Source organism: Stomoxys calcitrans, chromosome 1 (genome assembly GCF_963082655.1).
Source record: "Stomoxys calcitrans chromosome 1, idStoCalc2.1, whole genome shotgun sequence".
NCBI lineage: Eukaryota > Metazoa > Arthropoda > Insecta > Diptera > Muscidae > Stomoxys > Stomoxys calcitrans.
In genome coordinates, this window is record NC_081552.1 from 33,664,165 (window position 1) to 33,736,253 (window position 72,089).

The window sequence follows — 72,089 nt, forward strand, 5'->3', positions numbered from 1 at the left end:
TTTATTTTGCAAAAATTTTTAGCAGATTCCATGGTGGTGGATTCCCAAGATTCGGCCCGGCCGAACTTAGCACGCTTTTACTTGTTCTTCAGTGTATTCGTGTTTAAAAAGTGTGGGGCTAGTAACCACTGGTGGCCTTAACATGAGTTGGGTCTGCTGATGCGCTGAAGATACGGCAGCATTATATGAATTTTATATAATTTGTTCCCTTTCTTTTTGGTTGTTTTTTTTTGCCATTCTGCTGTTTTCCTTTTTACACTCTTGCTCTTTTTTGTCTTATTTGGCATTTTGTGATTCGGTTAATGGTGAAATGGAGTGTGGCATAACGGCTTGACGGCGGTGGCGGGATAGCAACTGTCAGTCCTTGTGTGCCTCTCCCAAGAGGTATAATTACGCAAATTGCAATTATGCGGTGGTATGAATTTTTTAACATGCACTTGTAGTGCAGATGTGTAGAATGACGAAGGCTAGAAGTTTTTTTTTTTTTTTTTGGGATAGGGAGATTTGAAAGATATGGTTGAACATCAACGGTTCTACCAACTTGCGGATTTATGGAATTCTATATTACGAAAATGAAAATCTAACACAAATATTTGCCAACTTATATAATTTCCTGGGAATTAATCAACCCTACATAAAATCCATTCGTCGTTTAAAAAGTTCAAGAACACACGTCAAACAGATGGAGCACTGCTGTTGCAGCTATTAACAACATCACATGATAGAAATTTCATTTTGAGTTCTATCACAAATTTTATAGGCAAAAATAAATGTCAAGTAACTAGCATCTCCGTCTTCTGCATTGCAAGTTGCAAGCCGTGGGAGTCCAGCCAGTCTTTTGCCCTTAGCATCACCTGCCGTAGTTTGCGCTATGCACCTTTTGTGTCCTTTCCAAATCCTACTGGAAAGGTTCCGTCTCGCATTTCTGTTCGAAGTATTCCATCATAACTGGCCTTCCAAAGTTCCGTTCCATCCTGAGAGTTATAGACAAGTACCCTGGCACTATCAGATACGTCGGGAAATTAAAGCCCTCTGATCGCTTGGAATACGTCAGACCATCTGAGGCCATTGAATGCGTTCTTCCCATCCAGAGGACAATCGGCCTGGAGTAGTGGCTCCTTTGCCTATCTGCCTGTACTATCTCCACCACTTCTCTGAGAGCTCCGATCGTGGACATTCCTGCCCGGAAGCCATTAGAGTCCACCTCCCTCAATGATGGCGTCCTGGAGCCAAAAGCTTGCCAGCCCTATCCAGTATACATAGTGATCTGTATGAGGATGGGAATGTTGAATCACCTTTGCGCCAGCTTTTGTCACTTCCATATCTCCGGAAAAACACCTTCCAATAGACTCCGGTTAAACATTTACCGAAGAATTTCTGGTCTGTTTTCAGCTATCTGCCTGATGACCCCGGTCGTTTTCCGACAGGGCAAGGGGCTTTTCTGCTCTTTTCTGCTGGCGGCTGCATTCCTCAGCTCCTCTTTCATAAAACGGGTTTATGTTGTCGGTGGGATCTTTATTAACTTAATTTTCTCTACGGTCGTGTCGGATAAATAGTGTGTGAACTATTGGGTTGCCCAAAAAGTAATTGCGGATTTTTCATATAGTCGGCGTTGACAAATTATTTCACAGCTTGTGACTCTGTAATTGTATTCTTTCTTCTGTCAGTTATCAGCTGTTACTTTTAGCTTGCTTTAGAAAAAAAGTGTAAAAAAGGTATATTTGATTAAAGTTCATTCTAAATTTTGTTAAAAATGCATTTACTTTCTTTTAAAAATTCCGCAATTACTTATTGGGCAACCCAATATATTATCCATTTTTCTATCGTCCATCACCGCTGTTGGACTCCGTGTGCCGAGTATTTCCATTATTATTTTGTATCCAAGGCCCCAAGAGTTTCGTTTTATATCTTCTCTTAATTCCACCCACTTTTCTTTCTTGCTCCTTTCTTGATCTTGTGTTCACTCTTGCCACATTTAATGCATAGTCGCATTCTTTTTCTATCGGATCCCTTGCATTCCCACTATAGATGGCCAGCTCCCAAACAGCCCTACAATATGTCATTCAAATCGGGAGCCTGCTGGTCTTCAGCAACTCTTTGGCGCAGCTAGCTGGTGGGGAGACGAAGGCCCTCCTCTGCTCACTGAAATTCTATCCCTGAGGGACTCGCAGAACACCGTATTTCCAACTCTGCCCATCACGAGGAGAATCGCACTCGTTTTTGTTTTCCGGACGGAGAGGATGCCGACTTCGGCTTCCTCCGGTTGCGCGTTTCGCCGAGGTCCCTAAGCATGCCGGCGTAACTGTGCCCTTCTTTCGGCTTTATTATCACGGCTTCCGGCTTCTTCTTGCCGGGGTTTTCATTGACTGGACTCTGTGTGCTTCCCTAATTTTGTCCCATTGAAGTCGTCGACATATTATTCGAAGTCGTGGGAGTCTCTGCTATTCTTGGCCTGCTTAGCTGCTTCTGCTTCTCCGCGTTCTTCTATCTCTGACTTACCATTTTTGACATCCCTGCTGATATTTTTCTGCCTTCCTATGATCAGTCGCATTTGGTTGTTGCATTTGTTGAAAGCTCCATCTTTAAGATGAACTCTTGTCTAGGAGAACTGGTGCTATTCTCGCATGCTCCTGCATTATACTCTGCTGGGGTACAGTCTAAAGCCATATATCTTACTTCCTTGTATTTATCGACACTGGGCTCTAAGGCTCGGGGAGAATTCACCGGTGATCGAAAGATCACCATTCAATGATGCATTCCATCTTCTCTGTTGCTGTGTTCGTTGGTGTTTCTGGTTTGATTGGGTCCCAACTTAGAGCCGTTATCTGTGTCTAAAAATGTAGTTGTCCTTCATGTTAACCCCGAGGGTACCTTTGCAAGCAGTAAGGCCTTTGCGAGGGTTCACCCAAGACCTTGTGAGTACTTGCGTTCAGAGCCAGATCGGGCATTAATGTGGACATGGTATCAACAAAACCTACATTACCAACTTGATGTTTACGAGGCACAGTGCGCTCTCTTAGCTCTGCCAGGGGTTTAGTGGGACGGAGGCAGCGGTGGCCTGAAAGCCACTTTGTGAGAGATGTCACTCCCTCCAACTCAGGTGACAGAATACCACAACTCTCGGCCAGTAGCATCAATCCCAATCCGTTATCAAAATCACATTCCAGTGTACGCGCCAGGGTCAAGGTCTCCTTGATTGGCGAATCCACGAGAGCCTCATACCCCAGACCGCATCTATCTGTAGAGCAGCCCTTTGGATGGATACTTGTGAGACATTCGAGAATATAGAAAAAAAAAACAAGTAAAAGCATGCTAAGTTCGGCCGGGTCGAATTTTACATACCCTCCACCATGGATCGCATTTGTCGAGCTCTTGCCACGTTATCTCTTTTTAGGCAAACAAAGGATAAAAGAAAAGAATTGCTATGTTATTGGACCAATATCAAGTAATGGTTCATTTCGGACCATAATTGAACTGAATATTGGAGACCATAGTAGAAGTCATCTCAGCCAAATTTAGTAAGAATTGCGCACTTTAGGGGCTGAAGAAGTAAAATAGGGAGATCGGTTTATAGAGGAGCTGTATTGGGGTATAAACCAATTCATGCCATATTCGGCACGTATGTTAAAAGTCATGAGAGAAGCCATTGTACAAAATTTCAGCCAAATCGGATAATAATTGCGTCCTCTAGGGGCTCAAGAAGTCAAAACCCCAAATCGGTTTATATGGCAGCTATATCAGGTTATGGACTGATTTGAACCATTCTTAATACAGTTGTTGGAAGTCATAATAAAACACGTCATGCAATATTTCAGCCAAATCGGATAGGAATTGCTCCCTGTATAGGCTTAAGAAGTCAAGACCACAGATCGGTTTATATTGTAGCTATATCAAAACGTGGACCGATATAGCCCATTTACGTTCCCAACCGACCTACACTAACAAGAAGTATTTGTGCAAAATTTCAAGCGGCTAGCTTTACTCGTTCGAAAGTTAGCGTGCTTTCGACAGACAGACGAACGGACAGACGGACGGACATGGCTAGATTGACTTAAAATGTCTTAACCATCAAGAATATATATACTTTACAGGGTCTTAGACGAATATTTGGAGGAGTTACAAACAGAATGACGAAATTAGTATACCCCCATCCTATGGTGGAGGGTATAAAAAGGGGGAAAATATAATTCTTACGTTTGCAACACATCGAAATATCAAATTCCGACCCTACAAAGTATATATATTTCGGATCGTCGTAAAATTCTAAGACGATTTAACGATTTCCGTGTGTCTGTTCGTCCGTCTGTTGTAATCACTCTACTGCCTTCCAAAATTGAGATATTGAGATACGTCTTTTTGATGCACGCTGGTTAAGTTCTTGAACGGGTCAAATTTGGACCATATTTGGATATAGCTGCTATATAGTCCGATTTCCCGATAAAGGGTCTAATGCCCATTTTGCTGAAATTATGGTTTAAGTGGCTTCCCGACAACTGACCAAAATATGGTTTGGATCGGGCTAGATATAGATATAGCTACCATATAGACCGATCTCCCGATAAAGGGTCTGAAGGCCATAAAAGCTTTGTTTTTTTATCCGATTTCGCTGAAATTTGAAGCAATGAGTTATTTTAAGCCTCCCGATATCTGAACCAAATATGGTACATATCGGACTATATTTAGATATAGGTGCCATATAGACCGATCTCCCGATAAAGGGTCTGAAGGCCATAAAAGCTTTGTTTTTCTATCCGATTTCGCTGAAATTTGGAACAGTGAATAGGTTAAGACCTCCCAACATCCGTCCTAAATATGGTTTAGATCGGACTATATTTAGATATAGCTGCCATATAGACCGATCTCCCGATAAAGGGTCTGAAGCTCATTTAAGCTGTATTTATTACCCGATTTCGCTGAAATTTGAATCAGAGCGTAATTTTAGGCCTCCCAATATCCGCCCTAAATATGGTTCTCATCGGACTATATTTAGATATAGCTGCCACATAGACCGATCTGCCGATTAAGGACTGGAACCCATTAAAAAGCTGCTCTTAATACCCAATTGCGCTGATATTTGAATTAGTGATTTTTTTAAGCCACCCGCCATCTGACCTTAATAAATTAAATATCGGAACGTGTTTAGATATAGCTGTCATATAGACCGATATACCGATTAAGGGTCTGAAGGTCATAACAGCTTTATTTATTGACCGGTTCCGTCCAGTTGATTTAAGCCTCCCAACATCCGACTCACATATAAGTCAGATCAGACTATATATAGATATAGCTGTCATAAAGACCGTTCTTCCAATTGAGTCTCTTAATCCTATAAAAAGTAGATTTTTTGTTTAAAAATGTTACTTGTATATGAATTCTCTTCACCTGAATCAAGCATGATAGGGACCAGCCACTATTACAATATAACTTAGGATATAGTAGCGGAGTTATAATAAAATATTGGTTTGCCCAAAAAGTAATTGCGGATTTTTTAAAAGAAAGTAAATGCATTTTTAATAAAACTTAGAATGAACTTTAATCAAATATACTTTTTTTCTAAAGCAAGCTAAAAGTAACAGCTGATAGCTGACAGAAGAAAGAATGTAATTACAGAGTCACAAGCTGTGAAAAAATTTGTCAACGTCGACTATATGAAAAATCTGCTTTTACTTTTTGGGCAACCCAATAGGATAATAAATATATCCTTGTTAAATTTGGTCCAGATTTGGTTATAGGTGCCATATATTGTAGAACGATCTCTCGATTTAAAGTCTTGGCCTTATAAAATACGCGCATTTATTATTCGATTTCGTTGAAATTTGACGCAGTGGCTTATGTTAGGCTTTTCGACATCCGTGTCCTATATGGTTCATATCGGTTTATATTTTTGGATGTAGCTGCAAAAAAAAACAGCATTTTTTCCACAAAATTGAACAGTGACTTACTTATATTACTTAGACCACTCAATGTCCGTGCCGAATTTGGGTGCATAAGTTATGCCATTTTTACGGGACTGTGACGCATGGGGGTTAAGATATATATACCCGAGGCGGTGGTTATTCAAAGCTCGGCCCGGCCGAAATTAATGCATTTTTATACCCTCCACCATAAGATGGAGGGTATACTAATTTCGTCATTCTGTTTGTAACTACTCGAAATATTCGTCTGAGACCCCATAAAGTACATATATTCTTGATCGTCGCGACATTTTATGTCGATCTAGCCATGTCCGTCCGTCCGTCCGTCCGTCCGTCCATCCGTCCATCCGTCTGTCTGTCGAAAGCACGCTAACTTCCGAAGGAGTAAAGGTAGCCGCTTGAAATTTTGCACAAATACTTTTCATTAGTGTAGGTCGGTTGGTATTGTAAATGGGTCATATCGGTCCATGTTTTGATATAGCTGCCATATAATCCGATCTTGGGTCTTGACTTCTTGAGCCTCTAGAGTGCGCAATTCTTATCCGATTGGAATGAAATTTTGAACAACGTGTTTTGTTATGATATCCAACAACTGTGTTAAGTATGGTTCAAATCGGTTCATAACCTGATATAGCTGCCATATAAACCGATCTGGGAACTTGACTTCTTGAGCCTCTAGAGTGCGCAATTCTTACCCGATTGAAATGAAATTTTGCACAACGTGTTTTGTTATGATATCCAATAAATGTGCCAAGTAGGGCTCAAATCGGTCTATAACCTGATATAGCTGCTATATAAACCGATCTTGGGTCTTGACTTCTTGAGCCTCTAGAGTGCGCAATTCTTATCCGATTGGAATGAAATTTTGCATGACGTGTTTTGCTCTGATATCCAATAACTGTGCCAAGTATGGTTCAAATCGGTCCATAACCTGATATAGTTGCCATATAAACCGATCTGGGATCTTGACTTCTTGAGCCTCTAGAGTGCGCAATTCCTATCCGATTGGAATGAAATTTTGCACGACGTGTCTTGTTATGATATCCAACAACTGTGCCAAGTATGGTTCAAATCGTTTTATAACCTGATATAGCTGTCATATAAACCGATCTTGGGCCTTGACTTCTTGAGCCTCTAGAGTGCGCTATTCTTACCCAATTGGGATGAAATTTTGCACGAAGTGTTTTGTTATGATATCCAACAACTGTGTTAAGTATGGTTCAAATCGGTTCATAACCTGATATAGCTGCCATATAAACCGATCTGGGAACTTGACTTCTTGAGCCTCTAGAGTGCGCAATTCTTACCCGATTGAAATGAAATTTTGCACAACGTGTTTTGTTATGATATCCAATAAATGTGTCAAGTAGGGCTCAAATCGGTCTATAACCTGATATAGCTGCTATATAAACCGATCTTGGGTCTTGACTTCTTGAGCCTCTAGAGTGCGCAATTCTTATCCGATTGGAATGAAATTTTGCATGACGTGTTTTGCTATGATATCCAATAACTGTGCCAAGTATGGTTCAAATCGGTCTATAACCTAATATAGCTGCCATATAAACCGATCTGGGGTCTTGACTTCTTGAGCCTCTAGAGTGCGCAATTCCTATCCGATTGGAATGAAATTTTGCACGAAGTGTTTTGTTATGATATCCAACAACTGTGCCAAGTATTGTTCACATCGGTTCATAACCTGATATACCTGCCATATAAACCGATCTTGGGTCTTGACTTCTTGAGCCTCTAGAGTGCGCAATTCTTATCCGATTGGAATGAAATTTTGCACGACGTGTTTCGTTGTTATATCCAACAATTGTGCCAAGTATGGTTCAAATCGGTCTATAACCTGATATAGCTGCCATATAAACCGATCTTGGGTCTTGACTTCTTGAGCCTCTAGAGGGCGCAATTCTCATCCGACTAAACTGAAATTTTGCACATAGTGTTTTAGTATCACTTCTAACAACTGTGCTAAGTATGGTTCATTTCGGGCCATTACCTGGTATAGCTGTCATATAAGCCGATCTTGGGTCTTGACTTCTTGAGGCTCTAGAGTGCGCAATTCTTACTTTCGAAGGAGTAAAGCTAGTGTAGGTCGGGATTGTACAATAAATGGGCCATGTCGGTTCATGTTTTGATATAGCTGCCAATTCTTTCGATCTTGGATCTTGACTTCTTGAGCCTCTGGAGGGTGCAATTCTTGCTATGATTTTGGTGAAATTTTGTATGAATTGCTTTGTTATGACTTCCAACAACTGTGCTAAGTATGGGCCAAATCGGTTCATAACCTTATATAGCTTCCATATAGACCGATCTGGGATTTTGATATTTTGAGCATCTAGACTGTGCAATTCTTATCCAATTTTGTACATGGTGTTATGACTTTCAACAACTGTGAAATGTTCATAACCTTACATAGATGTCACATAAACCGATCTGGGATTTTGACATCTTGAGCCTCTAGTCTGCACATTTCTTATCCAAATTGGCTAATATTTTGTATGAGCTGTTTTGTTGTGTCTGCCCACAACTGTGCCAAACATGATCAAATTCGGTTATATAGCTGCCATACAAACCGATCTGGGATTTTGACATCTTGAGTCTCTAGACTGCGCAATTCTTATCCGATTCGGCTAAAGTTTGTATGAGATGTTTTCTTATGATTTTCCACGACGGTGCTAAGTATGGTCCAAATCGGTTCTTAACCTCATACAGCTCTTATATGAACTTATCACCCGATTATTCTTCTTGAAACTCTGGAGGGCGCAATTCTTATCGAATTTAGCTGACATTTTTTACAACGACTTCTCCGTTGACCTTCAACATGCGTGCCAAATGTGTTTTAATCGGTCCATTACCTGATATAGCTTCCATATAAACCTATCTCCTCTACCATCTACTTCTTGGATGCAATTCTTATCATTATCCTCTGTTTGCCTTTAATGAGATGCCATGCAAAGAATTTGACAAATGCGATCCACGGTGGAAGGTATATGAGATTTGACCCGGCCGAACTAAGCACGCTTTTACTTGTTATTCATAGTTGCTGCTTAGCAGTAGATATCGTCACTACAGAATCTATAATAAAACCACGGATTTGCAACATAAACCTTTTGCTACTTAGAGCAACATTTTGTAATTATCGTCTATAAGTAGATAATTAAAGGTTAATGAAATGTAAACCAACTTCAATAACAAATTATAACTGGAAGGTTTTTTTTTGCAAAGCATTATCACAGCAATAAGGATGATAGAATCGAAACAGGATGAAAGTAATAGACAAAACAGAGGTAGTAACATAGATGCTGGCATACATAGGTAAGGTAGAAGTCCTTCTTGTTATCTCTATGGTTGCCAATTCATGTTAAGAGTGATCTAAATTGCATTTTTTCTAATAAGTAAATGAATGCTCGACACACTGTAGAAGTATCACTTAGAATATAGGATGAGGAAGGCGAGGAGTTGAGAAAGTAGCAGGTGCAGTATTATAAGTGGCATGAAGAGTAGGAAACAATCTTCTCTTGCCAACGAGTGACATCCTTCTTTTTCCTCATGGTATATGTGCGTATAGGAGTATATCCGGGTTGTCTAACTTGTTATGGTGCCAAAGAAAAAGGGCATCGCAAAAAAAAAAACGCCTGAAAGAGTTTTCCCCACAAATTGTTAGTTGTGAGAATAGTTGTTGCTTCGCTTTGCTTTCTTGTTTTTTTTTTCGTCATCACTGAATTGGCAAAAAATGAAAACGATAACATAGGGTTTTGCAAGATTTCTCCTCGACGTGGTGAAGGGGCTTCAGTTTGTGTTGCTACATTGGTGCTCTGGTGAAATTTTAGGGAGTCATGGCTTCAGGATTCAGGATACGTACCAACGGCACAGCTAAACCACAATATTTTAAGTGTTAAACAAATGATTATAGTTTGTTGTTGGGTTTTTTTTTGTTCCTTCCTTTTTATCTTTGCTACCAGAGCGTGGTTATATGTTCACCAATTTTTTTTTTTCTCTACTATGAATATAAAGGAAAAACATTCGCCGGCACAATGGAATTTTATGCTCCCAACACCATGAATATTTTATTATTTTTATAAGGTTTACAAATGTAGGCACTATAACAATTGGATAGAGTAAGGTGTCAGATGTAAACTGAAAGCAAGATATTTGCTATGGTATCAGAGATGACGGACCTTTGTTTTTGGCACTTTTTATACTCATCACCATCACGACAATATCACGACTCAAATGAAAGATATTTAGGATAAACAAGTAAAAGCGTGCTTAGTTCGGCCGGGCCGAACCCTCCACCATGGATCGCACTTGTCGAGTTCTTTTCCCGGCATCTCTTCTTAGGCAAAAAAAAAGGATATAAGAAAAGATTTGCTCTGCTATTAGAGCGATATCAAGATATGGTCCGGTTTGGACCACAATTAAATTATATGTTAGAGACCTGTGTAAAATGTCAGCCAATTCGAATAAGAATTGCGCCCTTTGTGGGCTCAAGAAGTAAAATAGAGAGATCGATTTATATGGGAGCTGTATCGGGCTATACACCGATTCAGACTATAATAAACAGGTATGTTAATGGTCATGAGAGAATCCGTCGTACAAAATTTCAGGCAAATCGGATAATAATTGCGACCTCTAGAGGCTCAAGAAGTCAAGATCCCAGATCGGTTTATATGGCAGCTTTATCAGGTTATGAACCGATTTGAACCATATTTGGCAGAGTTGTTGGATATCATAACAAAATACTACGTGCCAAAATTCATTTAAATTGGATAAGAATTGCGCACTCTAGAGGCTCAAGAAGTCAAGACCCCAGATCGGTTTATATGGCAGCTATATCAGGTTATAAACCGATTTGAACCATATTTGGCAGAGTTGTTGGATATCATAATAAAATACTACGTGCCAAAATTCATTTAAATTGGATAAGAATTGCGCACTCTAGAGGCTCAAGAAGTCAAGACCCCAGATCGGTTTATATGGGAGCTATATCAGGTTATAAACCGATTTGAACCATACTTGGCAGAGTTGTTGTATATCATAACAAAATACTACGTGCCAAAATTCATTTAAATTAGATAAGAATTGCGCACTCTAGAGGCTCAAGAAGTCAAGACCCCAGATCGGTTTATATGGCAGCTATATCAGGTTATAAACCGATTTGAACCATACTTGGCAAAGTTGTTGGATATCATAACAAAACACGTCGTGCAACATTTCACTTCAATCGGATAGGAATTGCGCACTCTAGAGGCTCAAGAAGTCAAGACCCAAGATCGGTTTACATGGCAGCTATATCAGGTTATGAACCGATTTCAACCATACTTGGCACAGTTGTTGGATATCATAACAAAACACGTTGTGCAAAATTTCATCCCAATCGGATAAGAATTGCGCACTCTAGAGGCTCAAGAAGTCAAGACCCCAGATCGGTTTATATGGCAGCTATATGAAAACATGGACCGATATGGCCCATTAACAATACCAACCGACCTACACTAATAAGAAGTATTTGTGGAAAATTTCATGCGGCTAGCTTTACTCCTTCGGAAGTTAGCGTGCTTTCGACAGACAGACGGACGGACGGACGGACAGACGGACGGACATAGCTAGATAGACATAAAATGTCACGACGATCAAGAATATATATAATTTATGGGGTCTCTGACGAATATTTCGAGTAGTTACAATCAGAATGACGAAATTAGTATACCCCCCATCTTATGGTGGAGGGTATAAAAAACGTATCTGATATCCAATTGTCGAACTAAGTGCTAGGGGGACCACCCCAACCCCCAAAACACCCCTAAATCGGACATATTTACCGACCATGGCAATATGCGACTCAAATGAAAGCTATTTGCGAGTAGAATACGAATATGATATGCAAATGTGGGACCAAGTTTCTGGGGGTCCAACCCTTCCCCAAAACACTTCCCAAAGAGGACTTATTTACTGACCATGGGAATATGGGGCTTAAATAAAAGGTATTTGAATGTAGAATAAGAATCTGATGTCCAACTAGGGGACCAAGTGTTTGGGGGGCCGCCTTTCACCAAGAACATCCCCCAAAGGGGACAAATTTGCGACCATAGCAATATGGGGCTCAAATGAAAGGTCTTCGGGAGTAAAGCACGAATTTGATATCAATATTCGGGAAAAATGTCTATGGGGCCACCCCACCCCCACAACACGAACCAAATAGTAAGTATTTGCTGACTATTATGAATATGAGGAACACGAATCCGATATATATTTTCAAGTCCAACTCACTCAGTAGCCGCCCATCCCACAAAACACCCCCCAAGCCGGTTATGTTTGCCCACTATGGAAATATGGGTATGTGGGAGTAGACCACGTATCTGATTTCAACATTAGGGATCAACTTTCTAGGGGACGTCCCATCACCATAACAACCAACAAAAATAGGACGTATTTGCTCACCAAGACAATTTGAGTCTTAAAGAGAGTGGAACTAAATATTTATAGCTTCTATGGGCAATTCCCCAAACCGGACATATTTGCTGACTTTTGCAATAAGCAGTTTAAATGAGAAAAAAAATTTGATATCCAATTTTGAGGCCAATGGCAATATGGGGTTCAAATAAATGATGAATAGATATATGAGAATAGAGCACGTTGCTGATATATTTTCCGGGCTTAGTTTTTGGAGGACCACCCCAATCCCCAAAACACCCCTAAATCGGGCATATTTACCGACCATGTCAATATGAAGCTTATGTGAAAGGTATTGGGGGTAGATCAAGAATTGATACCCATTTTCGGGACCAATTTTCTGGGGATCTACCCTTTTCCCAAAATACCTCACAAACAGCAACTTTTTTACCATCGCAATATGGGACTCAAATAAAGGCATTTGGGAGTAGAATACGAATTTGATATCCAAATTTAGGACCATGTGTTCAGGGCGTCACCCCTTTCTCAAAACACCCACAAAGGGAAAAAGTTTTTCAACCATGCCAATATGTGGCTCAAATGAAAGGTATTTGAGATTAGAAAACGAATTTGATAACCTATTTTGGGGCCATGTGTTTAGGGGACGCCTCATCCTGTTAACTCCCCTTAAACCAATGGCAATATGGGGTTTAAATAAATGGTATTTGAGAGAAGAGCACGATGTTGATATTTCTTCAGGGTTAAGTATCTGGGGGACCACCTCTCCCCCGAAAACACCGTGGACCAATAAAGATCATATGGGATTCAGATAAAGGCACTTATATTGTTAAACTGTTAGTCAAGCGATATACTATTTTCGTAGCATGGTATGTCACTAAAAGCTCTTTAATTGTCGAAAATAAATATACCAAGGAAACTTTTGTTCCATATAAAGTAAAAGAAGACGCAGCGGAGCGGGCCCGGATCAGCTGGTTTTAAATAACATTGAATAAAGAAAAAAATACAATAAACAATAATAACAACTTTGAATTTAAACCCCCTAATTCTCCCTCTTTTTATTCCGAAAGGCAAAACCCCTTAGATTGACCCCAAACTGAAAGTGAGTTTGATAATAACGTCTGCCCCTGTCTTTTAAAGGAAAAAAGTCCAGTTCTGATACTATTTTTGGTACCATTTTGTATTTTTAAAGAGATGTTGGGGGAAAAAACACAATATATTAATGGTAGATTAATATATTTTGTACTTGTAAAAATGGTACTATTTTTCGTGTCGTTTTAGTACTATTTTTTGTACCATTATATATTTACCTGTAAAAAAAAACATTTGAACAAAGCCCTTCCATTTTCGATTTTTTTCTGATGCCTGTATTAACGTTTTGGTACCGATTATGGTTGATAGTTGGGAGGGAAAACAGTCTGTCAATATTTTTGGAACCAAAAAAAGGTAAAATTTTTGTACTATTTTTCGTACCATTTTGCATTTTTGAAGTGATTTTTGGAAAAACACAATTTTGAAGTATTCTTGCCCGGTAATTATATTGTGTACTTTTTTTTTGGTACAATTTGCCGCCATTTTAGTACTATTTCTGGTCCCATTTTCTATATTTTGTTGCCAAAAAGATTTCCTTTAAGCAGTCTAGTTTTATATTTTCTGAAAAAAAATCTGTCTCAAATCTAGGAAAGTTTACCGTCTTTGGCGTGGATAAGGCGTTCACATAAAAATCGGGTTGATCATATTCCTAGGTTATCTACTCCTTGCCAAAAGCCATAACTAAATTTAAATGCTCTCAATTTTAAGGTAATTGAAACCCATGGCCTGGGGAGTTAAGGCCACATTTGGTGCTGAATTCCACTCCTCTACATTTTGCAGAAACAATTATTTTTCATTTGTCCTGCCCTACACTGATGTTGGTGTTGCATCTTTTATTTTGTTAAAAAATTTATGAAAACAAAATCAGTCGGGGATTTTCCCTTGCCATGCCTGTGGCACAAACAAAAAATGAAGAGGCGAGAATTGTATCAGTTTTTTTTTATGCTTTGCTTCTGCGTTTGTGTGTGGAATGTAGATGAAAATTTTTGCCATTCTCATGCCAACTCCCAAGGACTAAAAAATTAAAAAAGTCGAAGAAAATAGCAACATATGAACAACTCGAATAGCTGTCGGCATTGTTGGTGTTGGTATTGTTGCTGATGTTGTTATGGTTCTTATTTTGTTCTGCTACTTTTGGGTTCTTTGTGTTGTGTTTTTTATTGTTGTTCTTTTTTTGTGTAACCAGCCTTTTCTTCTACTTTTTCCGCCTTCAGCCGCCATATTATCCATATGAGAACACACATTTAACAATTGTTAGTCATATCCATAACGTATCCTCTTCATAGTCATACTCATCAACGCAAGAGAGGACATAGACGTTGTCGTCGTCATCGTCGTCGTATTTAGTAAAGTGAAAGAATCCATAAAAAGTAAGTGTCTATCGTCTTCTTCTTTGCAGCTACTGACAGTAGTCAGCTCAGTAGTAGTCCTTGATGCTGGCGTACAAAAACTGTTGGGTGCTTTTAATGTACTCCTTCAAAGAAAAGACGATGGGAAGACGGTCTGGAAATGGGGGGAAATTTGTTAAAGTGAATTTTCCAGGATTTATATACCCACCACCACCTCGAAATATTGATCTGGCACCCCATAAAGTATATATATTCTGGACATTCTGATTCGATCTAGCCATGTCCTTTGGGGGCAACAACAGAGAAATAGAGAGATCGATTTATATGGGAGCTGTATCGGGCTATAGACCGATTCAGATCATAATAAACACGTATGTTGATGGTAATGAGAGGATCCGTGGTACAAAATTTCAGGCAAATCGGATAATAATTGCGACCTCTAGAGGCTCAAGAAGTCAAGATCCCAGATCGGTTTATATGTCAGCTATATCAGGTTATGGATCGATTTGAACCATACTTGGCACAGTTGTTGGATATCATAACAAAACACGTCGTGCAAAATTTCATTCCAATCGGATAAGAATTGCGCACTCTAGAGGCTCAAGAAGTCAAGACCCAAGATCGGTTTATATGGCAGCTATATCAGGTTATGGACCGATTTGAACCATATATAGAAAAGTTGTTGTATGTCATAACGAAACACGTCGTGCAAAATTTCAATCGGATAAGAATTGCGCAGAAACAAAACACTTCGTGCAAAATTTCATTCCAATCGGATAAGAATTGCGCACTCTAGAGGCTCAAGAAGTCAAGACCCAAGATCGGTTTATATGGCAGCTATATCAGGTTATGGACCGATTTGAACCATACTTGGCACATTTATTGGATATCGTAACAAAACACGTCGTGCAAAATTTCATTCCAATCGGATAAGAAGTGCGCACTCTAGAGGCTCAAGAAGTCACGACCCAAGATCGGTTGATATGGCAGCTATATCAAAACATGGACCGATTTGAACCATACTTAGAAAAGTTGTTGTATGTCATAACGAAACACGTCGTGCAAAATTTAAAACCAATCGGATAAGAATTGCGCACTCTAGAGGCTCAAGAAGTCAAGACCCAAGATCGGTTTATATGGCAGCTATATCAAAACATGGACCGATATGGCCCATTTACAATACTAACTGATCTACACTAATACGAAGTATTTGTGCAAAATTTCAAGCGGCTAGCTTTACTCCTTCGGAAGGAAGCGTGCTTTCGACAGACAGACGGACGGACGATGGACGGACGGACGGACAGACGACCGGACATGGCTAAATCGACATAAAATGTCGCGACGATCAAGAATATATATGCTTTATGGGGTCTCAGACGAATATTTCGAGTAGTTACTAACAGAATGATGAAATTAGTATACCCCCCATCTTATGGTGGAGGGTATAATAACTCACTATTTCAAATATCAGCAAAATCGGAAAAAATGAGGTTTTTATGGGCTTTGGACTTTTTATCGGAAGATCGGTCTATATGACAGCTATCTATCTATATATATAAAAATGAATTTGTGATTGTTTGTATGTTTGTTTGTTTGTTTGTTTGTATGTATGTTTGTTTGTTTGTTTGTTTGTTTGTGGGTTTGTAAATTTGTTTGTTCCGTATAAACTAAAAAACGGCTGAAGCGATTTCTTTAAAATTTTCACAGATTGTGGGAAGTGGTCCGGAAGGAGCAAAAGGCTATATAATTTTTTGTTATCTCAAGGGGGGCGAGCCCTCCCCCTTACCTCAAAATTACCAACCAAAAATAAAAGTTGACTTATCTAGGCAATATGGGACTCAAATAAAAGATATTCAAGAGTAGAGTACGAATTCCATATTAAAAATTGGGTCCAAGTATTTGGGGGGCCGCCCCGACCTCAAAATCCCCAAAATAGGTATATTGGACGATAATGACAATATGGGACTCGAATGAAAGGTATTCGGGAGTAAATTACGAATATGAGCCGGAGGCAGCAATAAGCTATGTATTTTTGTTGGTGTTTAAAGGGGGCGGATTCTGCCCCGTTACCACAAAAACGCCCCATAAAAACCAAAGGTGGACCGATAGGAACAATATGGATATCAAATGAAAGGTATTGGAGAGTAGAATACGAATGTGGTATAAAAAATTGGGTTCATGTATCCAAGGGGTCGCCCAACCCCAAAAACTGCTCCAAATAGACATATTGGACGTATATATTGGGTTGCCCAAAAAGTAATTGCGGATTTTCATATAGTCGGCGTTGACAAGTTTTTTCACAGCTTGTGACTCTGTAATTGCATTCTTTCTTCCGTCAGTTATCAGCTGTTACTTTTAGCTTGCATTAGAAAAAAAGTTTAAAAAAAGTATATTTGATTAAAGTTCATTCTAAGTTTAATAAAAATGCATTTACTTGCTTTTAAAAAATCCGCAATTACTTTTTGGGCAACCCAATACCTTAAACACCGTCTTGGGTGGAAAAGTTAAAAAATAATACCGCAAATAACCGCAAAGAAATTCCTATATTTTATTTTTGTTTATTCAAACGACCGAACAAAGATAAATGCTGAATGATTAATTTTTCACACTCCGTCCTCTCTCTGTTCATGTTGGCTTCCCCAAATTAGCGCCATCTACTGGTTGTTTGCAACTAAATCCAATTGGATCAATTAAAACCAATTGAATTAAATGTTAGTGCTACTCGCTTTGAGTGGATCGTCATTTGGTGCATTATGGACCCGTGGTGAAAATAGGGAACGTCATTTTCTGTTATGTGACGATGGGGGGACCGTGCCCCTTACCCTAATTTTCAAAATAGCCAAATCTCGAAGATGGGTAGTGCGATTTAAACTAAATTTTGTTTGTGGGATGCCTAGGAGTACCGCCAACCCCCTAAACCCGGCAAACTGATTTATAGACCAATCACTGCAACATGGGACTCAAATTAAAGGTATTTGAGAGTAGAAAACGAATATGATATCCAATTGTGGAACTAAGTGTTTCGTGCGTCACCCCACCCCCATAAAACCCATTAAATCGGACATATTTACTGATCATGGCAATATGGATCTTAAATGAAAGGTCTTTGGGAATTGAGCACGAAATTGACTCTCACTTTTGGGACCAAGCCTCTGGGGGTCCACCACCCCCCAAGAAGGTCTTTTACTGACCATTGCAATGTACGGTTTAAATAAGAGGTACTTGAGTGTAGAAAAATTCATAGGATAAATTGGAATACATATTCAACTACAATTACGCAGAAATGTTCAAATTTAGAGTACTCCTCTCTAACATAGCATAATCGGGCGCAGCAGAGCGGGCCGGCCGACCACGGCATAATGGGACTCAAATGAATATTATTTGCGAGTAGAATACGAATTTAGTATCCAAATGTGAGACCCCGTTTCAGAGGGTCCACCCTTCAGCACCAAAACACCCCCCAAATAGGACTTATTTACTGACCATGGGAATATGGGTCCTCTCCTCTGAAACATCCCTCAAAGGGGACAAATTTACGACCTTAGCAATATGGGGCTCATATGAAAGGTCTTTGGGAGTAAAGCACAAATCTGATATCACCCAAATAGGAAGTATTTGCTGACTATTACAATATGAAGCTCAAATAAGAGTGTTTTTAGAGTGGAACACGAATCCGATATATATTTTCAAGGCCAACTCACTGAGTGGCCGCCCACCTCCAAAACACTCCCAAACCAGTCATGTTTGCCGACTATGGAAATATGGGGCTCAAATGAAAGGTATTTGGGAGCAGACTACGTATCTGATATCAACATTAGGGATCAACTGTCTAGGGGACGTCCCACCACCATAACAGCCCCCAAATAGAACGTATTTGCTCACCAAGACAATTTGGTTCTTCAAGAGAGTGGAACTAAATATTTATAGTTTTAAGGGTCAATTCCCCAAACCTGACATATTTGCAAACTTTTGCAATAAGAAGTTTAAATGAGATTAGAAAACAAATTTGATATCAAATTTTGAGGTCAATGGCAATATGGGGTTCAAATGAATTATATGTAGATATATGAGAATAGAGCGTGTTGCTGATTTATTTTCCGGGCTTAGTGTTTGGGGGCCCACCCCAATCCCCAAAACATCCCTAAAGAGGGCATATTTACCGACCATGTTAATTTTTTTGGAGAATTATTGTTGTTTATTACTTTTTTATGGTTGTTTATTACTTTTTAGAGAATTAATCATTTATTAACAAATTGTTCACTTTTCTTTTTTAGGTAAGCTATACAGAAGTTTATGGTTATACAAGAGTTGATGTAAGTAAAAACACCTATAATAACATATAAAATAACTCAGTCTGCACTATGATATGATATATCAGAACTTTGGAGAATTTACTTTGTCACTCGACAGTTTGTTTGTGTTCGCAGCCTTATGTAGGCCTATTGGGGGCAAATAATTGTACAAATAATAGGACTTTTCCAAGAGTGATTTAAATAATGTTTTGCAAAAACACAACGAAAGGTCTTCATGATGGCGATGGTAAAAATTCCATTCGATCATAAATGTATGCAGGTAAGTATAAATAAAAACCTCTCATAATGAGTGAAAAAGTGTTTCTCCTAATGTAAATACCATCATAATATGAGATGCGAGCTTTCGTGGGCGCATAAAGTGTTTTTTTTTTTTTTTTTTTTTAAAACAAGGTTTTGTATAGAAAGCTAGTTTTATACCCTACACCATTACTGCTGTACGGGGTATATCGTTCCATCTTCACTCCTAGAGCAACTGCAAGCGCATTTACTGACCAATCCTCCGAATATGTTGTACAACGTTTTTCACGACGACATCTACATTGTCTATAAAGTTTGCTCGAAATCAATTCAGATTAAGACATAGCCCCCATATATGTGATCGTCCAGTTTCCAGTAATATTGCAATCAAATGGCCATTTGTTAATTGATTCTATCGAAATATGGTAGAAAGGATTTCTTCTTGGCTCTCGAAATTATAGATGAATTTCATAGAAATTGGTTCATATTTAGATATAACTATCATATACTGTGCACAAAGCTTTTCTCGACGAGTACCACATTAACTGAGAAGTTTGCTCGAAATCGGTTTAGAATTAGATATAGCTCCCATATATATTTTCGTAAAATTTTGGGTAAATTGTAATAATGTTGTATTTGTAAACCGTAGTTATTACAGTTTGAACATAATTGCTCGAAATGTAACAACCCATCTGAAAACATGCGGCGAGGTCCATCAAAATTGTTTCAGAATTAGACATACCTTCCACTTTGTACCTATATTATTATAAAGTCGGCACCACCTTTTTTTGCCTTCCTGACTGGTTTTAAAAAATTGTCACATTAAATTAAATTAAATTAAATTAAATTAAATTAAATTAAATTAAATTAAATTAAATTAAATTAAATTAAATTAAATTAAATTAAATTAAATTAAATTAAATTAAATTAAATTAAATTAAATTAAATTAAATTAAATTAAGGTCTTTTACTGACCATTGCAATGTACGGTTTAAATAAGAGGTACTTGAGTGTAGAAAAATTCATAGGATAAATTGGAATACATATTCAACTACAATTACGCAGAAATGTTCAAATTTAGAGTACTCCTCTCTAACATAGCATAATCGGGCGCAGCAGAGCGGGCCGGCCGACCACGGCATAATGGGACTCAAATGAATATTATTTGCGAGTAGAATACGAATTTAGTATCCAAATGTGAGACCCCGTTTCAGAGGGTCCACCCTTCAGCACCAAAACACCCCCCAAATAGGACTTATTTACTGACCATGGGAATATGGGTCCTCTCCTCTGAAACATCCCTCAAAGGGGACAAATTTACGACCTTAGCAATATGGGGCTCATATGAAAGGTCTTTGGGAGTAAAGCACAAATCTGATATCACCCAAATAGGAAGTATTTGCTGACTATTACAATATGAAGCTCAAATAAGAGTGTTTTTAGAGTGGAACACGAATCCGATATATATTTTCAAGGCCAACTCACTGAGTGGCCGCCCACCTCCAAAACACTCCCAAACCAGTCATGTTTGCCGACTATGGAAATATGGGGCTCAAATGAAAGGTATTTGGGAGCAGACTACGTATCTGATATCAACATTAGGGATCAACTGTCTAGGGGACGTCCCACCACCATAACAGCCCCCAAATAGAACGTATTTGCTCACCAAGACAATTTGGTTCTTCAAGAGAGTGGAACTAAATATTTATAGTTTTAAGGGTCAATTCCCCAAACCTGACATATTTGCAAACTTTTGCAATAAGAAGTTTAAATGAGATTAGAAAACAAATTTGATATCAAATTTTGAGGTCAATGGCAATATGGGGTTCAAATGAATTATATGTAGATATATGAGAATAGAGCGTGTTGCTGATTTATTTTCCGGGCTTAGTGTTTGGGGGCCCACCCCAATCCCCAAAACATCCCTAAAGAGGGCATATTTACCGACCATGTTAATTTTTTTGGAGAATTATTGTTGTTTATTACTTTTTTATGGTTGTTTATTACTTTTTAGAGAATTAATCATTTATTAACAAATTGTTCACTTTTCTTTTTTAGGTAAGCTATACAGAAGTTTATGGTTATACAAGAGTTGATGTAAGTAAAAACACCTATAATAACATATAAAATAACTCAGTCTGCACTATGATATGATATATCAGAACTTTGGAGAATTTACTTTGTCACTCGACAGTTTGTTTGTGTTCGCAGCCTTATGTAGGCCTATTGGGGGCAAATAATTGTACAAATAATAGGACTTTTCCAAGAGTGATTTAAATAATGTTTTGCAAAAACACAACGAAAGGTCTTCATGATGGCGATGGTAAAAATTCCATTCGATCATAAATGTATGCAGGTAAGTATAAATAAAAACCTCTCATAATGAGTGAAAAAGTGTTTCTCCTAATGTAAATACCATCATAATATGAGATGCGAGCTTTCGTGGGCGCATAAAGTGTTTTTTTTTTTTTTTTTTTTTAAAACAAGGTTTTGTATAGAAAGCTAGTTTTATACCCTACACCATTACTGCTGTACGGGGTATATCGTTCCATCTTCACTCCTAGAGCAACTGCAAGCGCATTTACTGACCAATCCTCCGAATATGTTGTACAACGTTTTTCACGACGACATCTACATTGTCTATAAAGTTTGCTCGAAATCAATTCAGATTAAGACATAGCCCCCATATATGTGATCGTCCAGTTTCCAGTAATATTGCAATCAAATGGCCATTTGTTAATTGATTCTATCGAAATATGGTAGAAAGGATTTCTTCTTGGCTCTCGAAATTATAGATGAATTTCATAGAAATTGGTTCATATTTAGATATAACTATCATATACTGTGCACAAAGCTTTTCTCGACGAGTACCACATTAACTGAGAAGTTTGCTCGAAATCGGTTTAGAATTAGATATAGCTCCCATATATATTTTCGTAAAATTTTGGGTAAATTGTAATAATGTTGTATTTGTAAACCGTAGTTATTACAGTTTGAACATAATTGCTCGAAATGTAACAACCCATCTGAAAACATCCGGCGAGGTCCATCAAAATTGTTTCAGAATTAGACATACCTTCCACTTTGTACCTATATTATTATAAAGTCGGCACCACCTTTTTTTGCCTTCCTGACTGGTTTTAAAAAATTGTCACATTAAATTAAATTAAATTAAATTAAATTAAATTAAATTAAATTAAATTAAATTAAATTAAATTAAATTAAATTAAATTAAATTAAATTAAATTAAATTAAATTAAATTAAATCAAATTAAATTAAATTAAATTAAATTAAATTAAATTAAATTAAATTAAATTAAATTAAATTAAATTAAATTAAATTAAATTAAATTAAATTAAATTAAATTAAATTAAATTAAATTAAATTAAATTAAATTAAATTAAATTAAATTAAATTAAATTAAATTAAATTAAATTAAATTAAATTAAATTAAATTAAATTAAATTAAATTAAATTAAATTAAATTAAATTAAATTAAATTAAATTAAATTAAATTAAATTAAATTAAATTAAATTAAATTAAATTAAATTAAATTAAATTAAATTAAATTAAATTAAATTAAATTAAATTAAATTAAATTAAATTAAATTAAATTAAATTAAATTAAATTAAATTAAATTAAATTAAATTAAATTAAATTAAATTAAATTAAATTAAATTAAATTAAATTAAATTAAATTAAATTAAATTAAATTAAATTAAATTAAATTAAATTAAATTAAATTAAATTAAATTAAATTAAATTAAATTAAATTAAATTAAATTAAATTAAATTAAATTAAATTAAATTAAATTAAATTAAATTAAATTAAATTAAATTAAATTAAATTAAATTAAATTAAATTAAATTAAATTAAATTAAATTAAATTAAATTAAATTAAATTAAATTAAATTAAATTAAATTAAATTAAATTAAATTAAATTAAATTAAATTAAATTAAATTAAATTAAATTAAATTAAATTAAATTAAATTAAATTAAATTAAATTAAATTAAATTAAATTAAATTAAATTAAATTAAATTAAATTAAATTAAATTAAATTAAATTAAATTAAATTAAATTAAATTAAATTAAATTAAATTAAATTAAATTAAATTAAATTAAATTAAATTAAATTAAATTAAATTAAATTAAATTAAATTAAATTAAATTAAATTAAATTAAATTAAATTAAATTAAATTAAATTAAATTAAATTAAATTAAATTAAATTAAATTAAATTAAATTAAATTAAATTAAATTAAATTAAATTAAATTAAATTAAATTAAATTAAATTAAATTAAATTAAATTAAATTAAATTAAATTAAATTAAATTAAATTAAATTAAATTAAATTAAATTAAATTAAATTAAATTAAATTAAATTAAATTAAATTAAATTAAATTAAATTAAATTAAATTAAATTAAATTAAATTAAATTAAATTAAATTAAATTAAATTAAATTAAATTAAATTAAATTAAATTAAATTAAATTAAATTAAATTAAATTAAATTAAATTAAATTAAATTAAATTAAATTAAATTAAATTAAATTAAATTAAATTAAATTAAATTAAATTAAATTAAATTAAATTAAATTAAATTAAATTAAATTAAATTAAATTAAATTAAATTAAATTAAATTAAATTAAATTAAATTAAATTAAATTAAATTAAATTAAATTAAATTAAATTAAATTAAATTAAATTAAATTAAATTAAATTAAATTAAATTAAATTAAATTAAATTAAATTAAATTAAATTAAATTAAATTAAATTAAATTAAATTAAATTAAATTAAATTAAATTAAATTAAATTAAATTAAATTAAATTAAATTAAATTAAATTAAATTAAATTAAATTAAATTAAATTAAATTAAATTAAATTAAATTAAATTAAATTAAATTAAATTAAATTAAATTAAATTAAATTAAATTAAATTAAATTAAATTAAATTAAATTAAATTAAATTAAATTAAATTAAATTAAATTAAATTAAATTAAATTAAATTAAATTAAATTAAATTAAATTAAATTAAATTAAATTAAATTAAATTAAATTAAATTAAATTAAATTAAATTAAATTAAATTAAATTAAATTAAATTAAATTAAATTAAATTAAATTAAATTAAATTAAATTAAATTAAATTAAATTAAATTAAATTAAATTAAATTAAATTAAATTAAATTAAATTAAATTAAATTAAATTAAATTAAATTAAATTAAATTAAATTAAATTAAATTAAATTAAATTAAATTAAATTAAATTAAATTAAATTAAATTAAATTAAATTAAATTAAATTAAATTAAATTAAATTAAATTAAATTAAATTAAATTAAATTAAATTAAATTAAATTAAATTAAATTAAATTAAATTAAATTAAATTAAATTAAATTAAATTAAATTAAATTAAATTAAATTAAATTAAATTAAATTAAATTAAATTAAATTAAATTAAATTAAATTAAATTAAATTAAATTAAATTAAATTAAATTAAATTAAATTAAATTAAATTAAATTAAATTAAATTAAATTAAATTAAATTAAATTAAATTAAATTAAATTAAATTAAATTAAATTAAATTAAATTAAATTAAATTAAATTAAATTAAATTAAATTAAATTAAATTAAATTAAATTAAATTAAATTAAATTAAATTAAATTAAATTAAATTAAATTAAATTAAATTAAATTAAATTAAATTAAATTAAATTAAATTAAATTAAATTAAATTAAATTAAATTAAATTAAATTAAATTAAATTAAATTAAATTAAATTAAATTAAATTAAATTAAATTAAATTAAATTAAATTAAATTAAATTAAATTAAATTAAATTAAATTAAATTAAATTAAATTAAATTAAATTAAATTAAATTAAATTAAATTAAATTAAATTAAATTAAATTAAATTAAATTAAATTAAATTAAATTAAATTAAATTAAATTAAATTAAATTAAATTAAATTAAATTAAATTAAATTAAATTAAATTAAATTAAATTAAATTAAATTAAATTAAATTAAATTAAATTAAATTAAATTAAATTAAATTAAATTAAATTAAATTAAATTAAATTAAATTAAATTAAATTAAATTAAATTAAATTAAATTAAATTAAATTAAATTAAATTAAATTAAATTAAATTAAATTAAATTAAATTAAATTAAATTAAATTAAATTAAATTAAATTAAATTAAATTAAATTAAATTAAATTAAATTAAATTAAATTAAATTAAATTAAATTAAATTAAATTAAATTAAATTAAATTAAATTAAATTAAATTAAATTAAATTAAATTAAATTAAATTAAATTAAATTAAATTAAATTAAATTAAATTAAATTAAATTAAATTAAATTAAATTAAATTAAATTAAATTAAATTAAATTAAATTAAATTAAATTAAATTAAATTAAATTAAATTAAATTAAATTAAATTAAATTAAATTAAATTAAATTAAATTAAATTAAATTAAATTAAATTAAATTAAATTAAATTAAATTAAATTAAATTAAATTAAATTAAATTAAATTAAATTAAATTAAATTAAATTAAATTAAATTAAATTAAATTAAATTAAATTAAATTAAATTAAATTAAATTAAATTAAATTAAATTAAATTAAATTAAATTAAATTAAATTAAATTAAATTAAATTAAATTAAATTAAATTAAATTAAATTAAATTAAATTAAATTAAATTAAATTAAATTAAATTAAATTAAATTAAATTAAATTAAATTAAATTAAATTAAATTAAATTAAATTAAATTAAATTAAATTAAATTAAATTAAACTAAAATAAAATTAAATTACATTAAATTAAATTAAATTAAATTAAATTAAATTAAATTAAATCTGAATCGGTCTATAGCTCGATATAGCTCCCATATAAATCGATCTCTCTATTTTACTTTTTGAGCCCCCAAAGGGCGTAATTCTCATTCGATTTGTCTGACATTTTACACAGGTCTCCAACATATAATATAATTGTAGTTCAAACCGGACCATGTCTTGATATCGCTCTAATAGCAGAGCAAATTTTTTCTTATATCCTTTTTTCCCTAAGAAGAGGTGCCGGGAAAGAAACTCGACAAATGCGATCCATGGTGGAGGGTATAAAAGATTCGACCCGGCCGAACTTAGCACGCTTTTACTTGTTTTCTTCTAGTTAAAATATGGTTAAAAAAATATTTATTTTCTTTTCTTGTCTTTCCATTTCCTATCATTTTTTCTCATGCCCTCTCCTTCAATGTAAAGTAAATTGTTAAATGTGATTGTGTGTGATTTGTAGATGTGACTGAAGTGTATCTGTCTACGTTTCCTTCCTGTCTAGATGCCTGTTTTCAGTTGGCGGCACTGAAGTGTGTCTTGGTGCTAGAAATTCGTTAACTGTTTACTTGTACGTCCGTCCGTCCGTTTGTACGTTCTTCCTTCCATTCTTTGTTTGTGTGCCTCTATTATTCCATTTGTGTAAGCTGAGTGTGCGGCTATGTCTGTGTGTGTGTGTGTGTGAATTTTGCCCATCCATTTGTAATGCATCCCTAAATGTTTGTTTGTCTTCTATGTTCATGTTCGTCGACTCTCATTTTGTTGTTTGTGAGTTTTGGATGTTTGTCTTTTATACATTGTGTGTAAAACTTTAGCTTGTTTTCTACAACACCAAAAAAAGGATTTCTTTCTTTCTAGTCCTTGAAGTATATGAGTACATCAGTATATAATATTTTTTTTTGAACCCACCACCATAGGATAGGGGGTATATCCATTTAGTCATTCCGTTTGCAATACATCGAAATTTAAATTTTCAGCCCTACAAAGTATATATATTTCGGATCGTCGTACAATTCTAAGACGATTAAACGATGTCCGTGTGTCTGTCCGTCTATCCGTTCGTTTGTTGTAATCACTCTACAGACTTCAAAAATTGAGATATTGAAATTTAGTTCAGATACGTCTTTTTGATACACTCTAGTTAAATTCTTGAACGGGCCGAATCGTAACATATTTGGATATAGCTGCTATATAGACCGATTTTCTGATAAAGGGTCTAAAGCCCATAAAAGCTGCTATTATTATCTGATTTCGTTGAAATTTGAAATAGTGAGTTGTTTTAAGCCCTCCCGACATCCGACCCAAATATGAGTCAGATCAGACCATATAGATATAGCTGTCATATATTCCGATCTGCCGATAAAGGGTCTTAATCCCATAAAAAGTAGATTTATTGAAAATGTGACTTGTATATGAGTTCTAGGGACCTGAATAAAATACGATCGAGAACAGCCCCTATTAAGATGTAGCTACGGATATAGTAGTGGAGTTTTAACAAAATTGGTTGATTATTATATCCTTGTTTAATATGGTCCAGATTTGGTTGCTATATAGAACGATCTCTCGATTTAAAATCATGGCCCTATAAAAAGCGCATTTATTATCCAATTTCGTTTAAATTTGACGCAGTGACTTATGTAAGGCTTTTCGACATTCGTGTCTTATATGGTTCAGATTGGTTTATATTTTGATATAGCTGCCAAAAAGGGCAATATTTTATTCTACAAAAATGAACAGTGACTTATATTTATTAGACCACTTAATGTCCGCGCCGAATTTGAGTGCATAAATTATGATGAAAGGGGATATACCCTTGGTGGTGGGTATCCGAAGTTCGGCCCGGCCGAACTTAATGCCATTTTACTTGTTTTAGTTTTTTTTTTCTAACACAATTTTGCAAGAAACTTTGTTTTCAGCTGCCTCCATAGGGCTAACTAGAATTCCTTGGCTGTTTTAAGTTTTTTAAAATTCTGCCAAAAAGGAAACAATAATTGTATACAGTTTTTTATGCTTTCCATGTGAGATGGGGCATTTTTTGCTGTGTTGTTAATGGGCACATGAAATTACAGCCTTTCGTTGGCAAAGCTACCAATGAATGTGTATGAGAGAATTAAAGAATGTAAATATTGCACATGCAATTTGCAGGACACATTGTTTTTGGGCTTGGAACTTAATGGAGGGACTTGATTTGTTTTTCACACATTCGCCAAACAGCTCTGCTGACAAGTTTCAAAGAGGACCCACCCTATCAAATGGGCTTCCTTAGACTTGTGCAAATTATGGCTGCCACATTCTAAATTATTAAAAATTCATTCTTGTATGGTAACAAGAGAGGGAGGAAAAGTGTCACTGCACTACGTCCTAGTTTTATGCTGGGTAGAACTGTATTCAGTTTTCTAGTATCCTTTCAGCAAGACATTTGCTGTTTTTTTTGTCTGAGTGTTTGTTTTTTTATATTCGCTGTGTTGAGTCTGATCTGAGCATTTATGCTATCCAAGCCGGCAGTGGCAAGAAATAGGCTCATCTTTATTGCACTTCCTTTAGACATTATCCAGGCTCTTCTTATCCTTGTCGACGTAAGCACTAGAGTACATATTATTAAAAGAGTCTTATGTTGCTTAATGCGTTTTTTGCATAATTCATGTATCACTACGTGAACAGTGGGAGGTAACAAAAATCGTGACGAAAAAAAAGACTCGAATGTAAACCGATCCAATCATAAGCAAAAACTAGCAAGTAGAAAGGCGTTAAGTTCGGCTGGGCATAATTCATGTATCACTACGTGAACAGTGGGAGGTAACAAAAATCGTGACAAAAAAAAGTGTAAGCCGTGTATGGCATTTGGACCAAATACTTTTAAGTATAAGTCATTGTTCAATTGTGTACAACGAAATATTGGTCATTTTAGTAGCTATATCTAAACATAAATCGATCTGAACCATATACGACACAAAAAGCCTAACATAAGTCACTGTGTCAAATTTCAGTAAAATCGGATTATAAATGCACCTTTTATGGGGCCAAGACTTTAACTCGAGATATGAGTCTATATGGCAGCAATATCCAAATCTGAACCGATTTGGTCCAAGTTGCAGAAATATGTCAAAGAGCCTAACACAACGTACTGTCCCAAATTTTTGCGACATTGGACAATAAATGCGCCTTTTATGGGCCAAAAACCTTAAATCGAGAGATCGGTCTATATGGGAGCTATATTCAAATTGCAAAGGAATCAATCTTGGCCAAATTGCAAATTTCGAGGGTCCTAACACAACTCACTGTCCCAAATTTCGGCCACATCCGACAATAAATGCTCCTTTTATAGGCTCAAAACCTTAAATCGAGAGATATTGCAGAAGTATGTCGAGGGGCTTAATTTTTCTCACTGTTTTAAATTTCAGCAAAATCGGATAATAAATGTGGATTTTATGGGCCTAAGACACTAAAGCGGCGGATCGGTCTATATGACAGCTGTATCCAAATCTGGACCGATCTGAACCAAATTGAAGAAGGATGTCGAAGGGCCTAATACAACTCACTGTCCCAAATTTCAGCAAAATTGGATAATAAATGTGGCTTTTATGGGCCAAAGGCCCGAAATTTGGGGATCGGTCTATATGGGGGATATATCAAGATATGGTCCGATACAGCTCATTTTCGAACTGCTTGTGGACAAAAAGCGAATCTGAGCAAAGCTTCAGCTCAACATCTCTATTTTTGAAGACTGTAGCGTGATTTCAACAGACAGACGGACAGACATGGTTAGATGGTCTTAGATTTTTACGGTGATCAAGAATATGTATACTTCATAGGGTCGAAAATGGATCTTTTGATGTGTTGCAAACGGAATGACAAAATATATATATCTTATATCTGATAAGCATTGCACTCTCCAGTTTCACAAGAAGGCAACTCAAGAGATCAGTTTATATGAGCTATATCTATCAATATATATAAAAATTAAGTTGTGTTTACTTGTTTGTTTGTTTGTCTGTTTGTTTGTTTGTTTGTGGGTTTGTGGGTTTGTAAATTTCTTTGTCCCGTATAGACTTAAAATCAACTGAACCGATTTCTTTAAAATTTTCACAGATTGTGCGGAATGATCCGGAAGGAGCAATAGGATATATAATTTATTGATATCGATAGGGGGGCGGTCCCTCCCCCTTATCCTAAATGTACGACACCAGTTTTTTTCCCGACATCTCTTCTTGGGCAAAAAAGGATATAAGAAAAGATTTGCTCTGCTATTAGAGCGATTTCAAGATATAGTCCGGTTTGGACCACAATTAAATTATACGTTGGAGACATATACGAATAAGAAATGCGCCCTTTGGGGGCTCAAGAAGTAAAGTAGAGAGATCGATTTATATGGGAGCTGTATCGGGCTATATACCGATTCAGACCATAATAAACACGTATAATGATTGTCATGAGAGTATCCGTCGTACATAATTTCAGGCAAATCGGGTATTAATTGCGACCTCTAGAGGCTCAAGAAGTCAAGATCCCAGATCGGTTTATATGGCAGCTATATCAGGTTATGAACCGATTTGAACCTTATTTGACACAGTTGTTGAAAGTAAGAATAAAATACGTCATGCAAATTGTCAGCCAAATCGGATAGCAATTGCGCCCTCTCGAAGCTCAAGAAGTCAAGTCCTCAGATCTGTTTATATGACAGCTATATCAGGTTATGAACCGATTTGAACCATACTCAGCACAGTTGTTGAATATCATAACAAAATACTTCGTGCAAAAATTCATTCAAATCGGATAAGAATTGCTCTAGATGCTCAAGAAATCAAGACCCAAGATCGGTTTATATGGCAGCTATATCAGGTTATGGACCGATTTGAACCATACTTAGCACAGTTGTTGGATATCATAACAAAACACGTCGTGTAAAATTTCATTCTAATCGGATTAGAATTGCGCAGCTATATCAAAACATGGACCGATATGGCCCATTTACAATACCAACCGACCTACACTAATAAGAAGTATTTGTGCAAAATTTCAGCGGCTAACTTTACTCCTTTGGAAGTTAGCGTGCTTTCGACAGACAGACCGACGGACGGACGGACATGGCTAGATTGACATAAAATGTCACGACGAACAAGAATATATATACCTTATGGGGTCTCAGACGAATAGTTCGAGAAGTTTAAAAACAATGACGAAATTAGTATACCCCCCATCCTATGGTGGAGGGTATAATAAAGTATAGGAATTTCGTTGCGGTTGTTTGCTGTATTATTTTTTTAAAATTTTTACCCTAAAATAGGTGTTTCAGGCAGTTTAAGTGGCTATCTTTGCCATAGATAAAAATTTATTTAGTAGAGTGCGAATATCTAAGTTTGTGTTAAACTGTTAGAGGGGAAGGCTCAACGAATGTACACAGAATCAGAGCTATTGGCGAGTAGGTTTCGTTACAGAGGTGAAATTTTTCTATGTCTTGAAAGCGAAAGCTCAGTGGGTCGGGTTTGATAGGAAATATAGCTTAAAGATAAGAAGCCTCCTTTTTATAATCGAGCCCAAGTGGGATGCCGATAAGCACACATTTTTTTTTTGTTTTGTCACTCGATTCGTTCGCCAAGTCATTGAAAACAGCTGATTTTATAAAGGGACAATAGCTGTTTTCAATGACTTGGTGAACGAATCGAGTGACAACAATTAAAAACGGGAAAAGTTCGGCCGGGCCGAATCTTACATACCCTCTACCATGGATCTCATTTGTCATTTTTTTGTCCGATATCTCTTTATAGGCAAACAAAGGATAATGAATAAAAATTGCTATTGGAGCTTTTTCAGGTTATCAACCAATTCGGAACATGCTTGGTTTGGCTGTTGGAGACCATAGTAGATGTCAGTGAACAAAATGTCAGCAAAAATTGGATAAGAATTGGGACCTATAGTGTCTTAAGAATTAAAATCGGGAGATCGGTTCATATGGGAGCTATATCAGGTTATGGACCCAATCAGACCCTATTTGCCATGTATGTGGAATGTCATAAGAGAATAATATAATGTTTAACCAAATCGCATAAGAATTGCGCCCTTAGAGGCTCAAGAGGTCAAGATCCAAGATCGGTTTATATGGGAGCTACATAAGGTTTTAAACCGGTTTGAACCATGCCCAGATGTTGGAAGTCATAACAAAATATCTTATACAAAATTTGAGACAAATCGGATAAGTCGTTTAGGGGCTTAAGAAGTCAAGATCCAAAATCGGTTTATATGACAGCTATACCAAAACGTGGACCGATATAGCCCATTTACAGTCCCAACCGACCTACACTAATAAGAAGTATTTGTGCAAAATTTTAAGTGGCTAGCTTTACTCCTTCGAAAGTTTGCGTGCTTTCGACAGACAGACGGAGGGACGGAAATGGCTAGTTTAAACTTAATGGGGTCTTAGACGAATATGTCGAGGAGTTACAAACAGAATGACGAAATTAGTATATCCCACCCCCAAAACCTACCAAATATATATATACACCAATCATGACAACATGGGACTCAAATGAAAGGTTTTTTAGATTAGGAAACGTATCTGATATCCAAATGTCGGACCAAGTGTTAGGGGGACCACCCTAACCCAAAAACATGCCTAAATCGGACATTTTTACCGACCAAGGCAATATGAGACTCAAATGAAAGGTATTTGCGAGTAGAATACGAACCTGATATCCAAATGTAGGTCCAAGTTTCTGGGGGTCCACCCCTTCCACCACCAAAACAGCATCAAACAAGGCTTATTTACTGACCATGAAAATATGGGGCTTAAATAAAAGGTATTTGAGTGTAGAATACGAATCTGATATCCAGATGTGGGACCAAGTGTTTTGGGGGCCGCTCATCCCAGAGAACATCCCCTATGACGACCATAGCAATATAGGTCTCAAATGAAAGGTCTTTGGATGTAAAGCACGAATCTGATATCAATATTCAGAAAAAGTATCTATGGGGCCACCCTACCCCCATAACACCACCCAAATAGGAAGTTAATTGGAAGGTAGTAGGGGGTAGGGGCAAGAATTGATACCCACTTTCGGGTCCAAATTTCTTTGGCAAAAGGGGTACACCCCTTTTTTCGAGACGACGATATGAAACCTGGAAGGAAGGGAAGAAGTTTTCGATCGGATACCTGAGATTAACCTTGAAGTCGAGTGCGAGCCATTGCTGCCATCTGCACAGTCTTGGATTGACGGACTTAGAATTCCCGGATTTAAACTACTCAAGGGTACGGAGAACGGGAAACACCGAACCTGTATTTTTGCAAAGAGTATTCTAAATGTTTTTTTTCTTCCGTCGCTAAGCACTAAAGATTCAGTAGTAGCCAGCCCTGCAATAAACAAGTCCCATTAATGGCTGGCTTTATATGGCACACGATTCAGAGATGCTGCCCTTAAGTCGCTGGTTGAAGCCTCTTCTGTAGGGAAGAAGAGCCTCGTTGTAGGAGGTGATGCTGATGCACATCACCAGTTATGGGAGAGTTCGGATGTAAACGAAAGGGGTGAGCTTCTTATCGATAATCGATCGATACTAATCTGGCGATTTGTAATAAAGGGAATAAACCGACCTTTATTACCAGGAACAGGCAAGAATTACTAGAAATTACCTTTGTATTGGAGGATATAAGCGCAAGAATAAGCGACATAGCTTCTCTGATCATCGTTATATTTGTTTCAGCCCGGGAGAAAATACTGCATAAGTGGTCCCTCGGCTAAACAGAAGAAATCCTATATGGTGTTGTGGTCTGGTGGACGGCGCTTCAAAAGTCCTCCTACTGCTCAATACTTAACCGGATTCAAAGGATGGTTTGTTTGTGCATCACAGCCGCACTGAGGACGATACCATCTGATGCACTGAATTTAATGCTACATCTTATGCCTCTGGACATTGTGGCTAGACAAATTGCTGCGACCAGCTTTCTCTTTGGTCATGTGGCGGAAACGGACACTGTGTTATCCTTGATACAATATCCGCTGTTGCAGGCAGTGTGGATTACACCTTACCTGAGCCGCTTTTTGATAAAAAGTACTTTACCACTATTCCTGATAGAATCGATTGGAACTACCATATCCCTGGGAATAGAAGTTACATAGTCTTCTATACGGATGGTTCCAAACTAGACGACCAGGTGGGCTTTGGAGTGTACTCTAAAGATCTAGAACTGGTCATATCGAAAAAGTTACCCCACCGCTGCAGTGTGTATCGAACGGAGATCCTTGCAATTAAGGAAGTGGTGGAATGGCTAAGATATAATGTCATTACGACGATTGGCATAAATATCTTCTCAGACAGCCATTAAATCCCTGGAGAACGTATTACTGAACATAAAAACCGTCCTCGACTGTAGCAGATCTCTTAACGAAATGGCTGGAGAGTTCAAAATTCACCTGTTCTGGGTACCGAGCCCCAGAGATATCCCAGGGAATTGTAAAGAGGCCGAGCTTGGGAGACAAGAAACTACCCTACACATTCCAGGGAAACTGGAATCTGTGGGTATGCCTCTAGCTAAGTTTTCAGGACCAGGTCTGAAGGACAACGAATGATAGATGGGAGCAAAGAGGGGGCTGTGAGCATTCCAAAACTATGTGGCCTAATATAGGCTTGAAGAGGTCTACCGCTTTGCTGTCACTGGCTAGAACAGACGTCCCAGTCATTGTGTCCGTCATTACAGGTCGCTGTCTAATCGCAAAACATGCTGACAGACTGAAGGTTGCCAGCAACGTCTTTTGCCGAAGCTGTTATGGCTTTGAAGACGAAGAGACAATAGAACACCTTCTGTGTGTGTGTATCCCGCACTAGCAGTCAGAAGGAGTTCCACTTTCGCATTTCTTTGAGAACCTGCCTGATTTAGCGGACGTGAATATTCGCAATTTATTGGTTATTGGACATGTCGAACATTGATTTTTGTATTGAGGTTTGCACTTATTGTAGCAATTATCACGAACACTTGTAGTTAGTTCACAGCTTGAATTATTATACCCTCCACCATAGTATGGGGGGTATACTAATTTCATTATTGTTTGTAACTACTCGAAATATTCGTCTGAGACCCCATAAAGTATATATATAAGCATGTTATAGCTGCCATATAAACCGATCTTGGGTCTTGACTTCTTGAGCCTCTAGAGGGCGCAATTCTTATCCGATTTGAATGAATTTTTAGTATTTTATTATGATACCCACGTAGTATTTTATTATGATACCCAACAATTGTGCTAAGTATGGTTCAAATCGGTCCATAACCTGATATAGCTGTCATATAAACATATCTGGGGACTTGATTTCTTGAGCTTCTAGAGGGCGCAATTCCTATCCGATTTGGCTGAAATTTTGCATGACATATTTTATTCTTACTTTCAACAACTGTGTCAAATAAGGTTCAAATCGGTTCATAACCTGATATAGATGCCATATAAACCGATCTGGGTTTTTGACTTTTTGAGCCTCTAGAGGTCGCAATTATTATCCGATTTGCCTGAAATTTTGTATGACGGATTCTCTAATGACCATCAACACACGTGTATATTATGGTCTGAATCGGTCTATAGCCCGATACAGCTCCCATATAAATCGATCTCTCTATTTTAATTCTTGAGCCCCCAAAGGGCGCAATTTTTATTCGAATTGGCTGACATTTTACACAGGTCTCCAACATATAATTTAATTGCGGTCCAAACCGGACCATATCTTGATATCGCTCTAATAGCAGAGCAAATCTTTTCTTATATTCTTTTTTGCCTAAGAAGAGATGTCGGGAAAAAAAACTCAACAAATGCGATCCATGGTGAAGGGTATATAAGATTCGGCCCGGCCGAACTTAGCACGCTTTTACTTTTTGATTTTGGGCTTCTACTTATCCCTCCAGGCGTATCATTTTGGATAATAAACAAAGTCCACCCATAGTGCGAATGATTAATTTTAACTTGAAAACTACTATGCGTATGAGTATTTAGAATTATGAAAATTCCATTGCGTATGATTGATTTTAATTAGGATATACTATGAGTATAAATGTTGACAGTTTTAATAATTCTTGAAAAACAAAAAAAAAGCACAATTTAATTTAATATGTTATAGATTTTGTGAAAATATTTATATATTGATTTAAACATTTATTATCCTTACACATAAACAATGCAGCTGTCAGAGCTGGTATATTTACCCCCTAGCAAGCTTATCCGCTTGACATCCTTTTCAGTCTTCTCAGCTTTTTGCTCAATCAAATTGGCCTTATATATTTTCATGTAAAACCATGGTTTTTGTCATTTCTTTAGTAGATATTCCAAAGCAAATAACCTGTGGAGCTGACATGGAACTATTTTCTGAAAATGAATAGAATATGTCCCATATAAAATATCCTCCCACTGTGTGTCAGAGTCAGCTCTGTTGGGGGGGTCATACGGTCAGATTCTCATTTGTAAGGCGGCCTGTTCGTTTAGCTAGTGGTTGTTGTTGGAATAATGTTTTCTATGTTTTTGTGTCTATTCATCCGCTAGTTAAGCTCTCTTTTTGTGTGTTTGTGTGTTTTTGTTTTTTGAATAGAACAAAGAAATGAACATAAAACAAAATGGAAAAACCATCTATGTTTATATTTGTACAGCTGCATCGTGGTTCCATCATCATGGCTGGTAACCTCATCGGCGGCCATAGCTGCATCTGTAGCTGTTGTTTTGGGTGCGGGTGTTGTCCTAGTCATCCTTGATGTCCTTGTTTTGGTTGTTGTTTTTGGTATAATCGTCGCTAGTTGTCGTCCTCCACGTCATCATTACTCGTATAATATTCATTTTACATTCATTCATTCATGTGATGTCAACATGCACATTCGCAAAACATGTGCCCGGGTGTCTGCTTTTTTTGTTGCAGATTTACACGTAGCGGGAACGCAAGATTTGTGGATGGGATGTAGCTACACTTGAAGAAAAGTGTTTGCTAAAGGTGGTACCTTAGGTTGAGAGAAGTTTGCTGCAAGCACAATTTTGTAGTAGAAGAAAAGGGCAAGTCTCATGAAAAGGCAAGGAATGAAATACAAATCACAGACAGACCGATGGTCGGACATTGTTGAATTGATAAACATGTCTTTGGGTAAGCATTCTAAGGCATCAAAGTAGCTATTGTTTGATCCCCATATAACCAATAATTGCCACACTCATTACAATCCGAGTTATTTTTGATGTTTGAAGTTATAATGACAGATGGAACAAGTAAAAGCGTGCTAAGTTCGGCCGGGCCGAATCTTATATACCCTCCACCATGGATCGCATTTGTCGAGTTCTTTTCCCGGCATCTCTTCTTAGGCAAAAAAAAAAAAGGATATAAGAAAAGATTTGCTCTGCTATTAGAGCGATATTAAGATATGGTCCGGCTCTTTGTGGGCTCAACAAGTAAAATAGAGAGATCGATTTATATGGGAACTGTATCGGGCTATAGACCGATTCAGACCATAATAAACACGTATGTTAATGGTCATGAGCGAATCCGTCGTACAAAATTTCAGGCAAATCGGATAATAATTGCGACCTCTGGAGGCTCAAGAAGTCAAGATCCCAGATCGGTTTATATGGCAGCTATATCAGGTTATGGACCGATTTGAACCATACTTGGCACAGTTGTTGGATATAACAACGAAACACGTCGTGCAAAATTTCATTCCAATCGGATAAGAATTGCGCCCTCTAGAGGCTCAAGAAGTCAAGACCCAAGATCGGTTTATATGACAGCTATATCAGGTTATGAACTGATTTGAACCATACTTGGCACAGTTGTTGGATATAATAACGAAACGCGTTGTGCAAAGTTTCATTCCAATCGGAAAAGAATTGCGCACTCTAGAGGCTCAAGAAGTCAAGACCCAAGATCGGTTTATATGAAAGCTATATCAGGTTATGAACCGATTTGAAACATATTTGGCACAGTTGTTGGATATCATAACAAAATACTACGTGCCAAAATTCATTCAAATTGGATAAGAATTGCGCCCTCTAGAGGCTCAAGAAGTCAAGACCCAAGATCGGTTTATATGGCAGCTATATCAGGTTATGCACCGATTTGAAACATACTTGGCACAGTTGTTGGATATCATAACGAAACACGTCGTGCAAAATTTCATTCCACTCGGATAAGAATTGCGCACTCTAGAGGCTCAAGAAGTCAAGACCCAAGATCGGTTTATATGACAGCTATATCAGGTTATGAACCGATTTGAAACATATTTGGCACAGTTGTTGGATATCATAACAAAATACTACGTGCCAAAATTCATTCAAATTGGATGAGAATTGCGCCCTCTACAGGCTCAAGAAGTCAAGACCCAAGATCGGTTTATATAGCAGCTATATCAGGTTATAAACCGATTTGAACCATACTTGGCATAGTTGTTGAATATCATAACAAAACACGTCGTGCCAAAATTCATTCAAATCGGATAAGAATTCCGCCCTCTAGAGGCTCAAGAAGTCAAGATCCAAGATCGGTTTATATGACAGCTATATCAGGTTATAGACCGATTTGAACCATTCTCGGCATAGTTGTTGGATATCGGAACAAAACACGTAGTGCAAAATTTCATCCCAATCGGATAAGAATTGCGCACTCTAGAGGCTCAAGAAGTCAAGACCCAAGATCGGTTTATATGGCAGCTATATCAGGTTATGGACCGATTTGAACCATACTTGGCACAGTTGTTGGATATCATAACAAAATACGTCGTGCAAAATTTCATTCTAATCGGATAAGAATTGCGCACTTAAGAGGCTCAAGAAGTCAAGACCCAAGATCGGTTTATATGGCAGCTATATCAGGTTATGGACCGATTTCAACCATACTTCGCACAGTTATTGGATATCATAACAAAACACGTCGTGCAAAATTTCATCCTAATCGGATAAGAATTGCGCACTCTAGAGGCTCAAGAAGTCAAGACCCAAGATCGGTTTATATGGCAGCTATATCAAAACATGGACCGATATGGCCCATTTACAATACCAACCGACCTACACCAATAAGAAGTATTTGTGCAAAATTTCAAGCGGCTAGCTTTTACTCCTTCGGAAGTTAGCGTGCTTTCGACAGACAGACGGACGGACGGACGGACGGACAGACGGACGGACATGGCTAGATCGACATAAAATTTCACGACGATCAAGAATACATATACTTTATGGGGTCTCAGACGAATATTTCGAGTAGTTACAATCAGAATGACGAACTTAGTATAGCCCCCATCTTATGGTGGAGGGTATGAAAAGGTAAGAAGACTGTAACATGTTTGAAAATACTGCAAAAGTGATCCCTCCGCTCAACATAAGGAAGTCGGACTTCTACCGAACCTAACCTAACGAACCTTGTTAGGTTAGGGTAGGTTGAAAAGAGGGTGTGGTTCTTAATCCGTCCCATGCCACTATGGACATACACCTTTAGCCAACAATCGACTTGTTGTGAGCTCTAAATACTTAAAAGTAACCTCGAAGAAGAAAATTTAAGTCAGGAATTCCGTGCTGCCTACAAAATCCCTTACTGCTTTCCATACCATGCCCCTAAGCTGGTTTATGTCTGGTGTTGTGTCCCCACCAAAGTGCCGATGTCTGTTAGCATCGAAAGCTGGGCAATGACATAGGAAATGCTTCAACATCTCATCATCTTCCCCGCATGCCCTACACAAGATATCACTTGCCGCACCGATATTGCCTAAGTGAGCACGTAGTTCTATGTGTCCTGCTATGATACCGAAAGCTTTACTGGGCTCCTGCTTGCTTCTTTCAGTAATAGCCTCGTATTCTCACAATCAGGATCTTCCCATAGGATTTTCGTTGTCCTGCCGACCGTTCGTAGCCCATGATCTTAACTCGGACTGCGTCGACCCGAAAGGTTTCAGGTTAATCAAGTTTGTTGACGGCAGTCCTCTGGCCCCCTTTACTCCGCTATGGCCCGTCACCCAAACGATGCGGATCGTGCCATTCTCAGAGAAGGACTTTACCGTAAAGGTTGTTATTGCCCTTATGGCCAGTTTACTGTCTCTAGTAGGTCTAAGAAGAAATTGGAAACTGTGAAGGACGCTGACAAGAGGGTGAAGCGGATTCAGCAGCCAGAAGCTATGTGGACAATGTCTAGTGAGGAAACACTTGAACTATGCATGCACATTTCGTATCACCTCTCAATCTGATTCAAAATTGAAAAATCCTCAAAATCCTTCTCTAACTGTAAGAAATTACAATTTTTTTTTTATTGAAAATTGCAGTCGCTTATGGGTCCATGAAGGGACCTATCGGCGGGTAATAAATGCAGCTTTTTGGGTTCAAATATGGTTAAGATCGGTCTTTACTCAGATATAGCTGTCATATAGACCGATCTGCCGATTAAGGGTCTTGAGCCCATAAAAGCTGCATTTATAACCCGATATGGCTGAAACTTGCAACAGCGAGTTAGTTAAAGAGCCGCCGATTTAGGGTCTTAGGCCCATAAAAGGCGCATTTAGTGAGTTGTGTTATGCTCTTCGACATCCTTCCTCAATTTGACGCAGATCGGTCCAGATTTGGATATAGCTGCCACCCAGACCGATCTCTCGATTTAAGGCTTTGGGCCCATAAAAGGCGCGTTTATTGTCCGATGTCGCCGAAATTTGGGACAGTAAGTTAAATTAAGCCCCTCGATATATTTCTGCAATATGGCACAGATAGGTCCAGATTTGGATATAGCTGCCATATAGACCGGTCTCTCGATTTAAGGTCTTGGACCCATAAAATGCGCATTTGTTGTCCGATTTCGCCGAAATCTGGGACAGTGAGTTGTGTTAGGCTCTTCGGCACATTTCTGCAATTTGGCTATGATCGGTTCAGATTTGAATATGGCTGCCATATAGACTGATTTCTCAATTTAAAGTTTTGGGCCCATAATTAGTTTGGTTATAGCTGCCATATAGACCGATCTCGCAAATTAAGGTCTTGGGCCTATAAAAGGCTGAAATTTGGGACAATGAGTTGTGTTGAGCCCTTCGATATGCCTTCTCAATTTGGCCAAAATCGGTTTAGATTTGGATATAGCTGCCATATATACCGATCTTCCGATTTAAGGTTTTGGGTTCATACAAGACGAATTTATTGTCCGATTTCGCCGGACAATGAGTTGTGTTAGGCCCTTCGGCATCCCTCTTCAATTTGGCCCAGATCGGTTGAAATTTGAATATAGCTGCCATATAGAACGATCTCTTGGCCCCATAAGAGGAGCATTTTTAATCCGATTTCACTGAAATTTGATACAGTGACTTATGTTATGCTTTTCGACATCCGTATCGTATATGCTTCAGATCGGTCTATTAGCTACCAAAAAAACCCATATTTTGTTGTAGAAAATTGAACCATGACTTGCAGCTGAATTTGGACCAAATCGGATCATATTTCGATATAGCTGCTATGGGGGCATAAATTATAAATTTTTCATCGGATTATGACGAAAGGTGGTTTACTTATATACCCAAGGTAGTGAGTATGCAAAGTTCGACCCTGCCGAACAGCATGCATTTTTACTTGTTCAAATTTTGTTTTGAGTTTTTTCCTTTGTGAAATTACGTCTAAAGAGAAAAATCATTAAAATTTGGCCACAGAAATTTTTTTTTTTAAACCACACGTATGATGAATTTTATTTATATGGATCCACTGCGTATGAGTATTCAAAGCGAATTACAAGGAATTTTCTTAATTTTCTTATTATTTAAAATAATTGATATCTGCTCCTGTCCTGTCCTTAATGGTCATAGACAAATTTGCAATTTGATAAAGATTTTGACAAACAGAAACGATTTAGTGAAGGGATTAACCAATGATCATCGATTTTTATACCCTCCACCATAAGATGGGGGGTATACTAATTTCGTCATTCTGGTTGTAACTACTCGAAATATTCGTCTGAGACCCTATAAAGTATATATATTCTTGATCGTCGTGAAATTTTATGTCGATCTAGCCATGTCCGTCCGTCCGTCCGCCTGTCCGTCCGTCCGTCTGTCTGTCGAAAGCACGCTAACTTCCGAAGGAGTAAAGCTAGCCGCTTGAAATTTTGCACAAATACTTCTTATTAATGTAGGTCGGTTAGTATTGCAAATGAGCCATATCGGTCCATGTTTTGATATAGCTGCCATATAAACCGATCTTGGGTCTTGACTTCTTGAGCCTCTAGAGTGCGCAATTATTATCCGATTGGGATGAGATTTTGCACGACGTGTTTTGTTATGATATCCAACCACTGTGCCAAGTATGGTTCAAATCGGTCCATAACCTGATATAGCTGCCATATAAACCGATCTTGGGTCTTGACTTCTTGAGCCTCTAGAGTGCGCAATTCTTATCCGATTGGGATGAAATTTTGCACGACGTGTTTTGTTATGATATCCAACAACTGTGCTAAGTATGGTTCAAATCGGTCCATAAGCTGATATAGCTGCCATATAAACCGATCTTGGGTCTTGACTTCTTTAGCCTCTAGAGGGCGCAATTCTTATCCGATTGGAATGAAATTTTGCACAACGTGTTACTTGGCACAATTGTGCCAAGTATGGTTCAAATCGGTTCATAACCTGATATAGCTGCCATATAAACCGATCTGGGGTCTTGACTTCTTGAGCCTCTAGAGGGCGCAATTCTTATCCGATTGGAATGAAATTTTGCACGACGTGTTTTGTTGCGATATCCAACAATTGTGCCAAGTATGGTTCAAATCGGTGTATAACCATATATAGCTGTCATATAAACCGATCTTGGGTCTTGACTTCTTGAGCCTCTAGAGGGCGCAATTCTTGTCCAATTTGAATGAATTTTGGCACGAAGAATTTTGTTATGATATCCAACAGCTGTGTCAAATAAGGTTCAAATCGGTTCATAACCTAATATAACTGTCATATAAACAGATCTGGGGACTTGACTTCTTGAGCTTCTAGAGGGCTCAATTTCTATCCGATTTGGCTGAAAATTCGCAAGACGTTTTTTATTGTCACATTCAACAACTATGTCAAATAAAGTACAAGTCGGTTCATAACCTGATATAGCTGCCATATAAACCGATCTGGGATCTTGACTTCTTGAGCCTGTAGAGGTCGCAATTATTATCCGATTTGCCTGAAATTTTGTACTACGGATTCTCTCATGACCATTAACATACGTGTTTATTATGGTCTGAATCGGTCTATAGCCCGATACAGCTCCCATATAAATCGATCTCTCTATTTTACTTCTTATGCCCACAAAGGGCGCAATTCTTATTCGAATTGGCTGACATTTTACACAGGTCTCCAACATATAATTTAATTGTGGTCCAAACCGGACCATATCTTGATATCGCTCTAATAGCAGAGCAAATCTTTTCTTATATCGTGTTTTGCCTAAGAAGAGATGCCGGGAAAAGAACTCGACAAATGCGATCCATGGTGGAGGGTATATAAGATTCGGCCCGGCCGAACTTAGCACGCTTTTACTTGTTTGTATTAGCAAAGCCCACTAATATATGTATTTTTGCGTATAAAATTTATATATGCTCTACTTTTGCTTATATTGATTTTTTCAAGAAAAATATTTTTTTTTCTGAGTGTATTCAATGAAATTCCGCTTTCTATGTTTTTTTTTTATACCCTCCACCATAAGATGGGGGGTATACTAATTTCGTCATTCTGTTTGTAACTAATCGAAATATTAGTCAGAGACCCCATAAAGTATATATATTCTTGATCGTCGTGACATTTTATGTCGATCTAGCCATGTCCGTCCGTCTGTCCGTCCGTCCGTCCGTCCGTCCGTCCGTCCGTCCGTCCGTCCGTCCGTCTGTCTGTCGAAAGCACGCTAACTTCCGAAGGAGTAAAGCTAGCCGCTTGAAATTTTGCACAAATACTTCTTATTAGTGTAGGTCGGTTGGTATTGTAAATGGGCCATATCGGTCCATGTTTTGATATAGCTGCCATATAAACCGATCTTGGGTCTTGACTTCTTGAGCCTCTAGAGTGCGGAATTCTTATCCGATTGGGATGAAATTTTGCACGACGTATTTTGTTATGACACCCAACAACTGTGATAAGTATGGTTCAAATCGGTCCATAACCTGATATAGCTGCCATATAAACCGATCTTGAGTCTTGACTTCTTGAGCCTCTAGCGTGCGCAATTCTTATCCGATCAGAATGAAATTTTGCACGACGTGTTTTGTTATTATATCCAACAACTGTGCCAAGTATGGTTCACATCGGTCCATAACCTGATATAGCTGCCATATAAATCGATCTTGGGTCTTGACTTCTTCAGCCTCTAGAGTGCGCAATTCTTATCCGATTTGAATGAATTTTGGCACGTAGTATTTTGTTATGATATCCAACAGCTGTGTCAAATAAGGTTCAAATCGGTTCATAACCTGATATAACATAACAGATCTGGGGACTTGACTTCTTGAGCTTCTAGAGGGCTTAATTTCTATCCGATTTAGCTGAAATTTCGCAAGACGTTTTTTATTGTTACTTTCAACAACTATGTCAAATAAAGTACAAGTCGGTTCATAACCTGATATAGCTGCCATATAAACCGATCTGGGATCTTGACTTCTTGAGCCTCTAGAGGGCGCAATTATTATCCGATTTGCCTGAAATTTTGTACGACGGATTCTCTCATGACCATTAACATACGTGTTTATTATGGTCTGAATCGGTCTATAGGCCGATACAGCTCCCATATAAATCGATCTCTCTATTTTACTTCTTGAGCCCACAAAGGGCGCAATTCTTATTCGAATTGGCTGACATTTTACACAGGTCTCCAACATAAATATAATTTAATTGTGGTCCAAACCGGACCATATCTTGATATCGCTCTAATAGCAGAGCAAATCTTTTCTTATATCCTTTTTTTTTGCCTAAGAAGAGATGCCGGGAAAAGAACTCGACAAATGCGATCCATGGTGGAGGGTATATAAGATTCGGCCCGGCCGAACTTAGCACGCTTTTACTTGTTTGTATTAGCAAAGCCCACTAATATATGTATTTTTGCGTATAAAATTTATATATGCTCTACTTTTGCTTATATTGATTTTTTCAAGAATTTTTTTTTTTTTCTGAGTGTATTCAATGAAATTCCGCTTTCTATGTTTTTGTTTTTTATAGAACTAGGATGGTCAGGAATTGCTTGGCTGAGTGCATTTTGCCTCATTCATTCATGCAATGCATTCACATCTATTTTGCCCACTTAGTTGCCTATTTGTTATGAGGGTAAGGTGTCTTTTTATCACAAATTTTTAGTTTGGTTTTAATGGGGTGTGTGTGTGTGTGTGTGTGCTAGTGTGTGTTTAAGGATTTTAAGGTCTCATGTTTGTTTCTCTACTTTTGTCTAGTTTGGAGATATTCAAATATGCTATCTCATATTAGAAAATAACACAGAGGAGCCAGAACAAACAATTCAGGATACATAACAGCCATATACCCATGCACATTCGCTACACAAAAAAAAAAAAAAAAAAACTATGATACTTTGTGTGCTGGTTTTCTTATTGCATAAAAATAAAATAAAAATAGGCCGCCACTGACGTTGTCATGGATTATGCTTCCTACCAAGTCACATGATATAGCTGTTTTTCTTCCTTACTTAGTTTCGATGTGCTTTTCTCTACTTTTTTTAGGTTCTTTTTGTTTTTTTTTTCTTCTTTGAACTAAATATCTGAGCCCCTTTTGTTTATTGAAGGGAGAAAGAGAAAAAAGTCAACATTTCTGCTTATCATCGTCTAATGATGATGAATATGATTTTCTTTTAATAACTCGCGGCAAAGTTCCTTCACTCTCCATGGCTATTCTCTGCGCCGTTTCTTGTTTCCTACTTGCAGGCATCCTGTCAACTATGACAAGAGTTACAAGAGCAAGGAGAAAACAAAGCGGCGAAACTATGTTTACCATGAAAATTAATATTGGCCATTAGTTTTTATTAGGGTCTTGGAGGATGGAATTTCTAGAGGGGTAAACCTGAGGAAATTAAAATATTTTAATGTTATTTACAATGTGAAGTGAAATAAATGATAAAATCTTGAGACTTTTATAAGCAATTATAAAGATGAAGAAGATATCGAAGTTGTTTGAAGGGAAAGGAAGAACAAATTATGGGGTGGCTTAACTTGATTGAATTTCTTTTGGTGGGGGAAAAGTATTTTTTAAGTTTAGTTTGAGCTAAATTAGAAATTATTTTGTATGCCATCCAGGCATATGGATGCCATCCAGACGAATGATTAATATTAATTTGAGAGACTACCATATGTATGATTGTTTAAACTATGTTGATTTTAATGGGTACACCTATGCGTATGTTTATTTAAAATTACTTGCAAAGAGCTCCTGGTTGAATGATTTATATAAATCGCATGAATTCATTGATAAGGATTTTACGTTTAACTAAAGAAGTGGAATAAACTCGTTAACATTTTCGACAAGAGTGCATTGATGAACTTAAATCTCTGTATGGCGATGAAGCACCATCCTACATCCTGGATACCCATCACCTTGGGTATATATGTAAGCCACCTTTTGTCATAATCCGGCAGCTATATCTTAATATTGTCCGATTTGGACCACATTCGGCGCGGACATTGAGTGGTCTGATAAGTACGGGTCATTGTTCAATTTCGTAAAACAAAATATTGATCTTTTTGGTAGCTATATCCAACATAGACTAAATCCAATCCGCCAAACAAACAAATGTAAACAAAATTTCGCGCACTTTTTTTCTAAAGCAAGCTAAAAGTAACAGCTGATAACTGACAGAAGAAAGACTGCAATTACAGAGTCACAAGCCGTTGAAAAAATTTGTCAACGCCGACTATATGAAAAATCCGCAATTACTTTTTGGGCAACCCTATTATGGCGGCGACATATAAATCTAAACCGATTTGTATGAATGACAATTTTTTTATATCCACCACCGATGGATGGGGGTATATTCATTTTGTCATTCCGTTTGCAACACATCGAAATATCCATTTCCGACTCTATAAAGTATATATATTCTTGATCAGCGTAAAAATCTAAGACGATCTAGACATGTCCGTCCGTCTGTCTGTTGAAATCACGCTACAGTCTTCAAAAATAGAGATATTGAGCTGAAACTTTGCACAGATTCTTTTTTTTTCCATAAGCAGGTTAAGTTCGAAGATGGGCTATATCGGACTATATCTTGATATAGCCCCCATATAGACCGATCCGCCGATTTAGGGTCTTAGGCCAATAAAAGCCACATTTATTATTCGATTTAGCTGAAATTTGGGACATTGAATTGTGTTAGGCCCTTCGACACCCTCCGTCAATTTGGCTCAGATCGGTTCAGATTTGGATATAGCTGCCATATAGACCGATCCTCCAAGTTAGGGTCTTAGACCCATAAAAGCTACATTTATAATCCGATGTTGATGAAATTTGGGACAGTGAGTTGTGCTAGGCCCTTCGACATCCTCCGTCAATATGGCTCAGATCGATGCAGATTTGGATATAGCTGCCATATAGACCGAACTTCCGATTTAGGGTCTTAGGCCCATAAAAGCTACATTTATAATCCGATGTTGATGAAATTTGGGACAGTGAGTTGTGCTAGGCCCTTCGACATCCTCCGTCAATATGGCTCAGATCGATGCAGATTTGGATATAGCTGCCATATAGACCGATCCTCCAATTTAGGGTCTTAGGCCCACACAAGCCACATTTAATATCCGATTTTGAAGAATTTTGGGACAGTGAGTTGTCTTAGGCCCTTCGACATCTTTCTTCAATTTGGCCCGGATCGGTTCAGATTTGGATATAGCTGCCATATAGACCAATTTCTTGATTTAAGGTTTTGGGCCCATAAAATGCTCATTAATTGTTCGATGTTGCCGAAATTCGGGACAGTGAGTTAAGTTAAGCCCCTTGACATACCTCTGCAATATCACACAGATCGGTCCAGATTTGGATATAGCTGCCATATAGACCGATATCTAGGTTTTAGGTATTGGGGCCATAAAAGACGCATTTATTGTCCGATGTCGCTGAATTTGAGACAGTGAGTTTAGTTAGGCTCTTAGACGTCGTTCTTCAATTTTGTCCAGATCGGTCCATATTTGAATATAGCAGTCATATAGACCGATCTCTCGATTTAAGGTTTGGGCCCATAAAAGGGGCATTTATTGTCCGATTTCGCCGAAATTTGGGACAATGCTTTGTGTTAGGCTCTTCGACATGTTTCTGCAACTTGGCCCAAATCGTTCCAGATTTGGATATAGCTGCCATATAGACCGATATCTCGATTTAAAGTCCCCCATAAAAGGCGTTTTTATATCCGATTTCACCGAAATTTGACTCATTGATTTATGTTAGGCTTTTCAACATCCGTGTCATATATGGTTCATATCGGTTTATTTTTAGATATAGCTACTGTACTTATTAGCATTTAATCCAAATCGGAACATATTTTGATTTAACTGCTATGGGACATAAGGTATGAAATATTCACCGAATTTTGATGAAAGATGTTTTACATATATATACCCGAGGTGGTGGGTATCCAAAGTTCGGCCCGGCCAAACTTAACGCCTTTTGACTTGTTTCAATTTCAATGAGCTCCGTCTCTTGGCCGAAAAACTTGTCTGCACCAAATTTAAAGACGATCTGATGAAAATTTCGACCTTTACTTTGTACACAAATTAACATGGACAGAGGGACAGACAGACGCACATAGATAAATCGAATCAGAAAGTGATTCTGAGTCGATCCGTATACTTATCAATGGGTCTGTCTCTCTTTCTTCTGGGTGTTTCAAACGAGTGCACCAAGTTATAATACCCTGTACCACAGTAGTGGGGTAGGGTATAAAAATGAATTTGTGAAAATATACCTCCAAAAATCGCGTCCAATAGATTCTTTGATCAATTAAAACAATGGTGGATCAAATTATAGATATTTTGAGTAGGGTGCGTCATTCAAATATGTGCTCAAGTGGCAGATGGAGTGTGGCGCACAACCCTCCACCAATCGGCTGTATACACCAATCATGACAATATGGCGTTAAATTAAAGGTATAAGGTTGTGGACTGCGAATCTGATTTCTTCATTCTGCTCATATATCTAGCGGACCATCTCACCCCAAAACAGTCGATCAATCATAAAAACCTAACAGGACACTGTGTGATTTAATTAATGTGTGGGGACACAAATAATTGAAGGCCGCCATACCCCAAAAGTTATGACGTTCAGCGTGATAGGAGGAGTTGCAAACCTTAATGTTAAGGTTACAACCATTTTTAGCTCAACCATAGGCAAGACCAAACGGCTTGCTGCTGGGCAACACTTTTTTGTTCAAATGTTTTATATGGTTTAAAAATAAAAACTATCGCCACCGCACCTAATATATAGACTGGCAAATTAGTTCTTTACCACAGAAAATCGTTTAATATGGCAATTTAATTTGATTTAAAAACAAATAAAAGCGGCCTAAGTTCGGCCGTGCCGAATCTCATATACCCTCCACCATGGATCGCATTTGTCGAGCTCTTGCCACGGTATCTCTTTTTAGGCAAACAAAGGATAAAAGATGTTATTGGAACAATATCAAGTTATGGTTCTTTTCGGACCATAAATGAACTGAATATTGGAGACCATAGTAGAAGTCATTGTGTAAAATTTCAGCCAAATCTAGCAAGAATTGCGCACTTTAGGAGGTGAAGAAGTAAAATAGGGAGATCGGTTTATAGGGGAGCTGCATTAGGCTATAAGCCGATTCATGCCATTTTCGACACGTACGTTTAAGGTAATAAGAGAAGCCGTTATACAAAATTTCAGCTAAATCGGACAATAATTGCGCCCTCTAGTGGCTCAAGAAGTCAAGACCCCAGATCGGTTTATATGGAAGCTATATCAGGTTTTGGACCGATTTGAACTATTCTTAGCACAGTTATTGGAAGTCATAACAAAACACCTCATGCAAAATGTCCGCCAAATCGGAAAATAATTGCGCCCTCTAGAGGCTCAAGAAGTCAAGACCCCAGATCGGTTTATATGGCAGCTATATCAGGTTAAGGACCGATTTGAACCATTCTTAATACAGTTATTGGAAGTCATAACAAAACACGTCATGTAATATTTCAGCCAAATCGGGTGTGAGTTGCTCCCTGTAGAGGCTCAAGAAGTCTAAACCCCAGATCGGTTTATATGGCAGCTATATCAGGTTATGGACCGATTTGAACCATTCTTAATACAGTTATTGGAAGTCATAACAAAACACGTCATGTAATATTTCAGCCAAATCGGATAGGAATTGCTCCCTGCAGAGGCTCAAGAAGTCAAAATCCCAGATCGGTTTATATGGCAGTTATCCCCAACGAGCTACATCAATATAAGGTATCTGTGCAAAAGTTCATGCGGTTAGCTTTAGGCGTTCGACCGCTATCGACAGACGGACGGACGGACATGTCCAGTTCGCATCAGAATTTCGAGACGATCAAGAACTTTATAGGGTCCCAGATCAATATTTCGAGGTGTTACAAACGGAATGACTAGATAAGTATACATCATCCCATGGTTGTGCCCACCCTATTTGGTATCAGAATCTGAGGTGGGGTGCCTAGGAGGGCCGCCCACCCCCAAAAACCTGCCAAACGGATTTATAGACCAATCACTACAATACGGGTGTCAAACTAAAGGTATTCGAGGATAGAAAGCGAATCTGATATCCAATTGTGGGACTGAGTGTTTTGTGGATCACCCCACCCCAAAAAAAAAAAAACCCTCAAATAGGACATATTGACCGACCATGGCAGTATGGATCTTAAATGAAAAGTCTTTGGGAGTAGAGCGCGAAATTGACTTCCACTTTTGGCACCAAATCGCTGGAGATTTGAGAGAAGAAAAATCAACAGAAAAATTGGAATACATTTTCAACTGAAATTAATTAAAGGTATTCGGGAGTAGATAACGAATATAGTCAGGAAGAAGGGATAGGCTTTATAATTTGTTGATATCGGAAGAGGCGAACCCTCCTCCGTTACCTCAAAAACACTAACCAAATGCAAAATACAATATGGATATGGAATGAAAGGTATTGAAGAGTAAGATACGAATATGGCATTAAAAATTGGGTCCAAGTACCCAGCAAGTCGCCCTAACCCCAAAAATTCTAAAATAAGATAACTTGAACGTCCATATCAATATGCGACTCAAGTGAAAGGTATTCAGGAGCAGATTACGAATCTGGCGTACAATATCAGATCGAAGTGTTTGGGATTACCCCTCTCCCCAAAATCGCTCTAAATGGGCATATGACCCATCATGATTGTATAGGACTCGGTTTGTTTGTTTGTTCCATAGAATCGAAAACGGCAGAAATGATTTTCTTAAAATTTTCACAGTTTGTGTAGGTTTTTGTGGAAGGAAACATAATTGATATAATTTTTATACCCACCACCGAAGGATGGGGGTATATTCATTTTGTCATTCCGTTTGCAACACATCGAAATATACATTTCCGACCATATAAAGTATATATATTCTTGATCAGCGTAAAAATCTAAGACGATCTAGACATGTCCGTCCGTCTGTCTGTTGAAATCGCGCTACAGTCTTTAAAAATAGAGATATTGAGCTGAAATTTTGCACACGTTCTTTTTTTGTCCATAAGCAGGTTAAGTTCGAAGATGGGCTATATCGGACTATATCGTGATATAGCCCCCATATAGACCGATCCGCCGATTTAGGGTCTTAGGCCCATAAAAGCCACATTTATTATCCGATTTTGTTGAAATTTGGGGCAGTGAGTTGTGTTAGGCCCTTCGACATCCTTCGTCAATTTGGCTCAGATCGCTCCAGATTTGGATATAGCTGCCATATAAATCGATCCTTCGGTTTAGGGTCTTAGGCCCACAAAAGCCGCATTTATTATCCGATTTTGATGAAATTCGGGACAGTAAATTGTATAAAGCCCATCGACATCCTTCGCTAATTTGACTCAGATCGGTCCAGATTTGGATATAGCTGCCATATAGATCGATCCTCCGATTTATGGTGTAAGGCCCATAAAAGCCACATTCATTATCCGATTTTGCTGAAATTTGGGACAGTGAGTTGTGTTAGGCCCTTTGACATATTTCTTCAATTTGGTCCAGATCGATTCAGATTTGGATATAGCTGCCATATAGACCGATTTCTTGATTTATGGTTTTGGGCCCATAAAATGCTCATTTATTGTCCGATGTCGCCGAAATTTGGAACAGTGAGTTAAGTTAAGCCCCTTGACATACTTCTGCAATATCGCACAGATCGGTCCAGATTTGGATATAGCTGCCATATAGACCGATATCTAGGTTTTAGGTTTTGGGGCCATAAAAGACGCATTTATTGTCCGATGTCGCTGAAATTTGAGACAGTGAGTTTGGTTAGGCTCTTCGACGTCCTTCTTCAATTTTGTCCAGATCGGTCCAGATTTGAATTTAGCTGCCATATAGACTGATCTCTGGATTTAAGGTTTAGGGCCCATAAAAGAGGCATTTATTGTCCGATTTCGCCAAAATTTGGGACAGTGCTTAATGTTAGGCTCTTCGACATGTTTATGCAACTTGGTCCAAATCGTTCCAGAATTGGATATAGCTGCCATGTAGACCGATATCTCGATTTAAAGTCTTGGCCCCATAAAAGGCGCATTTATAATCCGATTTCACTGAAATTTGACACAGTGACTTATGTTCGGCTTTTCGACATCCGTGTCGTATATAGTTCAGATCGGTATGAGGTATATGAGTATAAGGTATGAACTTTTCACCGAATTTTGATGAAAGGTGGTTTACATATATGCCCGAGGTGGTGGGTATCCAAAGTTCGGCCCGGCCGAACTTAACGCCTTTTTACTTGTTAGATATCGGATGGTGGCGGACCGTCGCCCTTACCCCAAAAACCCCACCTAAAACCAAAAGTGGACTGATCGACACAAAATTGGTATCAACTGAAAGGTATTGGAGACTAGAAAACGAGTATCGTATTAAAAGTTGGGCCAAAGTACCCAGCGGGCCGCCCCAACCCCAAAACGCATCTAAACGGATACATTCGACGTTCCTATCAATATGGGACTCAAACGAAAAGTATTCGGCAGTAGATTACAAATATGGCATAACAAATTAGGTTCTATTAATGGGAGGTCGCCCCACCCCCCAAATACCCAAAAGGAAGGTATTTGGGAGTAGATTACAAACTTGACATTAACATTTGCGTTCAAGTCTAGGTGGCGCTAATAATACGTCGAATTGGTTATTTGAGCTATTATGACAATATGGGACTCAAATGAAAGGTATTTGAGAGTAGAAATCCAATTTTGGAGCCAAGTATTTTGGGGGTACGTCCTAAATCACCCCCTAAATGGAACGCCATTTCCGACTATGGCAATATGGAGCTCATATCAACTTTTTTCAGGGCAAAATGCAGGAGGCCGCCCCAACCCCAAAACACCCTCCAAACGGTTCATATTTACCCCATATTGCATGGCAATATGGGGCTCAAGTTAAAGGGATTTGGGAGTGGAGCTCGAATTTGATATCCACATTTGAGTCGAAATGTCTCTTCTAAAAAGCACTTCTTCTATAATTTTCAGAAATACCAGATCTTGGAGATTGGTAATGTGATTTGTTCGAAATTTTTTGCACTCTCACAGTCATCAAAAAGAAAGCATGGTTTCAATTGTTGGGGTCGGGTGCCGCGGGAGCCGCCCAACTATACAGACCAATCACGACAATATATAGCCATGTGTTTGGCGAGCCGCCCCACCCCAAAATACCTCTCTATTATATAAAAGCTATTTGGGGTGGAAATTGATTGAATTTTGGATTTTTAATATTAATTTTCGGGATAAAGACCCTGGGGACCACCCCACCCTCAAACATAACTTATTTACCTATCATGCCATTATGGGGCTCATATGAAAAGTTTTTGAAAGTAGAGCACGAACCTAATATTTATTTAATGGCCAAATGATCACCCCAGAAATACCCCCTAAACTGGAAATATTGGGTTGCCCAAAAAGTAATTGCGGATTTTTCATAAAGTCGGCGTTGACAAATTTTTTCACAGCTTGTGACTCTGTAATTGCATTCTTTCTGCTGTCAGTTATCAGCTGTTATTTTTAGCTTGCTTTAGAAAAAAAGTGTAAATAAGTAAAAAGGCGTTAAGTTCGGCCGGGCCGAACTTTGGATACCCACCACCTCGGGTATATATGTAAAACACCTTTCATCAAAATCCGGTGAAAAATGCATACCTCGTGCCCCTTAGCAGCTATATCGAAATATGTTCCGATTTGGACCAAATACTTATAAGTACAAGTCATTTTTCAATTGCGTATAACAAAATATTGGTCTTTTAAATAGATATATCTAAAATTAAACCGATTTGAACCATGTACTAAACGGATGTCGAAATGCTTAGCATAAGTCACTGTGTAAAATTTAAGTGAAATTGGATTATAAATGCGACTTTATGGGACCAAGACTATAAATCGGGATATCGGTCTATATGGCAGATCTGGATCAAATTTAAAAAGGATATCGAAGGACCCAACACAACTCACCGTCCCAAATTTCGGCGTCATCGGACAATAAACGCGCCTTTTATGACCCCAAAACCTTAGATCGAGAGATCGGGCTATATGGCACCTATATCCAAATCTGAACCGATCTGTGCCATATTGAAGAATTATGTCGAGGGGCTTAATTTGACCCACTGTCCCCAATTTCGGCCTCATCGGACAATAAATGCGCCTTTTATGGGCCCAAAACTTTTAATCGAGCGATCGGTCTATATGGCAGCTATATCCAAATCTGGACTGATCTGAGCCAAATTGACAAGGGATGTCGAAGGGCCTAACTCTACTCACTGTCCCAAATTTCAACAAAATCGTGTAATAAATGTGGCTTTTATGGGCCTAAAACCCTAAATCAGGGGATCGGTCTATATGGCAGCTATATCCAAATCTGGACTCATCTGGGTCAAATTGACGAAGGATGTCGAAGGGCTTATCACAACTCACTGTCCCAAATTTCAGCAAAATATGATAATAAATGTGGCTTTTATGGGCCTATGACCCTCAATCGTAGGATCGGTCTATATGGCAGCTATATCCAAATCTGGACCGATCTGGGCCAAATTGACGATGGATGTCGAGGGGCCCAACACAACTCACTGTCCCAAATTTCAGCAAAATCGGATAATATATGTGGCCTTTATGAGCCCAAGACCCTAAATCGGAGGATCGGTCTATATGGCAGCTATATCGAAATCTGAACCAATCTGGGCCATATTGATGAAGGATGTCGAGGGGCCTAACATAACTCACTATCCCAAACTTCAGCAAAATCGGATAATAAATGTGGCTTTTATGGGCCTAAGACCCTAAATCGGAGGATCGGTCTATATGGGGGCTATATCAAGATATAGTCCGATATAGCCCATCTTCGAACTTAACCTGCTTATGGACAAAAAAAGAATCTGTGCCTAATTTCAGCTCAATATCTCTATTTTTGAAGACTGTAGCGTGATTTCAACAGACAGACGGACGGACATGTCTAGATCGTCTTAGATTTTTACGCTGATCAAGAATATATATACTTTATAGGGTCGGAAATGGATATTTCGATGTGTTGCAAACGGAATGACAAAATTAATATACCCCCATCCTTCGGTGGTGGGTATAAAAAAGTATATTTGATTAAAGTTCATTCTAAGTTTTATTAACAATGCATTTACTTTCTTTTAAAAAATCCGCAATTACTTTTTGGGCAACCCAATAGTTACCAATGTGGTAATATATAACGGCCGCTTTAAATTTTTTCCGATGTTCTCGCCAGAATTCGAACGCAGGCGTTCAGTGGCAAGAATTCGATATCCACAGTCAGGGCGAAGTGTCCTCACCCTAAAAAGATATTAGAGAGTTAAAGAAGGCGCAGCGGAACGGGCCCGGTTCGGCTTGTATTTATATAAAGATTGGTCTTTTAGGTATTATCTTTTTGGGAATACTGGTTGAAATAGCTAACGCACGTTTCGCGTTGTTTCACTGTCGAATCTGAATCACATAACTGTTATACAATATAAAAATAATATAATATTAGTTTTTATTATATAAATACTAGCATTAAATATGAAAACCTACATTCAAACTGTTATAATGCTATGGCAAACTGATTTATTAAGTATTGTATTTTGCCTTCCTAAATTTGATGCAAATGTGTTTAGTAACCTCATCACAACAGCTTTTAGTACCTTTAATTAGGACAATAAAAATACAGCAACAATTTAATTTATGTAGTTTTCATTTACCTTATGTCCTTAATTCCTTTTTCACTCTTAATGGGCAATAAACTTCCTTTTCCGTTGAATTTTTTTTTTTCAACAATAAGTAGTCATTGCTTCCCTTGTGATTGACTGCACCACCGACAACAGGAAAATAAAAGCTATTTCATACTTCTTTCTCTCGAACATCAAGCTAATGTTGAAACTCCTGGTGAAAATTAAATGAGTTTCTGTGGAAACCTCAAAGTAACAAAACCTCAAAAAAGACACAAGATTGACAAACATTATGTTTTCTGTGTGACAACAACATTATGTTCTCAGTGTCTATTACTCATTTGCTTTTTTTTTGAAAAAAAAGAAGAAAAAAAAACTATGGGAAAAGTTAGGTACTTTGCTCTTTGTTTCAATGAAATAAAACATTGTTTTACTTTTTGTGTTGACATAAAGAATCGAAGAAAACAAAGAACTTTTCTGAGATTTAACCATGCTTGTCAGGGTTTCAACAGCAGTGGAACAACAACAAAGCAATTTGAGTTGAAAATTTAGCCATTTGCTCCAACACTTTTTGGTATTTTTTTTTTTAAATTAATTTATTTTAAGTTGTTTTTTACATGCCATACAAATGAACAACTTGGAAGATTTTTAATTATTTGCAATATAAAATGTGTCTAACGCTCATGAGGAGTTGTTCATGGGTTTTTGGGAAAGGATTGCAAGTCTACTAGTGGAGAAAGCGCTACTAGTCAAGGTCTAGTTGCAGAAAACATGTAAAATTCTCAGGTTTACTTAACATCCTTCCTTATTTACATTGTTCACAAATTTCCATCTCCAATACAGTATAGTATAACAGTTGCACTAAACTTGTGTAATTATTTTTTATGTAAGTATACCAGTAACTTAAAACTGTTATACTTGTGGAATTCGTTACAATGAAATACTTTACACGCTACAATTAAAATATAGCAAAAATATAGCAAATTTTATATTTGTTTTTGTTTCTTTATTCAAGTAGTAAAACATATATTTATACGCGAATAATATATACAAAAGATGATTTATGAAACTGTATACAACATTAACTCAAAAATATTACGTGCGTAATTCTGAGTTAAATCATAATATTCATGAAGAAATGATTTGTGTCGAAGGAAATTGCTACAATCAAAAACTTTTGAATGAAAAGAAGAAAGAATCTTAAAACATTTGGTATATGCAGGCTAAATCGTCGAATTTAAAATTTGCATAAATGTGATTGTTTGTGAAGATCGAATAATAAATGCAAAGACGTTAAAAGTGTAAATCGGTAGAGGAATTTATATGGGAGCTATATCTAAAACTGAACAAATTTCTATGAAATTCATCAGTCATCAGAAGAGTTATAAGAGAAACCTTCGTGGCATATTTTATGAAGATCGGTTAAAAAATTGTTAAATTATTGAGTATTATTCAAAATCGGATGAAAATATATATGGCGTCTAAATCTGAACCGATTTCTGTTTAATTCAATAGCAACACAGGGTGTCTTAAGGCAAATGATCAAATTATGGCAATACTAGTGCAAATCGGACTATACCTAAATCTTAACCAATAATGTAGAATCTAATAAGAGAATCCCGCGTGCTAAATTTCGTGAGAATCGGTTTACAAATGACGATCTATATATACAATTTAGAGTCCAAATCGGACGAAAATAAAAGTGAGGGCTTTATCTATAATGTCGAGCCTTATAAAAGAATCATTAGTTCAAAATTTTATGAGAATCGGTTTACAAATGCTGACAAAACTGCAATTTTAGTCCGAATCGGACAAACATATATATGAGAGCTATGTCCAAAGCTGAACCGATTTTTTTCCAATTTCAATAGGCTTCGTCTCTAGGCCCACGAAAATGATTGTGCCAAATTTGAAGACGATCAGATGAAATTGCGACCTCTACTTTGTACACAAATGGCAGACAGGCAGACAGACGGACACAGCTAAATCGATTCAGAAAGTGATTCTGAGTCGATCAGTTTACGTATCAATGGGTCTATCTCTCTTCCTTCCGGGTGTTACAAACAAATTCACTAAGTTATAATGCCCTGTATCACAGTAGTGGAGTAGGGTATAAGTCATATACAATTTCTGTTTGTTTGAGTAAGTATAACTGCTATGTGAAACTGTTATGCTCGTGAAATTTGCGGAAATGATAACCTTTGCACTCTACCTCTTATACATAGTAAATCAGATAACTGTTAATACCGGTTAAATCTAAAAAAAAACTTATTAAAGCCACTTTTGAATTGGATTTATTAGTACAACAGATTCATTTAGTTATTAATAACATGTGTACGGATGTAAGTATAAGCATATTATTTTAATTTAGGTTGGGTTTTGGTTTGGTTTTGGTTAGGACATACACCGCTATGGATATACATCTAGGCCAGAAATAGGCTTGTTGTGCGCTCTAAATACATAATTTTAATATAAAATTGTTAACTTTTGATGTTTATTGTAATTTTATATCAATTCTTAACTTAGTATAACAGTTACAAAAAACTGTTATACTCTTGGAATTGGTTTAAATGAAATTATTAACGCTCTATATTTGATATGCTGCAATTAAGCAAATATGTTAACCGGTAATATCGAACAAAATAGTATGGAAAAAATAAATTACTTGGATTTAAATGTATAACAGTTTTATAACCCATATATTTAGAGGCACTGTACGTTTACGGATGTATACATTTATTATAGTCATTTAAAATACCATATTTTGGTTGTTTATCATAATTTTACATAAATTATTGTGATAGTATACTGTTATACTCGCACAATTCGTTTGAATTGAATCTTTAAGATAATATCTATTATATTTGACAAAATAGTATGGAAGAAACTATTCACTTGAGTTAAATTGATTGTATAACAGTTTGAATTTTCTAATATAAAGTGGTATAACATGTATATGGACGTATAACTGTACAAATAAGCTGAAATTATTTATTCTTTTTTGCCTGTTTGTTTTTACAATTTTCGTTTGTTTGTCTTGCGTCGAGTGTAATTTAATTGAATTTAATTGTATAAAAGTTTGATTATCCCTAAGTAATTTTCCTAATTGTAAATACCTAATTTTGGTTGTTTATCATAACAAGTATAATTTTATAGAATTTAATTGTATAACAATTTCATTATTGTATTTAATTGTAAGTATAACAGTTACATTAAACTGGTTTCAACGGAATCCATACGACTATAAAGTATCTGACCAAATCGTATGGAAGAAACAGTTTACTTGAATTTAATTGAATGTAAAACAATTTCATTGCCCCTGTATTAACTGGTCATTTTATTATTCTCATTTAAAATAAAGTGATTTGTATGCTTGTTATAATTTAATATCAATTTTTGAGTTAACTAAACAGTGTCTAAAACTGTTATACTCGTGAAATTGGTCAAAATAAAATCGTTAACACTCTACGATAGATATACAGGAAATTTTCTATACCAGGAATATCTGAAAAAGTCGTATGGAAAAATCAATTTACTAGAACTTTATTGTATAACAGTTTAATTGTCCTTATAAAAGGTGGTATTACATGTTTTTGCATTATTTTTTTTTATCCTCATTTAAAATACCTAATTGTTGTTGTTTATCATAATTTTACATGAATTCTTGTGCTCTTAATTGGTTTATATGGAACCCTTAAGACTAAGAATATCGGTAATACCTGACAAGATCGTATGGAAGGAGTTGTGAATTTTATGTTTGTTCTAATTTTCTTTAATTTTTTGAGTTAGTGCAACAGTTTTGGGAAACTGTTATACTCTTGGAGTTGGTTGAAATGAAATCCTTTGCACTCTACTATTTACAGCAATTCAATGAACTTGTTCTACTGGTAACATCTGACAAAAGTCAAAGGGAAGTAACATGTGTATGAATTTTATTTACTAATAAATATTTTACAAAAAAAAAAAAATTAAAAATACCAAGGACACACGTAGAGTAACTTGACCGTATTGCGAAAAGTATGTAGTACTCGTATCATATTTGATCAGTGAGAATGTTATGCTTTTTAAGGCTAAAAATAATATCCATCAAATTTTCGTTTAGCGAGCATTCGAATAAAAGTGGTAGTGGTTTGTTGATTTTTGATAGTGGGCATTCCATCAGGATGTGAAGAATATTTTAATCAAGGTGACAGTTTACACATGTTGGCGCCAAGAAATCATTATAAATACAATAGTTATGTTGTGTATTGAAGAGCGCTTTATCGACTCTTAAACGCGCGGGAATTATGCATTGTGACCTGCTGAAGTTCTTGTGGTATTGAGGCTTTTTGGTATCAGGATTGTGTTGGCTCCAAAAACATCTAGAATTTTCCCAAAATCTCTGGATAAGGTCCTTTAGGTGCTCCTTTAAGGGATTTAATATTATGGAATGGGAGCATTGTACTTCAGTATGCAGCGGCATCTTTGCCTTTTCTTTGGCGGCAAATTCGTTCCCAGGTATTCCAGAATGTGAGGGAGTCCATAGAATCAGGATCTTCTTGCTAAATATTTTACCAAGAATATAGCTGTAGAATCTTCTTTTATTGCACAGCAAAGCATTGGCAGCACTAAGGCTATCTGTGCAAATAATTGTTCTCTTATTCGTCATCCCAGGGTACGAAATAGCGTATATTATTGCTGAAACTTCCGCGGCAAATACACCAGTAAAGGGCGGTGAAAGACATTGTTTGAAAATTTCATTCATGTCAATCAGACTCTCACCAAAATAACTGTTTCCTAAAGTATTCAAACTTACGAGGTAAAAGCGTTTGTTACGTAGGATACTTGGGACAAAGTAGGCATCAGAGCCATTCTTGTGCAAAAAGATTTTCCAAATCAGCAGGGTTTGTAACCACGCAGTCATTCTTCAAAATATGAGGAGAAATGTCTATACGTCGAACTGTAAGGTTTCTAACTTTTGGCGTTCTGGAGTTCAATAAGTGATTCAGTGAATTCAAGAACCTAATCCACAGATTTCTCTTTGCTATTTTAGACTCACGTTTGACAGCATCGCAATTTTTCCTATAAGCCATGGCGTTTGCCGCAATGGTTCTTGTTCGGAAGACGTTCTATGATTTGGGTTTAATCTTGATATGGTGAGCAATATTCGGGTTAAACCAGCTTGAGGAATGATGATGGGCGGTGGTATAACAGTTAAATTAAACTGGAAGTGGTTTAAATGAAATCCTTAACAACCTATGATCGATATATACCAAATTTTTAAATTTTTACACCCACCTCCGAAGAATTGGGATATATTCATTTTGTCATTCCGTTTGTAACACATCGAAATATCCATTTCCGACCCTATAAAGTAAATATATTCTTGATCATCTTAAAAATCTAAGACGATCTAGCCATGTCCGTCCATCCGCCCGTCTGTCTGTTGAAATCACGCTACACTCTTTAAAACTAGAGATGTTGAGCTGAAACATTGCACAGATTCTTTTTTTATCCATAGGCAGGTTAAGTTCGTAGATGGGCTATATCGGACTATATCTTGATATAGTCCCCATATAGACCGATTCACCGATTTAAGGTCTTTGGGCCATAAAGGCCACATTTATTACCTGATTTTGCTGAAATTTGGAACAGTGAGGTGTCATTTTTCTGCAATTTGGCCCAGATTGGTTCAGATTTCGAAATAGCCCCCATATAGATCGATCCGCCGATTTAAGGTCTTAGGCTTATAAAGGCCACATTTATGGTCTGATTTCGCCGAAATTTGGGACAGTGAGTAAAGTAAGGCCTTTCGACATCCTTCTTCAATTTGGCCAAGATCGGTCCAGATTTGCATATAGCTGTCATATAGACCGATCTCTCGATTTTCGCCCAATATTTGGGACAGTGAGTTGTGTATGGCCCTTCTATAACAGAATAATCTTCATTTAATATTCCTAGTTCTTGATATTTTTATTGTTAATAACAATTTCTGAGTAAGTATAACAGTTATACGGAACTGTTATACTCGTGAAATTGGAACAAAACAATCGACTTCAATCGAATTGTATAACAGTAATAATAATATTTATTAAAAATACCTAATATTGGGTTGCCCAAAAAGTAATTCCGGATTTTTTAAAAGAAAGTAAATGCATTTTTAATAGAACTTAGAAGGAACTTTAATCAAATATAATTTTTTTACACTTTTTTTCTAAAGCAAGCTAAAACTAACAGCTGATACCTGACAGAAGAAAGAATGCAATTACAGAGGCACAAGCTGTGAAAAAATTTGTCAACGCCGACTATATGAAAAATCCGCAATTATTTTTTGGGCAACCCAATATATAATGTTTTCTAAAAAATTTTACATGACCTTTTGGACTTATATAAGAGTTATGCTGAACATTGGAATTGGTCTAAATGTAATACTTCACACTCTACGATCGATTAATTTTCCAAAAATTGTGCTTAATTGCATTGAAGAGTTTAGCAGTTGTATAACAGTTGAATGCTCTTGTCTCAAAACTTGAAATTCTATAGAATATCATTATTTTCTTGAATATTTTCTTGATATCCACCAACTGTGCCAAGTATGGTTCAATTGGGTCCCTAACCTGATATAGCTGTCATATAAACCGATCTTGGGTCTTGACTTCTTGAGCCTCTAGAGTGCGCAATTCTTATCCGATTGGAATGAAATTTTGCGCGACGTGTTTTGTCATGATATCCAAAAACTGTGCCAAGTATGGTTGAAATCGGTCCATAACCTGATATAGCTGTCATATAAACCGATCTGGGGTCTTGACTTCTTGAGCCTCTAGAGGGCGCAATTCTTATCCGATTGGAATGAAATTTCGCACGACGTGTTTTGTCATGATATCCAACAACTGTGCTAAGCATGGTTCAAATCAGTTCATAACCTGATATAGCTGTCATATAAACCGATCTTGGGTCTTGACTTCTTGAGCATCTAGAGGGCGCAATTCTTATCCGATTGGAATGAAATTTCGCATGACATGTTTTGTCATGATATCCAACAACTGTGCCAAGTATGGTTCAAATCGGTTCATAACCTGATATAGCTGCCATATAAACCGATCTGGGGTCTTGACTTCTTGAGCCTCTAGAGGTCGCAATTATTATCCGATTTGCCTGAAATTTTGTACGACGTATTCTCTCATGACCATCAACATACGTATTTATTATGGTCTGAATCCCGATACAGCTCCCATATAAATCGATCTCTCTATTTTACTTCTTGAGCCCACAAAGGGCGCAATTCTTATTCGAATTGGCTGACATTTTACATAGCTCTCCAACATATAATTTAATTGTGGTCCAAACCGGACCATATCTTGATATCGCTCTAATTGCAGAGCAAATCTTTTCTTATATCCTGTTTTGCCTAAGAAGAGATGCCGGGAAAAGAACTCGACAAATCCGATCCATGGCGCAGGGTATATAAGATTCGACCCGGCCGAACTTAGCACGCTTTTACTTGTTTAGAATGCTGCTGTTTGTGACTCATAGTTTGGTAAAGTTGGAATTTTGAATACAAACTTTTATGTGAAATTCTAGCCATATGACCTCAATTGAGCTGGAAACCTAACTACTATATCAAATTTTCAAACGAGGGGGAAGGGGAATATTGCTCGTTATTTCATAACATTTGTGACAGTCTGTTAATTTTTTGTTATGAAAGATTTCCACAATTCAACATATTTGCTGCATAGGCTCTCAAATCCCTATGCGTATGCTGCTGAGTTCTTGTTACCTAAAGTTGATTTTGCAAACATAGCAATGATGTATGTCAGTCCATCTGTCAGTTAGCCTGTCTTTCCAACTGCCTGTTATGCAATAAAAATTTCTATGCATTACTTAAATTTCTCCGGAGGATTTGTTAGCAAATTTTCAAAACCATTAACATTCACGTTTAACTCTTTCAAACTCAAATGGCTTTGGAACGGAAGGATATGGCGCAAGGCAAACAAAAAATCTATCGACATAATACACATACACACAAACTAAGAGGAAAAAATGCAAGATAAATCAATCATTTGCCTTAACTTAAGCAAAACTCTGTGGAATGATGGCAGCGAAGAAACGAATGTACCATCCTTTCTCGGGAGGGTAAAATATTGTGTGAACGGAAAACTTTTCTGGCATTTTATAGAATGTCAGAAAAGCCGAAGGCAAAAAATAAATGGAAATTGGAATTCATATCCGGTTTCATAATCATATAACCACTGAAGCAACAGCAGCAACAACCACAATCAATAAATGCCCAGCAATTGTAAAGAGTTTTAGGGTCTTTGGGAAATGGTTCACAGAAAACTCAGTCAATCGTTAAGGTGTTGATTTAGAGATATATGTAATTTAAAATTCATCGAACTTTTGTTTTAGTTATCAATACCGAAGACAAACAAACAGATAGACAGGCCGATATACGATAAGAATACGGACAGAAGGACAAACACAAAAGTATTTCAACAAGAATGCTCCCAAGTTTTGTAAGGAAAATTAAGTGCCAACATTGATGTCTTTATGCTAGTGTTTAGTCCATTTCCTCTCCCTTCCCCTTCACCACACTGCTCTCAAAATATTAAGAGGATTATTGATGATGTTTACATTGATATGCTGCATGTGTGTGGGCGTGCTCTATTGAATGTTCAATTGGGCATCATTGTTATCCTTTATTTTTTTTCCATTGGGTTTTAACTAAACGGAGAATTGTTATCATTGAGATAAGTTGAGTGTGAATTATGACAAAAATGTTGATATCTAAAAGCCTTTCATAAAGAATTATTTAAACATTTGTTTTGGGCTAGTGGTAACACTAGATATTCTGAAAGCTTCCCATACATATGGGGATGATGTTCCAATAACATAAATTTCATTTCTAGAAAATTATTTTAGGTAAACATGGTCATATATTTAAAATGCATAAAATATCACGTTTTTATACCCTCCACCATAGGGGTATACTAATATCGTCATTCTGTTTGTAACTTCTGAATATTCGAAATATTCGTCTAATAATATATTCTTGATAGTCATGATATTTTAAGTCGACCTAGCCATGTCCGTCCGTCCGTCTGACGAAAGCACGCTGAGTTTCGAAGGGGTAAAGCTAGGCGCTTTTCATTAGAGTAGGTCGGTTGAGATTGTAAATGGGTCAAATCGGTCTTTGTTTCGATATAGCTGCTTTATATAAACCGATCTTGGGTCTTGACTTCTTGAGCCTGGAGGGCGCAATTCTCATCCGATTTGACTGAAATTTTGCATGTGGTGTTTTGCTATCACTTCCAACAACTATGTTATGTATGGTTTAAATCGGTTCATAACCTGGTATAGCTGCCATATAAACCGATCTTTGGTCTTGACTTCTTGAGCCTCTAGGGGGCACAATTCTCATCAGGTTTGGCAGAAATTTTTTACCTAAATGCCTAATATTGAGAGATGGTGGAGGGTGGACCACGATCTTACTTGTTTTACTTGTTTGTGTGTTTTTATTGAACTGCTAGGACACTGAAGAGCTGCATTAAAAATAGCAAAATAATCCAAATGTTAAATTTAACATGCCATGAGAGCATAATTTTGGAATGAATGCTATTTTTAATGTATTTATTTATAGAAATGAATTGACAAATTGGATTTTTATGCCAATATATTACTATACAAAATAACTGCCAGCATAATTGTTGATACAAAGAAGGCAGGAAATTTTCTTAATTCAATTTTGAATTTTTAAGCATTTTTATGCCCTACACCACTACTATTGGTACAGGGTAGTATAACTTAGTGAATTTGTAAGTAACACCCAGAAGGAAGAGAGATAGACCCATTGATGAGTATACCAATCGACTCAGAATCACTTTCTGATTCGATTTAGCTATGTCCGTCTGTCCATGTTAATTTGTGTACAAAGTACAGGTTGCAATTTTCATGCGATTGTCTTCAAATTTGTTACAAACATTTTCTTGGGCCTAGAGACGAAGCCTATTCAAATTGGAAACAAGTAAAAGCGTGCAAAGTTCGGCCGCGCCGTATCTTATATACCCTCCACCATGGATCGCATTTGTCGAGTTCTTTTCCCGGCATCTATTCTTAGGCAAAAAAAAGGATATAAGAAAAGATTTGCTCTGCTATTAGAGCGATATCAAGATATGGTCCGGTTTTGACCACAATTAAATTATATGTTGGAGACCTGTGTAAAATGTCAGCCAATTCGAATAAGAATTGCGCCCTTTGGGGGCTCAAGAAGTAAAATAGAGAGATCGATTTATATGGGAGCTGTATCGGCATATAGACCGATTCAGACCATAATAAACACGTATGTTAATGGTCATGAGAGAATCCGTCGTGCAAAAATTCATTCCAATCGCATATGAATTGCGCACTCTAGAGGCTCAAGAAGTCAAGACCCCAGATCGGTTTATATGACAGCTATATCAGGTTATGGACCCATTTCAACCATACTTGACACAGTTGTTGGATATCATGACGAAATACTTCGTGCAAAAACTCATTCAAATCGGATAAGGATTGTGCCCTCTAGAGGCTGAAGAAGTCAAGACCCAAGATCGGTTTATATGGCAGCTATATCAGGTTATGAACCGATTTAAACCATACTTGGCACAGTTGTTGGGTATCATAATAAAACACGTCGTGCGAAATTCCATTCCAATCGGATAAGAATTGCGCCCTCTAGAGGCTCAAGAAATCAAGACCCCAGATCGGTTTATATGGCAGCTATATCAGGTTATGAACCGATTTGAACCATACTTGGCACAGTTGTTGGATATCATAAGAAAACACGTCGTGCAAAATTTCATTTCAATCGGATAAGAATTGCGCACTCTAGAGGCTCAAGAAATCAAGACCCCAGATCGGTTTATATGGCAGCTATATCAGGTTATGATCCGATTTCAACCATACTTGGCACAGTTGTTGGATATCATAAGAAAACACGTCGTGCAAAATTTCATCTCAATCGGATAAGAATTGCGCACTCTAGAGGCTCAAGAAGTCAAGACCCAAGATCGGTTTATATGGCAGCTATATCAAAACATGAACCGATATGGCCCATTTACAATACCAACCGACCTACACTAATAAGAAGTATTTGTGCAAAATTTCAAGCGGCTAGCTTTACTCCTTCGGAAGTTAGCGTGCTTTCGACAGACAGACGGACGGACGGACAGACGGACGGACATGGCTAGATCGACATAAAATTTCACGACGACCAAAAATATATATACTTTATGGGGTCTCAGATGAATATTTCGAGTAGTTACAAACAGAATGACGAAATTAGTATACCCCCCATGCTATGGTGTAGGGTATAAAAATCGGCTCAGATTTAGCTCCCATATATATGTTCGTCCGAATATATATTTTCGACAATTAAGGAGAGCTTTTAGTTGAATACCATGCTACGAAAATAGTACATCGCTTGACTGACAGTTTAACAATATAAAATCCTGTATATGAATCGCATATGATCTTTATTGGTCTACGAATTTAAGTTTGGATGTAAGGTGTACTCCATTCTTAAAATACTTTTTTTCAGCCCGATATTCTCATGATGTCTGATTTAGGGGTGTTTTCGGGGGTAAGGCGGTCCCCCAGACACTTGGCCCGGAAAAATATCAGCATCGTGCTCTTCTCTCAAATGCCATTTATTTAAACCCCATACTGCCATTGGCTTTGGGGGAAGTTTACAGGATGAGACGTCCCCCAAACACATGGCCCAAAACTTGGTTATAAAATTTGTTTTCTAGTCTCACATATCTTTCCTTTTAAGGGAAAAAAATAGGCATGGTCGAAAAATGTTTACCCTTTGGGGTGTGTTTTATGGAAGGGGCGATGCCCTAAATACATGGTCCTACATTTGGAAATCAAATTCGTATTCTACTCCCAAATACCTTTATTTGAGCCCCATATTGTGATGCTCTGTAAAAAATGACTGTTTCGGGGGTATTTTGGGAAAGGGGTAGGCCCCTAAAAAAAAAATTTGTGCCGAAAGTGGGTATCAATTCTTGCTCTACCCCCCAATACCTATCATTTAAGCCCCACATTGTCATGGTCGGTAAATATGCCCGATTTAGGGGTGTTTTGGGGAGTGGGGTGGTCGCCCAAACACTAAGCCCTGAAAATATATCAGCAATCTGCTTTATTCTCATATATCTATATAACATTTATTTGAACCCCATATTGCCATTGGCCTCACAAAATGGATATACAATTCGTTTTCTAATCTCATTTAAACTTCTTATTGCAAAAGTCAGCAAATATGTCCAGTTTGGGGTATTGGCCCTAAAAACTATGAATATCGAGCTCCACTGTCTTGAAGACTCAAATTGTCTTGGCAAGCAAATACGTCCTATTTGGGGGATGTTATGGTGGTGGGACGTCCCCTGGGACGTCCCATGGTCTACTCCCAAATACCTTTAATTTGAGCCACATTTTTCCATAGTCGGCCAATTTAGTGACTTGGCTTTGAAAATATATATCAGATACGTGTTCTACTCTAAAATGCCTCTTGTTTAAGCCTCATGCTGCAATGGTCAGCAAATACTTCCTATTTGGGTGGTGTTACGGCGGTGGTAGGTTTTGGGGGTGGGGAGGCGCCCCACCCCCAAAACCTACTCACTCAGTTTTTGGCGAGTGACCAAAGATGTGTGCGGTCTAGCGTTGTCCTGGTGGAATATGACACCTTTACGATTGACCAATTCTGGTCGCTTCTCCTTGATGGCTGTATTTAATTTGTCCAATTGTTGACAGTAAACATCCTAATTAATCGTTTGGTTCCTTGGAAGCAGCTCAAAATATACCACACCCTTCCAATGCCACCAACTTCTTCTTTTGGTGGATATCAGCCTTTGATGTGGTTTGAGCTGGTTCACCATGCTTGGACCATGATCGTTTTCGACTAACGTTGTTGTAAACAATCCATTTTTCATCTCCAGTTATGATTCGTTTTAAAAACGGATCGAATTCATTGCGTTTAAGGTGCATATCACAAGCGTTGATTCGGTTTGTTAAATGAATTTCTTTCAATACATGTAGTACCCATATTAAAATTGGCGCCAAACAAACAGCTGATAACTGACAGAAGAAAGAATGCAATTACAGAGTCACAAGCCGTTGAAAAAATTTGTCAACGCCGACTATATTACTACTATATTACCGACAATTACTTTTTGGGCAATCCAATACTTCCAGGGGTTCAAGATCTTAATTCTAAAGATTGGCTTTTATGAGAGCTATATCAGGTTATAGACCGATTTTCATCGTACTTGGTACAGAACAGTTAAATAAGACAACAATTGCGATTTTCAGAGGCTCAAGATTTTAAATGTGGAGATCGGATTATACGGAAGCTATTTCCTGAGGCTCAAGATGTCAAATCGGAGAATATTTTAGCCATATCATTTCATCGAGTGCTAACGTGACTGCGACAGACGCACATGGCTAGATCGATTTAGAATGTCAAGGCGTTTAAGAATATATATAATTTATGCGGTTGCAGATTGATATATCGAGGTGTTACAAACGCAGTGGCTAGATTAGTATACACCCCATCCTATGGTGGTGGTTATAAAAACTTAATTGTTCCTTACAATTTCTGCTTGAATGCCTTCTAGAGAATTAATTACCATCTAACCATCCGGAATGCAACGACGATTTCCATTTTCCTTAGATAAAAATTCCAATTATCTACTAATTTTATAACATTTTCCTCCCCCCCAAAACTCATTACAATTTTTTGTGGGCCTCAGAGAAAAGCTTACTTTACAACACAGTTATATTTATCCATTGCTTCTTATTTCTCTATTTCAATTGCATTGTTGTCTATTTACAGTTTCCCATAGCCATTGAGAAGCTATCATTGCCTTTTCTTTTTGGTTTTCCTTGTTGTATTTTTTATTTTTTTTTTTAAGTTCTCATTATAATAAAATTGCCTTTCAATATGTTGCTTAAATCGATTGGCTTTTTGTTCGATTTCTTTTTGCCTACGTATGTGTGTGTGTGTGTGTGTAAAATTACAATAACACAAGTGCTTGCATACGGATATATGTGCACTTGAGTTGCTTGTATTCTTTCTTGCTATTGTGTTGGTATATCAAAATGTTTTAATTAATCCTTATCTGTCGCTCTACAATTTTTGCTCTCTTAAACTGCACTCCTAATTGAAAGTTAAATATTTGTTGATTGCCTTTAAAGTACACAGTCAGACGTTTGCATGTATCCATATGCACACACATACATATATATATGTATGCATTCATGTATGTGCAAGTATTTATGCACATGCATACATTACCAAGCATGCCATCAAGTGTTATAAATATATTGGAATAAATGTAAGTATGCCTGCATATAGATATCCTTGTCAACAACCATGGCTAGAGTGAGCCAACTTAGAAGGAGCATGAGAAGCTCTGCAGTGCAATTTTCTGATGGAACTAACAACTTTTAGCCACATATACTGTGTATGGGATATATGTGTATAGAAAACATTTTCCTCCTCATTTCTCGTTTTTGCTTTATATCGTGTTTTTTCATTTTGGGATTTAATATTGGCTGATTGGTTAAACAAGTCTTCCCTTAATCCTGCACATAGACATGCTTTGAGAGACCTTTTTAGAATGCATTTAACAGCATACTGTGTGATAATCACAATGATGGAAATGAACTTTTAATATTATTCATATATTAGGGTCGGCGGAGGATGACAAAAAGCATGAGTGGTATAACATACACAAAGCAGAAATAACAGCAAGCTTACAATTCATAGAAGTCTAATATTGACATAGGTGAAAATCGACATACGCAAAATTTCCACCATGTTGGATAACAATTGCGCCCTCTATAAGCCCAAGAAGTCTAATCGAGAGATCGGTTTATATGGCGGCTATATCAGGATATGGACTGATTTAGACCATACTTGACAATTCTTTTTGGAAGTCAAAATAAAACATTTCGTGCAAAATTTCTGCCAAATGGAATAAGAATTGCGCCCTCTAGAGGCTCAAGAAGTCTATACGGGAGATCGGTTTATATGGCAGCTATATCAGGTTATGGACCGATTTGAACCATACTTATCACAATTGTTGGAAGTCATACTAAACCAACATATGGAAATTTTTAGCGAAATCGGATAGGAATTGCGCCCTCTAGAGGCTCAATAAGTCTATTCAGGAGATCGGTTTATATGGCAGCTATGACATATGACACAGTTGTTGGGAATTATACCACATCAGCCAAATCGGATAAGAATTGCGCCCTCTAGAAGCTCTAGAAGTCAAGAGCCAAGATCGGTTTATATGGCAGCTATATCAAAACATGAACCGAATTGGCCCATTTACAATCCCCACCGACCTACACTAATAAGAAGTATATGTGCAAAATTTCAAGCGCCTAGCTCTACTCCTTTGAAAGTTAGCGTGCTTTCGAGAAACGGTCGGACAGAGGGACGGACATGGCTAGATCGTCTCAGAACGTCGGGACGATCAAGAATATATATACTTTATGGGGTCTTAGACGAATATTTGAAGGTGTTACAAACGGAATGACTGGATTAGTATACTCCCATCCTATGGTGGTGGGTATAGAAACAAGTAAAAG